Source organism: Gordionus sp. m RMFG-2023, chromosome 1 (assembly GCF_954871325.1).
Source record: "Gordionus sp. m RMFG-2023 chromosome 1, tfGorSpeb1-WG-v2, whole genome shotgun sequence".
NCBI classification, from domain to species: domain Eukaryota; kingdom Metazoa; phylum Nematomorpha; class Gordioida; order Chordodea; family Parachordodidae; genus Gordionus; species Gordionus sp. m RMFG-2023.
The window spans coordinates 92,063,263-92,124,210 of record NC_088775.1 but is presented as its reverse complement, the minus strand read 5'-3'; the positions used below and the strand labels follow the sequence as shown (position 1 = coordinate 92,124,210).

At 23.2% G+C, this 60,948-nt stretch overlaps 1 long non-coding RNA gene across 1 annotated transcript; it reads left to right on the top strand.

Annotated features, from left to right (window-relative positions):
- Window positions 1-1,919: 1,919 nt before the first annotated feature.
- Window positions 1,920-5,454, top strand: LOC135922559 (uncharacterized). Its single transcript, XR_010570960.1, has 2 exons — window positions 1,920-2,030; window positions 5,304-5,454. It is a non-coding gene; the product is annotated as an uncharacterized LOC135922559 (long non-coding RNA).
- Window positions 5,455-60,948: the final 55,494 nt, after the last annotated feature.

Below are 60,948 nucleotides of genomic sequence, written 5' to 3'. Positions count from 1 at the left end.
TATTTATAGTTAATAAAATGTTATTAAATTTTTAAAGCAATATTGAGCCATGATATGGAAACTAATATTTATAAAATTGCGAGGACTAGCCTATATTTATTTTTTCAAATTTATGATATCCACGAACATCAGAATCGTTAATAGTATTTTGCAAGACTACAAAAAATATTTTTGGTTGGAAAAACTCCGGTAAGAAAAACCAAAAAATTAAAACAGCGGGGAAAAAAAATTATATGAGGAATGTTGTTAAAGGGCTCGTTTTGAGTCTAATTTTGAAAACGGCTAACAATATTTTGGCAAGGAAAATATTGCCATAAGCCTAGAGATTTCGATAATATAATGGTCTAGACCTTTGTTCTCTATGAGATAAATCTCTTGCATATTATTTCTCTGGATGAAGTATTTAGTTAAACTTTTTAATCACACTAAAAAAATTAGTATTATGTAAGCATCGAAATTTGGTAGAGTTATCCAAGCATTTCTGCCAAACCTATGTGCAAAATCCTTAGGATTACATAATGTTATTTTGGTTATAATTTTAATAGGGCCGATTTATAAAACTAACCCGAATTGAGCTTTTTAATAAACACTATATATAATACATAAAAATATTATCATATAATAAGTATATACCAAGCCAAAAAAGGGCAATATATTATTTTTAAATTTTGTAAAAAAAAAATCTTATTTAAATTTAGAACTTTTTAATTATACTTTTAATTTAAAAAAATAGAAGCTTTTATTAAAATTAAATTTCTAACAAAATGATTATATTTTCTGATATCCTTCTTCAATGATCTTGGCCATTTATGATGATGATTTTTGATGTTTTATTAATTAATTTCCAATTTGTCATATATTATTTATTTTTGTTTTATTTATATAAAATTTATACTTTAACCGTGATTTAATTATTATTCATATAATTAAATTAGAAAGGTAAATATTTAGATCTCAATTTAAAATCATTGTAGACATATAGGCCCTATTCCTATCATATTGGGGTTAACACATCTAATCATGACCTAGAATCTTAAAAAAGTTATTTTTAAAAATATGAGTATAAGACTAAAAATAAAATATTAATTTCAACCATACCCGAGAAATTTTTAATTATACAAAAACTAATAAATAATTTTATGGGCCATGTGATGTCTTATATTTTTATAATTTCTCTTTAAAAGGATTCATAAAACTATTTTTCAAATATCCGTATATTTGTCATATTAGGATATGGAATGCATGGGGATCTTAAATTTTAATTATTTTCTGACAATGATTATTAAATTTAATTTAACCGAAATGTATTCAAGGCATATGTGGAAATAGCGAAAATGTGAATTTTAGATATATTGCAAATCTCTATAAAAAATTGGTAGAAATTAAGAATAGCATAAAAGTTCACAAACAAGGAACAAACTTTTCAATCAAATTTTTAAATCGCCCTAAAATAAGGTGATTTAAAGGTTGAAAGGTACCTAATCATCACTAATTCCCTATTCCAATCTTAGGCATATATATAAAAAAAATATATATTGCTAAATAAATTTTTATTAAACAATAATTCTAATAATTTTTAAGTATTGAATATATAAAATTTAAAAAATTTACATTAATTATACCTTTTATATAATTTTACGAAAAATTAATTAAAAATTGAAACGAGGAGAAAAAAAATAATTAAAATTTAATTCTATTAAAATGACGTGCCAAATAAAAATGTTTATTAAATTTTCTCTAGATAAACACTATTTGGCAAAATTTCTCTCTTGTGTAAATATTTTTTTATTTCCATTTAATATTAACAAAAATCTTAAAAAATTAAGCAAGAAATTTGATAAAAATTTTTTTTATATATGTAGATAAATTTGAGTTAAAGGCAATAATATTTTATAATATAATATATTAGTCATCAAAAAAATAATTTGAATTATTTACTAATTATATTAGCTTGGGTGAAAAAAAAATACTAAAAATGATAAAACTGCTATTGATTTTTTCCATCACGGTACCAATATTCCAATTCGACGGTGAATAAATATATATACTTTTTTTATGTCATCAATAATTTATAACATATTTTTTTTATTATTCTTTTAAAATTATATAAACTTTCAAAAGTTATTAAATATTTAAAATTTAAAGTAAGAAAACTCAATTTCTATTTTACAATTGTCAGACTAGCAGGCCCGCCTGAACCGAACTTAGAAACAACGGATGTAACCGGTCTGGCTAGGGTTTTTTTTAATAGTTAATGCTATTTTTAAAAAAATAAAAATTTATTATAAACCATGTCCGATGTTATTAAATTTTAAATTATATCAATAATCATACCGAGGTTTCATATAATCAATCCTCAAAACCGTACGGATGCCAAAATTGTTTCTAATAAAAAATACATTTTAAAATCTAGATATGGTAGAGGACATAAATGGATAATAAATATTAAAAATTTAAAATCAGGCTTAACATTAAAATAACTTGGGTTAATCAAAAAAAAAGTTAAAAAAAAAATTAAATTCAGTTCTAAAAATAGGAGAAAAATTTCTTTTTACACAGATTCTACCCTACAAATATTGTCAGTTTATGATAAAGTTAGAAATTAGTTGTATCAATATTAATCATTAAAAAAATTTGTTGTTCTGTTTTTCAATTTAAAAAGTGGTAGCATATAGTTTTAATAGAAGAAAATTTAATTAGAATCTTAAATCGTAGAGAGCTAGTTATTATCTATATAATATTTTCTTATTTATTAAGTAATCTTTTCCCTAATAATGGCTCTAAATAATTCTTATACCATTGAATTTTGTTTTATAAAATTATTTATTAATTTTTAACCCGAATATATTATTATCAATAATACTAAGCGTTATTTAATATCCGATATAATATAAATTTATGTTTAGTTGATCCTTCCTTGCTTAAAATATCTGGCTTACAATATAATGATTACAATCAATATGATAGACCTATAAAAAATAATAATATAATATATATTTTTTAATCCTCTGTAATTTTAAATGAAAATCGAAAATAAAAATTTCATATAATAATAAATTAATAATTAAAAGTACATTATCCGTCATTGTACTGCCTCATAACAAACATTGATAATTAATATATGTTAAATTATATTTAAATATGTTAAACAATAATGACTGTAATTATTGAGGAAAGCCTTTATTAGATAATTTTTTAAAAACTAAATTCAACATTAACTCAGGATAAGAGTCCTAATAGCATTTTAAAAATTAAGGCATAGCTTATAATATAAATATGAATTAAAACGCGATTTAGGAAATTTTAATGATTGTAAATCCTTTAACGAGCGATTTAAAAAATTTTAATATCCGATTTAACCGGAAATATATTCTAGCATGTGTAGAGTATTTACACTATAAATTTCAATCAACTTCAACCATAGACATTTTAGTATTTATTTAATTTATATGAAAAATCCATGTAAAAAATTAATATATATTAGAAATAGTTCCAAAGATTTGGCTGAAATTGGCTGATATTTATGGGGAATCTACACATTCTAAAATAAATTTCGGGTAAAATCGAATTTTAAATTTTTTTAAATCGCATTCGTTAAAGGAATTAAGATCAAAAGATTCCGAATCCCCATACGTCATATATTCTAATTATTTCTAAAATAATTTAATCGATCATTTGCCATGTTCAAATAAATTTATTTATAATAGAAATAATATATATATATATATATATAACGATTTTAACACGTGTAAACTTTTCCAGAGTTTTTATATTCAAAAATCAATTTTTGTAGATATTAATTCAGAGAGATTAGAAATAATAACATATTTTTATCATTTTCTAAACAATTAAAATTTATTCCAATCAAAAATAGCCAAATAAAAATGTTTATAACATTTTCTCTAGATAAATAAATTATTTTTTCCAGAATTTTCTCTTCTTGTGTAAATATGCATTTTACTTTTTTCATTTATATTAACAAATTTCTTGGAAATTCATGCAGAAAAAAATTTATATATAAAAAAATTGTTTTTATCTTCTTTTTATTTAAATAAATAGGAATTTAAATATTATAAAAATTAACTAATCATCAATACATAATTTTTAAAAAAATATTTTTTTGTTAATTTTTAAGATAAAAAGAAAATTATACCTAAGTTAAATAAAAGTGTTTTATTCATAACTAAACTATTATAGTTGGAAACAAAAAATAATTGGCTTTAAAATTAAATATATAAAGAAAAAATGAATTTGTAAAGATTCTATCCTTATTGATCTGAATCTATGCCAATTTGACGGTAAGTAAATATATTGTATTTTATCAGAAAAATGATATTTTGAACTTTAATGGTACATGTTCTGGTTTCGATCTAACTTATTTTTGATTGACACCTAACAGCTTTTGAACTAAGACATCTTATTTTTAGGTCTTTTTGGGATTTAGTATTCGATTTTACATTTATTTCGTATTTTTTTTTGTTGTATTGTTTTGTTTTATTTTATGATGGTTTAAAAAAAACAAATTAAACCCGATCCGATGCGAAATAGTATATTAAAAAATTTACCTCTAGGAAAATCATATTTGCTTCTCATATACAAAATTTCTTTCTTTCTTTCTTTCTTATTACTTTCTTATCGATTCGATTAGTAGCATTAAAATAAATTTAACCAAAAGAAAAAAATAAAAAAAAATTAACCATAGCCTAAAAGTTAGGTTCATTCTGCGAATAATTTAAAATTTGAAATTAATTGGTGTCAATAATTAAAAATTGGTTTTTTTTTCGATTAAAAAAAATTAATTGCTCGAAAAAAATAAATTAGAGTCTATCAAGATTGGATTATTATTTTATATATGCATTAGCTATAGATAGCTCTATTACCTTAATATTTTGTTTTTAATTTGATAAAATATAATACTAAACATATTTAATATTCAATTTTAATACAATAAATTTTTTTTTATGTATAGCTGTTACTTCAAGTAAATAATAACTTTTACAATATAGTTATTAACAAGTCCTGAAGGAAGGAAGGAAGGAAAGGAAAGGAAAGGACTCTTTCTCTTCTTCTTTCTTTCTTTCTTAATATTTTAATAGAACATATGTAAATAATTATTAATAAGATTAATTATATTTATACATAAATTTAACATTGATCACTTTTTATCCTAATTATGAACCTTTCTACATTCTATATAAGAAATTGTGAGACTCTTAGATAATATTGTTTTGGCTTAAATCTTCCTAATTATTTTTATGAGGTTTTTATACAACAATATTATATATATTTTTTAATATTTATAGAGAATGACAGCATCAAAGAAAAGAAATGTATTACAATATATATTAGCTATAGATATTCAATATTTCTTTTTAACTAATTAACATTGAAGAATTAGATGAAAATACTTATACATTCATATAACTCTAAATAAACCATTTATAGCCTATTTAATTATAATGATCTTTATAGAAGAAAATGACGTCTATTCCACTTAATACTTTATTTAATGGCTTAAAATTCAATTACCAAAGATTTATATATATCAAATATAAAGATGAGGATTTTACCTTTATAACTCTTAAGATTATATTTGTCAAAAATATTTTATTTATTAATTTGTATATAATTACCATTTTTTATTAACTTAAGTCAACGCCACACTTGAGGGTTAACAAAACACTATTTTATTTATTTTGAATGTTAAAGACTATACTCAAATTTTTATAACAGAATGAACCTGAAATATGGTCCTTTTTTAAAATACCTTTGATCAACATTTTATAATAAATTATACAACTTTAAAGGTTAAGAAGAGGTATATGCTTGAAATAAAATATTGCTTGTCAAATCATGGCCTTAATTAGGAAAATTGTTTTGAATATAATATTTTTAGAATATATGTTAAAAATAAAATAATAATATCCATTATCAAAATATAATTATGTATTTATAGTTAATCTTGTTTCAAAATATTATTAAATTATTTATTTTGAAAGAAATATTGATTGAGGCTATGATACGGGCTAAACTAATAAACCAATATTAATAAAATTGTGAGAGCTATCCTATATCCATATTTTTTAAATTATGTTAGTATATACAAACATAAGATTCTTAAATCTTTAGCAATAATGCAAGAAAACTACAAAATATATTTTAGGATTAAAAAAAAACAATGGCAAAAAAACCCCTATGAATAAAAAACAGTGGGGAAAAAATTATTAATAAAATAACTTTATACTGCTAAAAATTAATTTTTAAGTATCTGGAAAAATAATTTATTATTATATTTTAAATAAAACCGAATTTAATTATACATTAAATACCATGCATCAGTGACGTAGCTACTGGGGGGGGGGGCTCTGGTTTGGTTAACCCCAGAGCAATATTTTTTTAGGTTATACGTTCAAAAGACTCAAAAGTGACTTTATATCAAATAAATACAATGAATATTTATATTTCTGGTTTTGATAGGCTTGAGCAATATTTTTTTGGCTAAAATATTGCGCTGTTTATATTATCAGCTCAGATAGAGCCGTTTAACAAGACTAATTAAAATGATAAGTTATTCTAGGAATTTTATATTATAAGGAAAACATATATTATTTTTAAGATAAACCAGAACGAAGGCCGGGCAAAAGGACCGAAAGCCCATTAATGGGGGGTCTGAGGGGCGCACCCCTATAGGTTTTAATATGTATTGACCAATTCTAAGTTTTTTAGCTACGCCAATGTTATGCACATTATGTCCAATGTATCGATTAAATTTAAGGGGAACGTCAAAAATTCTTACCTAGATAAATATTTAGTATTTAATTTTATAGGTGACAATATACAGGCTTTTTTGAATAAATGGATGAATAATTTATATTATGAAATTTTTTTAATTTATATCCACATTGAAAAAAAAAAAATTTTCAAAAATGTAGAATTCCTAATATTTTGATATATTATATATTATAGAATTTTCTTATTTATAAATTGAAATAGTTTTTTATATAAAATTATATTCAAAAATTAACATAAAATTTTTTTTTAATTGCAAAAAAAGATAAAGAAAGCACTTTAAGAAATTAAAAAATATATAATTTATTGAAACAAAAAAATATAACACAATATTTTAAATAATAATTATTTATATATTTTTAATAGGAATATTAAGTAAGAAAAATATCACAATTTCTAAAATAAACATATTAAAATTCTTAATAAATTATTTAAATAATTTATTTATATAAAATAAATTAAAGAAAAATATAAAGATATCAAAGGTAAATATGATAGGCATATAATTCAATTTATTAAAATTAGAATAAGAAATTTTCATATCTCAAGAAAACTGAACCAAATTAAGCACATTTATTTCAAATTCTATTATTTAATTTTTATATTAAAAAGAATGATTATTTTAAATGAGAGATTTTTTTTTCTAAACCGTTTATTCAATTCAATAGGATTAAAGATTATATATATATTCAACACAATATATATTATTATTTAAATTTAATTAGATTTTTCAGAATTACAACTTAAATGTAAGTATTTTATTTATTATTAATTTGAAAATGTTATAACCAAATTAGCTGTTTAAAATTAGAGTTTCCTAAATATAATTTCCAGTCATGTCAAGTTTTTTTGATAAAATTAAAATTATAAGCTTTTCCTCTTTTACAAAATCAAAATCTTAAAACTATATTTTAAAATTATTTTAATTTTGATTTAAATACTTATTCTTCTTTTTTATTTTTCTCAACAATTTTTTGAATAATCATATTTGATCTATAATTGAAATAAAAATTTTCTACATTAATTTGGATGCTACACTTCTGTTCTTTTTAAAATAAATGTTTTTCTATCAGGAGTTATTGTTGTCTAAAAAAATAAGCGGTCCATAATACCTCTAAATCAATTGTTACCTCTATTTTTCATTACAAATTTATTTTCTTCTTTGCCTGCTTGAAGTAGGAAAATATTCTCATGATAAAATTTTACCTAGCAAAATATTTTAAAATTTTCTTAACATCTTATATTAGAAAATTGGGCCCATTTTCGTATAAAAAATAATTTTTCAATTCGTTAATCCTCAAAATTTCATTATCTTAATGTATACACCAAATAAAAAATATATAACCCCCCACCATTAGTCATTTTTTTTTTCGAAAATAAATTTTATTTTTACTCTATTATGATCGATAATCCTTGAAACATTTAGAACTGATGCTAAGGGCCTATAAATTCAATAGTCAAATACAAAACCTACTAGCCACAATATATTTATGGTATTGCGTCATTACAGAGAAACTTTTACAGAGAAAACAATTATAGAGAAACTTTTACAGAGAAAACCATTATAGAGAATGTCGTTTATAGAGAATTATTTTATAGAGAATGTATTTAACAGAGAAATTTTTATAGAGAAAACAATTATAGAGAATGTCGTTTACAGAGAATGATTTTACAGAGAATGATTTTACAGAGAATGATTTTACAGAAAATGATTTTATAGAGAATGATTTTATAGAGAATGATTTTATAGAGAAAGTTTTTATAGAGAATGATTTTACAGAGAATGATTTTATAGAGAATGTATTTTATAGAGACTTATTTTAAATTTTTTTTTATTAAATATGATTATTTTATAAAAAAAATTTTTAAATGATTATTTTATAAAAAATGTTATAATTTTTTTTTGTAATGTGTGCTCTGCATAGTCAAAGTGGGAAAAAAATTAATGAAATATTAAAATTACCTTATATAAGCTAATTATTGGGCAGTTTTTATTGTAAGAAAATTATTACAATCGGCAAAATATTAAGAGTTAGTTGTGAAACACGGATAATTCTTTTTTTATTTAAAATATATTTTTCACCTTAATCGTACAATCAATGTGCTATATCAAAATATTTTTATGGCATAATTGTTTGGTTATCAATTGAAAACAATCTATGTTATTTTATATAAACGGCTCTCTATCATTTTTTTTTTCTATAAATTTTTTTCTATATAATTGTCTTTTTCTGTAAATTTTTTCACTTTTTTTTTAAAAAATTATGGCTGAATTTATTTTAAGTAGTCGAAACAATCAGTTACTACTTCTTGATTTTTACCTCTTTCAAAAGGAAAAAACATCAAATCAAACAACCTATTGGAGATGTATTCAATTCCATGTGGATTGAATGCAGTGGGCCACGCCCGAACTAAGAATTGAATACCTATATTCCACAATAAAAAACATAATGTACCAGACATTGCTGATATTGAAGCAAAAAAAGAGATGAATAAAATCAAACAAGAGGCTTCTAGTACCCAAATAATATAATGGCCGATATATCTAGTATATCTATAGCCGCCATTGGGAAAATGCCTAGTTGTTCCTTAATTAAAAGGACAATTCAAAGAAAAAGACGCCAAGTAGGAAGAGCGCCTGCCGTTCCCTTAAGCCTGATACTTGGTCATACCTATTGAATATCAATTATCAATAATGATGAACATTTTTGTTATATGATAGTGGTCATCATGATCACCGATGCCTCATATTTTCAACCATAAAAAATTTAAAATTTTTATCAACATGTGATAAATGGTATGCAAATGGCACATTCAGGACATGTCCTCCTCTCTTCCAGCAAATATACACCATCCACGGGATGAAACATAAAACCATTATCCTAGCTATTTATGTCCTGATGACATCAAGTCGCCAACAAAATTACCTTAATATTTTCAATCAAATAAAAAATTTCCAAATTTTTTTAAATCCTAAATTCATCATGATCGACCTTGAATTAGCAGCCTTATCTGCTTTTAAACAGTCGTTTCCACTGACTGCGATCCGCGGGTGCCTGTTTCATATGTAGCAATGCATATGGCGCACTGTTCAAAAAAATTCATTAATTTGCAATGCATATAAAACGCTAACATATTTTTCTATGTACATAAAAACGTTAATGTCACTGCATTCAAAGTATTCTATCAAGGGGGCGAGAATATCCCTATTTTCTTGATAGAATTCAGAGGTACATAATTCCTCGAATCCATGAATTACATCCTCTACTGGTACATATGCCAGTGACATTAACATTTTTATGTACATAGCAAAATTTGTTTGCGTTTTATATGCATTGCAAATTAATGAATTTTTTTGAACAGTGCGCCATATGCATTGCTACATATGAAACAGGCACCCGCGGATCGCAGTCAGTGGAAACGACTGTTTAAAAGCAGATAAGGCTGCTAATTCAAGGTCGATCATGATGAATTTAGGATTTAAAAAAATTTGGAAATTTTTTATTTGATTGAAAATATTAAGGTAATTTTGTTGGCGACTTGATGTCATCAGGACATAAATAGCTAGGAAAATGGTTTTATGTTTCATCCCGTGGATGGTGTATATTTGCTGGAAGAGAGGAGGACATGTCCTGAATGTGCCATTTGCATACCATTTATCACATGTTGATAAAAATTTTAAATTTTTTATGGTTGAAAATATGAGGCATCGGTGATCATGATGACCACTATCATATAACAAAAATGTTCATCATTATTGATAATTGATATTCAATAGGTATGACCAAGTATCAGGCTTAAGGGAACGGCAGGCGCTCTTCCTACTTGGCGTCTTTTTCTTTGAATTGTCCATTTAATTAAGGAACAACTAGGCATTTTCCCAATGACGGCTATAGATAGTGTTGTTAAAACGCCGCGAGTCGCGACCCCGACCCAAAGCTCGGGTCGTTTTATTCGACTCCGACTCAATGTTTGGGTCGTTTTTTTCGACTTCGACCCGAGTTCAAGCCGAAAAAAACGACTTCGACCCAAAATATGGGTCGTTTTTTACGACTCCGACTCAAAATTTGGATCGTATTTTTCGACTCAAACTTGAAATTTGGGTCGTATTTTTCGACTTAAAGTTTGGGTCATATTTTTCGACTCAAACTTGAAGTTTGGGTCGTATTTTTCGACTAAAACTTGAAGTTTGGGTCGTATTTTTTGACTCAAACTTGAAGTTTGGGTCGTATTTTTTAACTCAAACTTGAAGTTTGGGTCGTATTTTTCGACTCCAACTCAAAGTTTGGGTCGTTTTTCTGACTCAGACTCAAACATCGGGTCGTTTTATTCAATCCGACCCAAAATATGGATCTTTTTTTTAAAGACGACTTAAAGTTAGGGTTGCTTTTTTTCACCCCTAACCCAATTATCTAGATCATTTTTTTCGACCAAAAGTCAAATAACATTTAGTATATATTATATTATAGGCGGGAAAGTTACTTAAAGCTTCTTTAAATTATAATGCTCTGATTAACTATTCATCATAGTTATATTTTAAAATTTTTAAGTGATGTACCATAGAAAAGTGCCATTTGTCATGATAATTATTTTTGAACTTTTTTAAATGAAATAGATAAAAATATATATTGTAGACATGTTAGATCAAAATTTCAGTGATGATGTACCATAAATAAGTGGTAATTGTCATAATCGCTATTTTTGAACTTTTTTGAGTTTTTTAAAGCAAATTGCTAAAAATATATATTCTAAACATGTTAAATTAAAAATTCAGTGAGGATGTATCATAGATAGGTGACAATTGTCATAATCGCTATTTTTAAACTTTTTTCAATTTTTTTAAAGGAAATAGCAAAAAATATATATTCTAACCATGTTAAATTAAAAATTCAGTGAGGATGTATCATAGATATGTGACAATTGTCATAATCGCTATTTTTGAACTTTTTCAAATTTTTTAAAGGAAACATCTTAAAATATATATTCTAAACATGTTAAATTTTTTATTCAGTTAGGATGTATCATATATAGGTGACAATTGTCATAATCGCTATTTTTGAACTTTTTCAAATTTTTTTAAAGGAAATATCTAAAAATATATATTCTAAACATGTTAAATTAAAAATTCAGTGAGGTTGTATCATAGATAGGTGACAATTGTCATAATCGCTATTTTTTAACTTTTTCAAATTTTTTTAAAGGAAATAGCTAAAAATTTATATTCTAAACATGTTAAATTAAAATTTCAGTGAGGATGTATCATAGATAGGTGACAATTGTCATAATCGCTATTTTTAAACTTTTTCAAATTTTTTTAAAGGGAATATCTAAATATATATATTCTAAACATGTTAAATAAAAATTCAGTGAGGATGTATCATAGATAGGTGATAATTGTCATAATCGCTATTTTTGAACTTTTTCAAATTTTTTTAAAGGAAATAGCTAAAAATATATATTGTAAAGATGTTAAAATAAAATTTAAGTGATGTACCATAGAAAAGTGACAATTGTTATAATCGCTATTTTTGAACTTTTTTCAATTATTTTAAAGGAAATAGCAAAAAATATATAATCTAAAAATGTTAAATTAAAAATTCAGTGAGGATGTATCATAGATATGTGACAATTGTCATAATCGCTATTTTTGAACTTTTTCAAATTTTTTTAAAGGAAACATCTTAAAATATATATTCTAAACATATTAAATTTAAAATTCAGTGAGGATGTATCATATATAGATGACAATTGTCATAATCGCTATTTTTGAACTTTTTCAAATTTTTTTAAAGGTAATATCTAAAAATATATATTCTAAACATGTTAAATTAAAAATTCAGTGAGGATGTATAATAGATAGGTGACTTTAACATGTTTAGAATATATATTTTTAGCTATATCCTTTAAAAAAATTTGAAAAAGTTCAAAAATAGCGATTATGACAATTGTCACTTATCTATGATACATCCTCACTGAATGTTAAATTTAACATGTTTAGAATATATATTTTCAGATATTTACTTTAAAAAAGTTCAAAAATAGCGATTATGACAATTGTCACCTATCTATGATACATCCTCACTGAAATTTTAATTTAACATGTTTAGAATATATATTTTTAGCTATTTCCTTTAAAAATATTTGAAAAAGTTCAAAAATAGCGATTTTGACAATTGTCACCTATCTATGATACATCCTCACTGAATTTTTAATTTAAGATGTTTAGAATATATATTTTTAGATATTTCCTTTAAAAAAATTTCAAAAATTTTAAAAATAGCGATTATGACAATTGTCACTTATATATGATACATCCTCACTGAATTTTAAATTTAACATGTTTAGAATATATATTTTTAGATATTTCCTTTAAAAAAATTTGAAAAAGTTCAAAAATAGCGATTATGACAATTGTCACCTATCTATGATACATCCTCACTGAAATTTTAATTTAACATGTTTAGAATATAAATTTTTAGCTATTTCCTTTAAAAAAATTTGAAAAAGTTCAAAAATAGCGATTATGACAATTGTCACCTATCTATGATACATCTTCACTGAATTTTTAATTTAACATATTTAGAATATATATTTTTAGATATTTCCTTTAAAAAAATTTGAAAAAGTTCAAAAATAGCGATTATGACAATTGTCACCTATATATGATACATCCTCACTGAATTTTAAATTTAATATGTTTAGAATATATATTTTAAGATGTTTCCTTTAAAAAAATTTGAAAAAGTTCAAAAATAGCGATTATGACAATTGTCACATATCTATGATACATCCTCACTGAATTTTTAATTTAACATTTTTAGATTATATATTTTTTGCTATTTCCTTTAAAATAATTGAAAAAAGTTCAAAAATAGCGATTATGACAATTGTCACTTTTCTATGGTACATCACTTAAATTTTATTTTAACATCTTTACAATATATATTTTTAGCTATTTCCTTTAAAAAAATTTGAAAAAGTTCAAAAATAGCGATTATGACAATTGTCACCTATCTATGATACATCCTCACTGAATTTTTAATTTAACATGTTTAGAATATATATTTTTAGATATTTCCTTTAAAAAAATTTGAAAAAGTTTAAAAATAGCGATTATGACAATTGTCACCTATCTATGATACATCCTCACTGAAATTTTAATTTAACATGTTTAGAATATAAATTTTTATCTATTTCCTTTAAAAAAATTTGAAAAAGTTAAAAAATAGCGATTATGACAATTGTCACCTATCTATGATACATCCTCACTGAATTTTTAATTTAACATGTTTAGAATATATATTTTTAGATATTTCCTTTAAAAAAATTTGAAAAAGTTCAAAAATAGCGATTATGACAATTGTCACCTATATATGATACATCCTCACTGAATTTTAAATTTAACATGTTTAGAATATATATTTTAAGATGTTTCCTTTAAAAAAATTTGAAAAAGTTCAAAAATAGCGATTATGACAATTGTCACATATCTATGATACATCCTCACTGAATTTTAAATTTAACATGTTTAGAATATATATTTTAAGATGTTTCCTTTAAAAAAATTTGAAAAAGTTCAAAAATAGCGATTATGACAATTGTCACATATCTATGATACATCCTCACTGAATTTTTAATTTAACATGGTTAGAATATATATTTTTTGCTATTTCCTTTAAAAAAATTGAAAAAAGTTCAAAAATAGCGATTATGACAATTGTCACCTATCTATGATACATCATCACTGAATTTTTAATTTAACATGTTTAGAATATATATTTTTAGCAATTTGCTTTAAAAAAACTCAAAAAAGTTCAAAAATAGCGATTATGACAATTACCACTTATTTATGGTACATCATCACTGAAATTTTGATCTAACATGTCTACAATATATATTTTTATCTATTTCATTTAAAAAAGTTCAAAAATAATTATCATGACAAATGGCACTTTTCTATTGTACATCACTTAAAAATTTTAAAATATAACTATGATGAATATTAATCAGAGCATTATAATTTAAAGAAGCTTTAAGTAACTTTCCCAGCTATAATATTAATATATACTAAATGTTATTTGACTTTTGATCGAAAAAAATGATCTAGATAATTGGGTTAGGGGTGAAAAAAAGCAACCCTAACTTTAAGTCGTCTTTAAAAAAAAAGATCCATATTTTAGGTCGGATTGAATAAAACGACCCGATGTTTGAGTCTGAGTCAGAAAAACGACCCAAACTTTGAGTTGGAGTCGAAAAATACGACCCAAACTTCAAGTTTGAGTCAAAAAATACGACCCAAACTTCAAGTTTTAGTCGAAAAATACGACCCAAACTTCAAGTTTGAGTCGAAAAATATGACCCAAACTTCAAGTTTAAGTCGAAAAATACGACCCAAATTTCAAGTTTGAGTCGAAAAATACGACCCAAATTTTGAGTCGGAGTCGTAAAAAACGACCCATATTTTGGGTCGAGGTCGTTTTTTTCGGCTTGGACTTGGGTCGGAGTCGAAAAAAACGACCCATCTTTTGGGTCGAAGTCGTTTTTTTAGGCTTGAACTCTGGTCGAAGTCGTAAAAAACGACCAAAACTTTGAGTTGGAGTCGAAAAAAACGACCCAAAATTTGGGTGAGCTCTGTTCGAGCCGACTCGGCTAAGCCGATTAACAACACTAGCTATAGATATATTGCTAGATATATCGGCCATTATATTATTGGGCAGAGATTGGGTACTAGAAGCCTCTTGTTTGATTTTATTCATCTCTTTTCTTGCATCAATATCAGCAATGTCTGGTACATGATTATGTTTTATATTGTGGAATATAGGTATTCCGTTCTTAATTCGGGCGCGTCCACTGTATTCATCCACATGGAATATACATCTCCAATAGGTTGTTTGATTTGATGTTTTTTCCTTTGAAATAGGTAAAAATCAAGAAGTAGTAACTGATTGTTTCGACTACTTAAAATAAATTCAGCCATAATTTAAAAAAAAGTGAAAAAATTTACAAAAAAATTTATAGAAAAAACAATGATACAGAGTTTATATAAAATAACATAGATTGTTTTCAATTGATAACCAAACAATTATGCCATAAAAATATTTTGATATAGCACATTGATTGTACGATTAAGGTGAAAATATATTTTAACTAAAGAAAGAATTATCTGTGTTTCACAACTAACTCTTAATATTTGCCGATTGTAATAATTTTCTTACAATAAAAACTGCCCAATAATTCGCTTATATAAGGTAATTTTAATATTTAATACTATTTCATATAATTTTTTTCCCCCTTTGACTTTGCAGAGCACATAAATTTACAAAAAAAAACATTTTTTATAAATTAATCATATTTAAAAAAAATTTTTTATATCTAAATACATTCTCTATAAAATCATTCTCTCTAAAATCATTCTCTGTAAAATCATTCTCTATAAAATCATTCTCTATAAAAACATTCTCTGTAAAATTATTCTCTATAAAATCATTCTCTATAAACGACATTCTCTATAATTGTTTTCTCTATAAAATAATTCTCTATAAACGACTTTCTCTATAATTGTTTTCTCTATAAGTGCATTCTCTATTATTGTTTTCTCTAAAAAGGTTTCTCTGTAAAATACATTCTCTGTAATGGTTCTGTGATGACGTGGAACCTATATTTAAAGATATCCACTCTCTAATAAAAAAAACTCATAAATTTTATATATAACAAATGGCATATAACTTTTTATATAAAATTAACATTATTTTATTTTATAAATCCATATAAAAAATATAATTAAAAACATATTTATATTATGGGGTTAAAAATTGATAAACTCAAATCCGAGAAATTATGTTAATTTTAAGTTCTACTTACGGTGTAAGATATAGGGTTTTTTCAGATAACCGGCAATTATTGATTTTTAACCTCCATTAGCATTAGTTAAAATAAATTTTGATAATAATGGAAATTTTAAATTTAAAGATAGAAAATTCCCAAACAAAATAATGTAAGAACATGAAGATTAATTCCAGTAGTAAGTGAATAATTTGTTTATCGAACTTTAGAGCTGGGAGTCAAATAAATTGCATAAATTTTGTAATTATATGAATTTTGAGGTATTGTAAAATAGGAAATTAAAATTTTCTAAATTATATTTTTTATGTAGGGCTATGAGTTAGGCTTGGTTAACCTTAAGGGGTTTCACTTTTGAGTTTTTATTTTAAAAAGATTGAAGTTTATTTTAATAAAGTTTTGCTGGATTATATGATTGATTTGAAAAGTTATTGGGGATAGATATTAGGCATCCACCTAATTCTTTAAGGAATTTCCAAAGGGCACCTTAATCTCATCGGAATATGAGTTGATGTGAGTGGCTGAATTTGCTTGAGAATCTATTTAATGTCAAGGGATTTTAATGTTTTAGCGCAAAACCTTTATCTAAACTTGATATTTAAAAATATAAAAATTTAGATTGTTAATTTTATTTAGTAATTAGTAGACTTCTAAAAGTGGTTCTGTTTAAGATATTTTTATTTGCTTCATTATTATATCATTGTTATATGATTATAAAGATTCATGATGTTTAGACAAGTTTGATATATTTTTAGAGGGAGTATTTAGAATTTGGAAAATAAAAATTGGTATAAGGTTTAAAAGTCTATATTAAATGCTACATTACTTGACTCTGCCCCCATATAGATTCTTGTTATTATAGGTACTAATTATATTTAAATAGCAGACTATAATAATAGAATTATAAAAATATTTAAATTAATTTTATAAATATCATACATAAAATATCCATAAACAATATACATTTTTTGAATATGATTAAATAAATAATTTCCTTTAAAATTATGTTTGCATCAATCTTTTTTTTCGTGCAAAATAGGTAATGATGCGATATTTTTATGGTTATCAAATATTTCTCTAGGTCGCATAATCAAATCCAGGATAATAAATAATTCCCTTTTACATATATAAACAGTATAAAAAAAATTTATTATAAAACTATATTCAAAAATAAATACATATAAATATATATATATATTTATAAAATAAATATTAGATATAAATGTAACAATAATCTCGAAAATTTAAATTTATCCATAATACCCTCATTAGTGATCTGCATGGGGCACAATTTTTTAAACCCAACCAGGCCCCAAATTTTTTAAAAAGTTATGAGGGCCCGAATTTATTAAAAAATAGAATTTAATTTTTATAATTACTCATGATAAAAGATGTATGTTATATGGCGTATAGTTTCTATAAAAAATTCAAATATTTTTATTTTACATAAAATTAAACATAAAATTGATAAATTTAGAATATAAAAAAATTCCAAAAGCCTGACCCGAATTTTCTTAAAAAATTAGGCCCGTTCTATCCTGAACTCAAATTTTATTTAAAAAACAGGCCCGGCCCTGAAGCACTTTCGTGTCAGTTATACTACTTTTACAGATCTCTAACTTTCATCTAAATAATTTCTTTTTAAATATAAAAAACTTTTAAATATTTTTAAAATATAAAATCGTTTTTATTAAAATACTAGATACAAAATACGTAAAACCCCCAAAAAGACGAAACAATAATTATATTATTTGTTTCTTACTTAATTGCTAATCTCAATAGTATAAATATTTTTAGAAGGGATACAATTTATTTTGATTTCATTATTAAAATAAATAATTCTATTTCCCCAAAACAATATAATAATCTGATTTTACAATGTGAAAAATAAAAAAAAACTAAAGTTAATAATGATCTTTGACAAATAAATATAAATTTATTAATAAATTTGCTTTAATCATAAAAAAATAAAATATTAATTTTGATAATGATGACTTAACAAAATAACCAAAAAAAAATACGCATATAAAAAATTAACAATGAATACAATATTCAAATATTTTTTTTTCTTTTTAGCTTTCTCCCTTTTCTGTGGTAAGCTTCTTCAGTATCTCTCTCCACTTTATTACTTATAATTTATATTTATGATATTCCTTACCGGAGCTACTTATCGATTCCATTTTCTTCCAACGGAGCGTCGCTAACTAGGCTATTGTATTTTAATCTAACACTGAAGTATCAATATCGACAGATATCCCACCAGAGTATTCTTATCGATTCCATTGTAAGCTTGATCTCCAATCGGAGTATTAACTCGATGTATCTCCCATCGGAGGTTATCAAGTCCATTGTAGATTGGTAGACATTGTGCTTGAACGGCCCCCAAGGTCATCCTTATAATAGTTATCAACCTTAATCAACCTATTCTAATTCTTAATCCTTTTCCGTTGCTTGCTAAAATTATTATATTATATATTTTCATTAACCTTCATATATATATATATTATATTATTGAAACTCGATTTCAAAAAAAACAAGAACTATTAATTACTTGTTACATTTTAAAAAAAGGACGCGTTACTCGTCAAAAAATATTACGCGTCACCGTTACCTATATAATACTAAATATTATTTATAAATTTTAATTTTTATTATTTTTTTTCCCCGTGGATAAAAAGATATATAATTATACAAAAACATAATAATTATGTTTTTGAATTGCCGTTTCTCAGAAATAAAATTCCCTACTTGTTATCTTTTGAAAGAATTAAATAATGGCGTTCCTTTTCCTAAATAAAAGTAATGCAGTTACTCTCATCACATTATTGTAAACCACTAATATTATAATAATTTTTTTAATTTATAACTTATATTGTGTGTTTTTATATTAACTTACTCACTAGCATACATATATAAATACGAAATATATTCATTTCCCATATAGTTTGGAAGATAAATATTTAATATCTTCCAATGATCATGAAACATTTTTGTAGCTTGAAATACTATAAAACTTAGAGGGAAACTTTTGTATTAAAATTTTTTATTTATTTACAAGACCTTTGTTTAAATTTTTCACTTTTCTATAAACAGACGAAAATGCTATTGAATGTAATTATATATTTTTATAAATAACATGTGCATTTCCCGTGATAAGTTTTATAATATTATATTTTAAATTTTAGTATCATTTTATTACGAATCATATGCCAATTCCCATTAGATAATAAAAATGTGTGGCAAAAATTTATTTCAAATTTGACATTCCTAAATTTTTCATTGTATTTATACCATTTTTTGTTCGTTTATTAATATATGAAAATTATTTATTAAAATTTTTTAATAATTCTCCCTGTACTTTATTATTTATGTCCTATCAATAATCTATGAATTGTTATAATAAAATAATCAAAATTGCATTAAAAAAAACCTTCAAAATTATTATGAAAAATTGAGATGATCAGTGCTATTGACCTTTCTATTATTTTGAAAATTTAGAATAATAGAAAAGTTAAATCATTCATGATAACTTTTAGACAATAAATTTGTATCTACAAAGGTTCAAAAGCTCAGACACCCAAATAGAAAGAAAAGCCAATTTTTTAATAATACCGACCTCCCGCCTTTTCTGCAATCTCAAGAATTCTTTGCTACACCTTTAGTGTTTAACAAAATCACTGTTCGATTTTTATATGGCATAGTATTTCAAACCCACTATGTTTTTTTACATACTCGTCTTTCTTTTGAACCCCATCTGTTTAAAAGTTAATATTTAGAAATATATTTCAATAGAAAATACTCTCAAAATTAACTTTTCTTTACTAAACCCAATTTATAATATTGAGTTTGAATCTTTGCTATTATATTGTAATTTATGCTTGTGCGCCCTTAAAATATAAAATTTATGTAAAATCATGTTTTCTTACTTAATATGATTTTATAACCATGCATATAAATTACTTATTAAATATTTATTTTAACCTTCTATTTATCTAATTTTTATGTTAATAATTATTAAAGATTTCAAAATTTATATATTTTATGCTTATAAAAAAAAGGAAATATAATTTTATAAAAAACTCTTTATATATAAATAGGGCATAATAAAATGCGAATGAGTAATTTTTGCAATTAACTTAAAGGGCTTTAAATTGAAAAAAAATCATTACCTCAATTAAAATAATGATTGTATAATTTGGGGAATAAAATATAATGAATACAAGGAATGCAATCCAACGTTAAGAATTAGTAATATATAGTTTGACGAATAAATTTCCACTTTTAAGAAAAATAAATAGTTGATGGAAATTAAATAATTAATTATTTACATATATACATATATAAGAGTAATGCGTTGGTTATTAATAACAGAAGTTGGTCTTGAGATTAGTTCTGGTGACTTTTAATCGAATCCCATTTATATCCAGGTTTAAGTCTAAATAATTAGATAATTATAATGATAATGGAAATATGCCCTTATATTTTAGGAACAATAATCCAAAAATATATATTTTACATCTATAAAGAAAAATAAATAGCTTACGAGTTGAAATATATTATTAATTTCTAAGACACGAAGAAAATTATTTATTTCTATAATTCATATTTATCAGTGCGAAAATTTTTCAATTACAGTAATTTAATATATTTTATAAATTTCATATCATATCATGTGAGATAAGCTGTTTTTAGAGATTTTTAACTTTCTATCGATATTTTACAAAATAAATTTAGATTTAAGTATTAGACACAATGATTATTTTGTTTTAATAATAATATTATATAGATGCTTTACTATATTTTTAACCAAACTTGCTTTTCGAGGATAAGTGTGCAAATAATATCTTTTTTTAAAAAAAAAGAATAATTTCTTTTAAGATTTACATATCTAATTTTATTTTATATTTTTCCTATTAATCACTCCAATGTGATTAATAAGAGAAAATCTCTCTATAGTGGTTAACATAAGATTAAAATTAAAATAATATATGTCAGCTCCTTATTTCCTTACTCTAAGCTAATGCTACTGTTGTAATCTAGTAATCGTTAAATCTTATTAATTTCGGGAGTATTTTCAAAATCTTCCCTTTCCCGCCCCACAAAATTATGCAATTTTATAAGTAGAATAGGACTAAAGGAATAAATTTTGCCGCGCCCTTAATTTAAATTTTATTTTGATCTGGCTTAATTTCATATAAAAATAAAGGCTCATATAATCAAACTTTCGTATTTTTCTCGTTTTTCTACAATTTTCAATTTCTAAACCTTAATTTAATTTTGAATATATTTTACTGATTTATAGTAATAGCTCAAGCATAAAATATAAATGAATTTCATAAGGTTTGCTACTTCGGTTTTGGGTTTGATTTATATCCCTCTTAAATAATGTTATAATTTTTACCATTCATCATTCACAAATAATTGTCAATTCTAATAAAACTATATCAGGTATTAAATTTATGAGGTATACAATTTCCATTCTAATAAAAGTCCATTTTCATTTAACTATGGCGATTTTTTCTATGTCACTAAATTTTTTAATTGTTATTAAACCAAGTCTTCGATCTATTCTAAATTATTAATTCTATAGATAACCATTTTTTTAGTAATTATTTTGCAGTGTGTAATTTGGAAATAAGGTATGGAGAGTTAAGATATTTTTTCTTGCTTTTGGCGAATAACTCTTAAAATTTTTCATCTTAAAACTCTTAAATGGCAATATCATTGAGCTCTCTAAGTCAGGTGCTCTGCATATTATATAATCCCCCTATTTAGCGGCTTCTTGAAAGGCTCTGTGTATAGTAAAATAACTTGTTTTAAATGTATTATTTGAGTTCTCCTTTATGAAAATATGATTTTTTCGAATTGCTTGTTTTTTCTTTATACTCGGAATTGTCACTGACAAAGGTTATAAAATATGCTAATCAATCGATTACGTTACACAGCTCTCCCAGCTATAGCAGTAATTTGTTTTATTAATTCATATTTTTATCTCAAAATTAGATGATTCCATCAGGAGTAATATTTTATTTTGATGACATTTTATATGCCAAACAGTTTTACATGATTTTCCCTTTTTAATTAAATTTTAATTATTTATACATATACTGTATTAAAGTTTAAAATTAATGAGCATAAAATAAAATTTTAATTTTTATAATAATATTCCAAAATTGTTAAAGTTAAAATGTTTTTAATATTTTATTATTTACAAGAAATAAGATAAAATATTATATATGCTGAAAAAATATAAAAAATAAATAAAATTTTCCTCTCCAAGAAAAATTTTTCTTCTATAATTATTTTAACTATATTTTTTTTAATCACCTTTATATCCGGGAAATTTAAACAAGAAAATTGATAGGAATAATTTTAATAAATTAAAAAATATATAAAGCCATTTTGATGATGTATTTATTTAAAAAAAATAATATTGTATTTATTTAAATTGTTTTAATTAAAAATAACTTATAGTTGAGTTTTGATTAATTTATGTCCTAATTTCGATTTATAAATAATTTACATTAATAACCACCAAAGTTATAATACATTGAGCCTAATACCTTTACTGATCTTTCACTTTAAATTTTAAATCATCCTCATACATCTAATAGTCTCTTCTAAGTTTAGTTGCACTTTAAAAAAGGGACTACGGACAAAATAGTCCTTTCTATTTACCCATCAGAATTTTTTTATTATATTATCCTTAAAGGTTATCTGTGAAAAATTTTTTAATTAATTATTGATCTTAACATAACATTTTACCCGTTTGCCCCTAATAGTAATAATAATGCATTTCAAGCTTTCCTTCAGCAATTAACTTTTTATATTTTACAATGCTGTTAAATTATTTATTAAAAGTAGCGCGCTGAGAAAAATTATCTCATATGAGCGAATAATAAAATATGTTAATTATTTTTATATATAACTAATACTTTATTATAATCTATTATAAGGTTATATTTAAAATTATGGAAAAAATGTATTTACTATTGTAAAAATATATATTTATAATTGGAGTTGCAATATTTTATTATTTTCCCTCACTTTTAGATATAATTTTTAAAGTAACTACCAATATTAGTTAGTTTTATAATATTAACCTGGCCTATTTTTTGGAGAAATAGATTATATATGCTTGCTCCCTTTTTTGCAAAGTAACTGTATCTATAACAGAACTATTTTTTTTCAAAACAAGGTTAACACTTAACATTATAGATACTTTAATATCATTCCTTATTTTATCAAATAAAATTTTTAATAGATAGAACATGTAAATTGAAAATTAAAATAATTTATATTTATTTATTGATCAAACTTCGAAATCAGAACAAGGATGATTATTAAAAATTATTTTGAAGATTTAAATATGTATTATTTCCATTTAAATTTTTGCAATATATCGCACGGAAACAATTTTTATGATTATTTATATATACATATATATTTTTCCGTAATTTTACAAGAAATATTCCGTAAGAATATAATATTTATCAATATGTATTAAATAAAATATTTTTGAAAATAAAAATAAAAATTAAACAAATTATATATTTTTATAAAATAAACATAAAAATTAAACAAATTATATATTTTCATAAAATAAACTAAAGAACAATACTATGGAATAAACAGTAAATAAACAGTAGGACTTATAAATACAATTAGAGATCTGTAATGCCCGGTCGGGACCTATATTACGTTTGAATTTAAGATTTATTTTGGCCTAGCCGTAGAAAAAAATTGACAGGGCTTCTTAATAGTGAAAAGTAATAAATTCTTTAAAAGACTAATTAGATTATATTTGGATAACTTTAATCAATAAGTGACCTACCTACTACTATCATCATTTATTTCATATAAACGATTTTATTTTCCTAAATTTCGTGTTTTTGCATTGATAAGATTATTATAAAAACGAAATACATTATTGGTTACTTTCCCATGGGTTATATCTCTGTATTTTACAAAAAATAAACAGTGCTGAGCCGTATAACCTTAAAAAAATATGAAATCGGGCACGACCGAAAACTGAATTCTAACCTGGCTGGGTCTAAATTTGTCATTTGCAGACCTCTAAATTCAATAGAATAAATAAATTATCACCATATTTTGGAGCCTTTTATATTTAGAAACAATAAAATTATATCCGATTATTAATTTCTTACAATATTTTCATTTTTTACAATATAATTTTTAGGATCATATATATATATTTTTTAATATTTTTTAGATAATAAACAATTAGAGAATCTATGTATGAATTATTTATTATTATTATCTTTTATTTTTATGATATATATTTAAACTTTTCTGAATATTAGAGTACCCTAAATACAATATATGTGGTTTAAGTTTTAAATTGAATAAAATTGATTATAAATGATATAACTATTATACAGTTATATTTGTTTAAACTATTTATTTATGTTTTATAAAAACTCAGAATGAATAAACTCTTTCGATATTATAAAACCTATAAATAGAAGAAATTTCAATATGTTCATTCATTAACTTTTTACCTATATTAATTTATATTTTATTTTGTCTATTTAACTAAAATTTATTTAGCATCAAACTAAATTATCCACATTAGATTAATCTTTGACCATATATATTTTTTATGTAATAGCTTGAAACATTCTATTTTCAGCCCCTGTCATTCCCAAATAAAATCGTCAATATCTGTTTACAGAATAATTATCACTCGATATCAATGTTTTGATATTAAGAAAACAGAGGCCTCATTGTGAACATAATTAATTAATAACATATAAATATTCTTAAAATAATAAATGCAAAACACGTATAAAATGTTGTTTAATTTTGAATGATTAATATCATAAAAAATTAAATATTTAAATTTTAAAATTAATTTATTATAATATTGAATTTCCAAACCAGATCTTTACCAAACAATTAAAGTTATTTAAACTATTGCTAACTAATTTGACATCAACAACTTGCATATTATTTTATAACAATAGAGCACATATTGATATAATTTGACATTACAATATAATTATATAATAATTTTAATCATAAATTTTATTAATTCTGGGGATAATATAGGTTTTTACTTTCTCATTTTTATATCTCAATTTTGTTTAAATTATAAAAGTACTACTTCTTTTAATATATACATTAAAATTTGCTAAAATTAATTGAGATAAGCAAATAACTTCAATAATTTAAACGAAATTAAAATTCCACATGTCCATTTAAAGTTTACTAAATCAGTGCCTATTCTTTTCCAAGTTGTGTGAAGGAGTTGTTGATGTTCCAATGCATTAAAAATAGAATTAGAAGAGATCTTTTTTAAATCATGAATTTTTTCTAAGATATTTTTTTTAGATAAATTATTCTTAAAATCTCTATATGTTCCTTATTAAATATAATATATTTTCTTCTATTAAGTCTTTTTGCATATGCCCTTTTAGCATATCTATTATCCAAAATTTTTCCATATATTTAATATATAGTACATATCTTTTTAAAGATCATAAAATATCTGCAGGCTATAATATTTCAGGGTAATCTCCATTAGACCCTAATATTTCAGGATATCATTTATAGATTATGTTATTAATTTTAAACGTACAAAAAAAACTATTTAATAAATTCAATAAACCTACCAGAGCCAAAATAATTTTCTAATTAATTTTCTCAATATTTTATCATCACTTTTATATAAACAGTGAAGCATGCTAAAACTTCTAGTAATTTTATATTTTGATAAAATAATATGTACATATCTTGTGTTACCAGCAGTAATACATAATTTTTATTTTTTAAAAAATATATCTGTATTTTTTATTTATTTACATCAAATGATTCGAATAATTACATATATGACATAAGTATATTTTATTAATTTGCTCAAATTCAATATTAAAATATAGCTAGTAAAATTTATATGTGGTTATGTATTTAAATTTTTATAACTGCATAACAACAGTTATTAAAACGAAGTACATGTTATCGAATTAGAATTTCTAGGCTTAATAATGGGTAAGGATATATGAAAAGATTCATTTTTTAATTTCTTTCTTTTTTCCTTCTTTCTTTATTAAAAATAATTTAATTTGAACAGTTAAAATTGAATACTCAACTCCGATAGTTATTTATCTTCAGTCTCCCTTTCTAGAAGTTTATCTATTTTTTCCTTAGTTTTCCCTCAAATAGAAGAACAGAGAATAAATAAAATCTAATAGTTTTAAAATGGGAAATTAGAAATATATCAATAATATCACTATAATATATTAAACCTTGGCTTACTTAATTATTTTTTTATAAAAATTAACATATAAAATAGAACTAGAAAAGAAGCAATCAATTCAAAGTATGTTATTTTCATATAATAAATAATAATCATAATAGTGGTAACTAATCGGCACAAGAGTGCTTAATAGATAAACACGCTCAATATGTGAGAAAATATGTTTACATATCAAAGTATAAAATAATATTCATTGATGAAAGAATAAATTTATTAGCTATAGTGACTTATTAAAAGAAGAATACCGTTTTTAATTTATAATCATTATTGCTAAAAAAAGGGTATTCATTATCCTAAATTTAAACATCTAACTTATTTTATATATTTTTTTAAAAATATTATTATACAAAAAAAACATAAATATGTTAAGATTATGCACAACTTTTTTTATTATATTCCTTCATCCGTTAATTTTTTAATTTTTGGCATTTTTATAATTTTGAGAAAATTAATGAAATCTAAGTCAAATATTTTTGATTTTTTGCTGTAACATGTAGATATATTAAAGAATATAAAATTTTTATTAATTTATATTAATATAATAAGATATAATAACGCTTTAAAATTATCCAATTTCATTTATCATTAAATAATCGCTGATCTTATATAAAAAAAAGGAGCATATTTCCTATCCGAATAATAATGGCGTATATTCAAATAATTATGGCGTATATTCAAATATTTCCTTCATTTTATATAATATCGTTCTTAAATTTACATACTTAAAAATCTGGAATATTATCACTAAAAATTAAAGAAATAAATTTAAAAATAGCTTCTATTTAATCGCACAGAATTAAAACTTAAATACCGAGGAAAAAAAATTATTTTAACCCCAGAATAAATACTTTATGCTCAAAATCATTTCTTAATGCTCAGATAAGAAAAATTAATTGCCCAGAAAAAGATTCATTGCTCAGGTTTTAGGTATAAAACTGAAACGCTCAGATTAAAAAACGAATGGAATCTCATAGAAAATATATAAAACGCTCAATTTCTTATAGTACTATTGATTTTAAGAATTTGTATACGATTAAAAATTTTCAAGAAAAATATTGCGCATAAATTGAATTAGATAATAAAATAATTATAGAAGGATTCAAGCTAATGAAATTATTACTAATCATGACTGACGATAAAAAGTTTAATGTAGCCCACCGTGTGAAATACATTTACATAAAATGCTCTTTAATAGCATTTAAAATAGTTAATGAAATTGAGAGACTTTAATGCATGTACGCTTTATTTTGATATATAAATCTTCAGTCAGTCAGTCTAGGTTTTTATTGATTTCTGATCTAGTCAGAATTCTTTCTCTTGTTGGTATTCTTTGAGCCATTATATTTATTTTATGATAGCTGATGTTTCATTTAATTCATTGTTCATGTAAAAAAAAACATTTATGAATAAAGATTCTAATATAGCTGCTAATAAATTTATAAAGAAGATATGATATATTTTCATTTGGCGTCAGATACAGGGTTGCCAGGTCAAAATTTTCATTGAGGGAGAAATTTGGTATTATGCGGGAGAAATATGAAAATTGCGGTAGAAATATAAAAATTGCTAAAAAAAGTGTCGACCTTCGGCAGGGATTTTGAATTGATTTAACTATTCGCCTATTATCTTTTAATAGTTTATATAAATACAAAGTCGGTAATTTTCAAAATAAAATAACATCTTGATTTATTAAAATTTAAATTTATAAAAAAAAACCAACGATCTTTTTTAAATATCAAAGGTTAACAAGATAAAATTTTATAAAAAAAACTATTTTAATTTTACAATTAAAAATATATTTTATGCGAATGTCCCGCAAAACGACCGCAATTGGAAATCTATCGTGTGTGTGTATAATATTATAGGGATAGGCGCTTAATTATAACGTATCACGTTTAAATACATAATAAGCAAAAATAAGAAATAATACAGATGCAACTACAAATGCGGCAATTGTATCACATATCTTGTAGTAAAACATTCACAGAGATACTTATCATCACAATGTTGGTAGAATCTTTTTCCCATATTATTTTACGACTCTAATATAAATGAAAACTATACTTGTAGAACAAAAATGAGCAAGGCTATTACCAATGTTCTAGGACCTAAATCCAGGAGGTCAATTCTTGACGATTTGAAAAATGGCATACATATGCAATTCTAACAGATGCATCTAATAAGAGAAATATTTTTCCTCCGCTATTTCAACAAAATTAAGGTCGTTTCAATAAATCTATTAAATTTTTTCCCCTCAAATAGTGAAAAATCCAAAGACATAGCTAACCTAACTATATAATAGTAAACATAGAAAATTCGAGATTATCAATAAATTGCATGTCATCTTTCTGATCTGATAATGCCTCAGTGAATTTGGTAAAAACAGAGAGTATTTACAAAATTGAGTCAGCACAATGTTGGTTGCGATATGTTCCTTACCTAGTGTTGTTTGGCTAAGTCGAGTCGACTTAGCCTAAAATCTAGTCAAGTTTTGAGTCGCAAAACTCATTTCAATTTGAGCGGCTCAATGAGCCGCATGAGTCGGCTAGATGAGTCAGCTCGATGAGTCTGTTTCAGAGTCGGCTTGATGGGTCAGCTTGGTGTTTTACAGATCCCTAATAGGAATACAATTTTTTATGCTACTCTATACTTTGTAAATGGTTTCAGATTCATCGTCTAAAAATGGATATAAATATAAATACATCTGTGATGCAAAATATCCCCATTTGAGCTTATTTTTAAAAATGGTCAACTAAATATTTTCCAAAAAAATTACCTATCGAGAGTTACGAGAAAAATCTTCAGGCTTGCATAATATTTTTGATGGATAAAATATAAAATACTGAGTTAACCATATTAACGTATCTACATACCGATACATCAACTATTGAATATCAATACAGAAACTGACTTAAAAAATTTATTGAGCTGATATCGCATTTATATATATAATTAAGATAAATGATTGTTAGATTTTAATGCTCTGAGCCCATAATTTGGTTGTAAACTTTACGACCAAGCAAATTAACACTATACATAAGTCATTTTGAATTTTAAAATATTTAAATTCTCGAACTATAGTGGTTAAATTTTTTAAATATTTTATCGTGGAGTAATAGGCGTATTCAAAATAAATTTTTTCCGACTCTGAAGCCGACTCATCAAGCCGACTCTGAAGCCGATCCATCAAGCCGACTCTGAAGCACTCATCGAGTCGACACATGCGGCTCATTGAGCCGCTCAATTGAAATGAGTTTTGCGACTCCAGCTTGAGTTCAAAGTCGTAAAAACTCGACTATTTAACAACACTAGCCGACTCATCGAGCCAACTCTGAAGCCGACTCATCGAGTTGACTCATGCGGCTCATTGAGCCGCTCAATTTGAAATGAGTTTTGCGACTCCAACTTGAGTTCAGAGTCGTAAAAACTCGACTATTTAACAACACTACTAATACCCACCATCGATAGAATTTTAAAATTTTATAAACCTTTAAAAATATTTCTTAAATAAAGATTGTAAAAGCTGTCCTAACATTTTGAAAATTTTTTCCAATAATGAATGGCAGAGGTAATTTTAGGAATGATTTCATAGGTAAGAAATCTACTACATGCTGTTAATGAGTAGTTGCAATCAGAAGAATCTTAACAAAGATCACAAAATTATGCTGCAGATGTGTTCATCTTTACAGTTAAAAATTGATAATAATTTTATGGCGCCATAAAACTTAATTATATTTTATTTGAGATTTAAATAATAGAACTAAATGTTTAACGTCGTTATTGAGATATTTATAAAATTCCTGGCATAACATATTATATTTTTGCTCGGCTAATGTTAAAGCAATCCGATTTCTTTCCTTTTTTCCAGGCAGTCCTCATTGGGCTAAAAATGCGCTCGGACAAGGCTATTGAATGAGGTAAGGAGACTCGCATATTTTTTCTAAGCATGGGGATTTATCGTTATTACGAAATTATTCTACCCATTTCTCCTCTGCTTACCATCTAACTTTGAGTATTTTGGCGAATCATAAAAAATAGAGAAAATTACAATCTCCTCAAACAAGAAATCGTCTTTCGGTATTTTAATATAAACCATCAATTGATAGTTTTAGTTCCAAGGTTATAATATTTAAACATTTGTAAATAGAGTTATTAAAATCAAATTTTGATTGTAAATATGCTATAATTGTCTTAATAAAAATATCTGCTTCATTTAAAAATATATTAATTAGATTATTATTTGAACATTTTAATATAATATTTTTAGCAATAGCGCATAAAATTTACTATCAATTTTTAACTGTAGAGATGAACAGAGTTGTAGTATGATTTTGTGAAACTTTTTTAATAAAGAATATTCTGATTGCAACTGAATATTAACTGCCTGAAGTAGATTTTCTACATGTGAAACGAATCCCAATGCTTCTGCCATATCATACTCGAAAAAATTTTTCAAAATTTTAGGATAGCTTTTAAAAGCTTTATTTAAGAAGTATTTTTCTAAGGGTTTGTAAAATATTAAAATTCTATCGATGGCAGGTATTAATGACAACCACCTGATAGGTATATATAGCAACTCACACCATTTCAAGTCAGACCACTTCACCAACTCTTTTAGTTCAATAACTCTTTTAATTCAATAACTCTTTTAGTTGATGAACTAAATTCGTTAAGTTTCATCACAATTATTTTGTCATCCCCAGATAGTACATATTGCCTTCTTGCAAGAATTATGTGGTATATGGCATATACAGCCAATTGGTATTAATTCATTATTGTGCTGCCTCAATTCGTTAACTTTGGTTTTTGCCAAAATTTACAGAGGCATTATCAGCGCAGAAAGCTAACATGCAAATCATTAATAACCCTGAATCAGCTATATTTACCATTATGTGGTTAGCTACATCGTTGGATTTTTCAATATCCGAGGAAAAAATTTTAACAGTTTTATTGAAAAGTTCTTAATCTTGTTGAAATAGTGAAGGATTGAGGGAAATGTTTTAATATTTTTCTTAAGATGCATCTATTAGAATTGCATATGGATGCCCATCTTTAAAATCGTATAGAATTGTCCTCTAGGATTCAGGTACTAAAACACTTGTGATAGCTTTGCTCATTTTTGTTCTGCCACAAGTAAGGTTTGCACTTATATTGGAGTCGTTAAATATCATATATTATTCGACTCACATTGTGATGATATAGCTCTGTGAATGTTGTACCACATGATAGATGTATACGATTTCCGCAAATGTAGTTGCACCTGTATTATTTATTATTTTTGAGAATATTTTTGTATTGCAATCGATGTTGATACACTCCCCTGTACTGACTTACATGAATGAAATGATGAAGATTTATTATTGGATAAAAATAAAACAGTATAGAAAGAAATTACAAACTAGACATGTTTTTAGAATAAATATTTAAAATTATTTTAAAAATATAAAAATAATTAATTAATGTCTCTCAAAATTATTATTTATATATTAAAAATGTTATAAAATACTAAAAAAAATTGCGGGAGAAATTAAAAATTTGCGGTAGATTTTTAAAGGAGATTTCCAATTGCGGTAGTTTTGCGGAAGTGAGATATCTTCGTGTAAACTAAAAAATTGCGGGAGTCTCCCACTGATGGGGAGAGACATGGCAACCCTGGTCAGGTTGACAATTAGATATTGAATAATATTTTTTCAAAATTTCTTAATAACAAAAGTTATAATATAAAGAAAATACAATATAAATATAGTGTTTCATGCAATTTTATAATATTTTTTTTAAAATCAAATACAAAGATTATTCAACAATACCCAGTGCTATTTTTTACTTAAAATATGGATAATAACACCATGTTATGTTTAAAAAATGGATGGAAGGAGTAATAAGGCTAACATTTAAGATCAATTTTTGATATTTGATTTTAGGCTACTTTTAAACATAAAAATGATTTTTATAAATTTTAAAAGAAAATTTTTTTCCTGAGATAATATTTTTTTAAAATAGCAGATCATATAATTGAATTGAAATTATAACATTCTGCAAAATAAAAAACATTTTTATTAAAATAAGCTTAATTTTTTTTTTCAATGTTTATTTAAACATTTGTTAAAATATTGGTGAAGTCCTAATAAGTAAATATATAAGTTTCTAAAATATAAAAAATATAACATTTTTTTCTCCTAAGATTATATTTATTAATGTTATTTTAGAGGTAACGTTATTTAAATTTTTTTTAGCAAAGTAATTTTTTTTTATTTCGTATTTTTTTTAGATTTAACTCAGTTTTATGATTTAACACTAAACTAATTATTTTTGTTTAACAGTGTCTGCGAAATATCTTGCTTCTTTTATTTTATCTTTTTGTTCGTATCATTTTTATTTCAAAAACACTTTTCCTATCAGGTACTACCTTCATAATAGTCCAGTTCCTTTAATTTTAAAAGCTATTATTAATTATATTGTTTGATTTTTTTTGTCCAATCGATTGTTATTGTAAGTTTTTAAAATTTCTAAATTTAGTTTATAAGAAGTTTTTTTGAACTGTCAATAGATACATACTAAAATACTTAATAAAAATATAAAAAAAATGGGTACGACACTTTTTAATTTTTTTCCATATTTCATTTTTTATAAACTACAATAATTTCCACTATAATATAAAATTCGCAATCTTTTTAAAATACAAAAAAAAAACTATCTTAAAAGGAAAAAAAAAATATAAAAAAATCTTTTACAAATATATTCCACTCATTTAATTTTTATTATGTCGTATGGGAATTCGAAATCTCTCTATTTTAAATCCTTTACCGAGGGCGATTTCAAAAATTGTAAAATGCGATTTAACCGGAAATGTATTCTAGGATATGCAGAGTATTTACCCTATAACAGCCAATTTCAGCCATAGACATTTTAGTACTTTTTTAATTTGTATGAAAAATTCATATAAAGTAATTCTAAAGTTGATGGCAAAATTGGCTAAAATTTATAATGTAAATACTCTACACATGCTAAAATGCATTTCCGATTAAATAGCATTTTACAATTTTTTTAATCGTCCTCGGTAAAAATCAAGAAATTCCGAAACCCCTTACGATATATATATAAATAAAAATAATAAAACTATAATACAAAATAAAATAGATCTTTCATTTCAAGAACGCCTATTTTAATTTCTATATGCTTCTTATTTGAATCGTGATTCTATTTATTTAAACCGCCTTTACATTTTATCTATGTGAAAATGTGTTATTTTTATTATTCAATTTCGTAAAATTATCTTTATAATTGTAAAAAACTTTTATTTAAGCGATTTGTTGAGACAGAATTTTCTGCTTTAAAATTTAGTTATACAGAAATAAAGACTCATCATTTTTGTTATAAATTACTTGCTCAGAATTTTCACCCATCTTATCCAAAATTTTAAGGGAGTTCGGCCTGCTTTAACTTTATCACATATTATTAAATCTTAAAACATAGGAATATACAATTTAATGATAAACAATTGACTATATTCTTCAATAATTATAAATGTAAAGCTGCTCAACAATTTTTTCCCAATAAATACAATAGCTCCTGACTCTGATAAATTTTACAAAGAACTTAAAATCCTGTAAATGCAAACATTTTTTTTATATAAAAATGCCTCGTTAATAATAATATTTTCTATGGAGTCAGTTTGAGAGAAGAATTCTCGGCAGACCACCTAGATTTGTTCAAGATCTAATAAATATTAATCGTACCAGGTAATTACAGATTTTGGCAATCTGATAGTCAATAGAGCTTTTGCTCACAATTTACTCTCTAGACTTTGATGTACAACTAATAGCTCTCAAAAAACAAAGCATAATTTTGTCATAGCAAGGATTTCAGGCGGGCGATCCTCTACGAATAAAATAATTCATAAGATTTTATAATATGTTATTTTATCTAATGCTTCAAATAGATCTGAAATTGTTTGTAAAATTTTGTTAATCTTATAAAATCATTTATCACGTATTTTTCTGGCTAGAAAATATTTAATATTTGAAACTAGAGCTTATTTCTTAATTTTTTAAACGACGATAAATGATTATTTGAAATCTTATCATATAAAATGAGAGGTATTTTAAAAAAATTATAATTCATAGCCTAGACTTAATTATAATGGTTGGTTAAATATTATATTTATATTATGATTGAATATTTTAGGAAGAAGACTGAAAGAATTGGGTAAATTTTAATAAAATAAATAGCATCAATTATAAATGACATATTAATTATTTATAACTAAATAGGAAAAAAAACGAAACAGAGTAATGATATTTATTATGTAACTAATAATGGCAAAAATACAATGACTAATTATGATTATCAATTTGTGGTCATTCTCAATATGATTCGATATTTAAGGATTAATTAATGCTATACTTAGTGTATAAGTAAATAAAAGTTTGTTTGTAAATTCTTTCAAAATAGTGAGAGGTTCATAATTTCCCTTTATTTAAACATTTTAATCTTACAGATTTAAATGATATTTTAAATTGGTTTTATTACTAATATTTTAACGTTGTTTGCACTGACTTAACATTTCTATTTTTTTAAAAAAAAGGTATCTATTTATTATTATTATTTTTAAAAAAAATACTTTGTCAAATCTAAATTATTCTCTGTTTATTAAAATATATAGACGTTACATGTGTATTCGAGGGTAAAAATTCAAGACTTTTATAATGTTTTATAAGCTTTCCTCGTCTAATTTATAAATTATATAGAAGTAATAATTAGTTTACATTGTAATGCTGATTAAACTTTGCTTGTTTTACACATGATCCACTTTTCCTTAAAGAATTATATTTATTCTTGAATTTAAAAACGGAAAAAAAAAGATTTACAATAAAAAATAAAATTTAGACGGCATTATACTTGGCCAAAAGATGTTTCATTAAAATTAATATTGATATTTTCAATTAATGTTTTAAGAATTTGTAAAAATTGTAAAATATTATGTAAGTTTCGAAATCTACCTGAAAGTGTATGTATTTAAGCTAACAAAATATTCTATTATTTTGATAAATAAAACTATATTGAAATAATATAGAATTTATATATATATTTTTAGGGGAAGGATTTCCTTGTAGTAATTATTTATACTTTATTAGTGGAATCGGAAAATATAAGAAATTTTTCTATTGAATATAAGTATATAAAATTTTAAGTAGTATATTTTAATTTTTTTTCAACCGTAGCAATAACCAAGATTATTATAATAGAATGTCAAATGATTTTTATAAATTGTAAAATATAGATTTATGTTTGAAATAATCAATAAAATCTTCTAATAATATTTTAATTAAAGTTTGCCACATAATCTTTTTTTTACAGTAATTTATTATTTTTAAGAAAAATAAATGAAAAAGAAATTCGAAATAAAAATTAATAATTATCTTACAAAAATGTAGCAATATCTACAACACTTTTTAAAAAATTTTAAAATTTGCTAAAATTATTAATCCTCTCAATTTAATAAATGTTTTAAAAGTAGAAGGTTTTGAAAACATTTTTAAGTATTTGACGTTTTGAAGGGCACTTTTCTATTATTTTGAAATATTGTTCTAATTAGACCTATTTATTAAAAGGAAAAAATTTGAAATGTATAAGTGACTGTTTATACTTTAATCAAGATGGAAAGGGAATTAAAAAATAAAAATCCTAATATATATATATATTTATGATGATTGAATCATGAGTTCTATGAATATATACTATTCGAAAAAAGGGATAATATTGAAAAGTTAGAAATATATTATATTCAACAATAACCTGTCAATAAGTATTATGACAGTAACTTGGATTTATAGAATTGTGATGGGTGTCATATCATTTGATTTAAAGACAGTTTTATTTATATTTTAATAAAGTGCACAACCTTTAGCTTAAAATCTATTTAGCCAAATATATAAAGTTATGCAGAGGTGTGGCTGAAAATTTCCAGGATGTTTAACAAAAAAATATTTAAAGGCTTTTTGTTTAAAATTTTTTATTTTATTTTTTAAATTTCATGGAGGTGGATGATAGGTATTTCCGTTCGTTGAGTTTAGTGAATATGAAAATTTTGCCTAGATTCATTTTGTATAAAATACAGTCAAGGTCAAATTATAAATATATTCATTGGAATCAAGTAGCTTTTAGATCAAAATAATGACATGATTATAATTGGGCGAAATTGTTTACGTTATATAATAGATTTTAAATATAAATAATATCTTTTATATACTATTATAATTTTTTTTATTAAACGAATGATTATGATACAACTATTTTCTAGGAGATGTATTTATAAAAATAAGTAATTAATAATATAATATTTCTTACTTTATATAAAACAGTGATGATTAAAATTTTAATACCCATTTCCATTTATGTATATTTTAGTTTCGAAGATAGAAAGCCATTGTAATAATAATATAATAACATGTCAAATAATAATATATAAATATGTAGACTGCTCATCAAGCCATAAAAGAATATAGCTTATGAGCTGTCTCAAAAATATATTATTTTTTAAACTTACTATATTTTATAAAATATAATACAAATAATTTATTAGTTTTCTTAAGGATAGCAAATATTTTTTTTATATCTAACTTTAATTTTGCCTTTGGTCCTATTCTTTATCAGTTTGATTTCACAAATGTTTGACTCCACTTTCCCATATTTAGGGCTCAACTACTTTACATAAATGTTGGAAACTTTTATATTAATTAATTAATGATCAAATCACATTTGGTATTATTATTTTTATTACTTGTTTCCATAGGCTTAGGAGAAGAGGGAGGGGGAGCTAGGCAATTTAAAAATTTCCCTATTTTTCTAAATATCATTTTAAGTTAATGAACCCCCTACTATTACCCGGACTTTTTCTCTCCTAAAAACATTTATAATACATGATATAAGCAATTATTTGAAAGAAAAATAAATAAAAGTTAGTAATGACTATAATTTAATATTTTATTAATAAAACTAATATTAATAAATAAAAGCGCAAATATTTTTATATAAAAAAGCTTACAAAATGTGTGCTTAAAGACCTCCAAAATTTATAGAGAAAAAACTAATCTAATAATGCCCACTCCCCTATAGCAAATTCTTATTATTCCTTAACATAAATATCAAATTAATACAAAAAAATACATTGGTTTTTAAATCAATATAATCTTTTATTTACTCTAGAAAATTTATTAAATACAATAAATAAAATAATCTTTTTTGAGTATATTTTATTTTGTAATTTAAAGAAGATAATAAACTTTCATTATTCTAATAAAAGATTACCAAAAAGTACCATTTCGAAAAATACGAAATCGCTTTTAATGCTTTAATCTTCGGAAATACCAGAGCATTTGAAAATTCTGAAAATAAGTCATTGGGTGATCATTATTAAAGAAAAATGAAAAACTATAAATATGTAATTTATAAATAAATAATATAGTTTTATATAATATATAAACCCATTACTCTAAAAAAATTGGGAAAGGCAGGGAATAAAAATTTTAATTTTTAAAAGCTCAAAAAATTACAATTTTTTCTAAAATAAAATTTGCAACTATAGATTTTTGATTTGCTATCTTTTAGTCTCATTCGCTAGAGATCTAAGATTATAAAAAGTTTTGATATGGTCATAAGCAGTATTATGATTATGGCCAAAGTTATAAAAATATTTATTTCGTTTTTATCACCTTAGTACATCAACTGAAACACCTTAGTAATTCATTATTTATTATATTATGAAATAAAAAAACAAATTATATTTTTGTAATTGTGAAACTTAAAACTCAAAATATGTATTAGCAATAAATAACAACGGCTTATAAAATAGCATTGGGCTAATTATAATAAATTATCATGTCCGAAAAAAATTACCACGAAATATAAATTTTAATTATTAATAATTTATGGTAAATAATCATAAAGTTTAGATATTTATGCTTTTGTTTTTTTCTCATTAATTCAAATATGTTTTTATAAACTACTTTATTATCTCTCTGCGAAATATAAGTGATGACTTTTACTCATAAGACTTAATTTACCCTAATCTTCAGGAATTTATGATAATACTATACATATGTAAAGGTTTTGTCTACATGTTGATGATTCTCATTACTTAACTATAGTTCGATCGAAATACTTATTTATTGGTCTTTTTTAAATCGTAAATAATTCTTATATATTAGGAGGTAATGATTGCAGAGAATAATTAATTTCCCATAGAAAAAAAATATATTTAACCTTAATAAAATAATTAGTTTTTTTCTTGATTGAGAATATAATATCCAAAAATATGGATTTAAATAAAATAATATGTACATATATTTAATGGAAAATATTATGATTCAAGAGTTTGGATAAAATATGGCAAAATTTATTAGAATTGTTTTAATGATCAATATATTAATTGCATTAAAAATAAATAAATAAGGGCCTAAATAATTAATGTGAGATAATATTTTTTTACAATGTGTAGAACGTGGAATAAGATAAATGCAATATACTAGTACAGGGTTCCCGAAATATTGTTTAAATTTTATTTATATTTAAAAAAAAATAAAAATATGTAAACAGAGAATATAGCGAATAAATTCATGGGTATTTTTATCTATTATATTTTAATATTATATAATTCCTTATAATTACAAACGTGTTACTACATATAGAAGAATTTGAGGAAAAGATAAAAAAAAATCCCTCATTTTATTTTATACACTGTTTAAGATTGAGAAATTAGCTTAAAAAAAGTTTATAATGTTTCTAAATTATATCATTAGAAATGTAAACTAATAAGGTTATATACTTGGATAATATAAATAACTTTTATGCCAAAATTAGGTTAAAAAAAATAAAGTTAAATAAAAATTAGACAATTATTTCTTAAAAAATAGCTAAGTTTTAAAAATATAGTAAAATTTCACGGAGAATGGAAAACCTAGCTTAAATATATAAGTTTTATTAAAATAAGTTAAATTATTTATTAGTTGTTATCATATTTATTTTATTAAAATATAGTCTATAAATTAGGTATTTAATCAATTATATTCTTTAATTCCACTATTTAATATTAATGAATTATGCTATATTCCCTTTTTATTCCATCTAAATAAATGTGAAATTCTTTACCCTCATAAAATAAATTAAATATATAAAGCCGCTTGATTCAAAAACCTAAAAGAATTGTAGCATAGGAGATCTAAGCATTTTTAATCATAATTGAATCAATGGGCTAGAGTTAAGCATGTATGTAGTCCAAAATTTCAATTAATGGTGGCATTTTAAATTTTCAAAGGCGTTCTTCGGTGAGTCAAATTAGTCAGGACCTACTTAATCAGTAAAGACGTTGGCGTCGCTACATATTTAAAAATTTTAAAAAAAAATTAATTTATAATTCAATGTATTACATTTTTAATAATTTATTTGGAGACTTTTAGTTCCAGCATTGTTAATATAATTTAGTCCCAAAATAAATTCTTGCCCCACCAGAATATAAATTATATTTCTTATTTCTAAAAGGATTAGCTAATACTGATAAAATTTTAAGATTTTAAAATCTGTGATTAAGTATTGCATGACAATTTATTATATAATATTAAATCTTTTGTGTAATTTTATGGCTAGGAATAAGTTTTAATCATCCTTCTTCTATCTAACAAGGATATATGATTATTTATTTATTTATTAACCATTTATATTATATGAGAGATTTTTCTTTAAATAAAAGCATGTTTGATACATAATTCTTATATTATGAATTATAATGTTTGTTAATGCTACATTACTTGAGCTCTGCCCTCAAGATTCTTGTTATTATAGGAATTTATAGCCAACTATAATGATAGAATTATAAAAATATTTAAATTAATTTTTTAAATATAATACATAAAATATCCATAAATAATATACATTTTTTGAATATGATTAAATAAATATTTTCCTTTAAAATTATTGGATCAATCTTTTTTTTCGTGCAAAATAGGTAATGATGCGATATTTTATGGTTATCAAATATTTCTCTAAGTCGCATAATCAAATCTACCAGGATAATAAATGATTCCCTTTTACATAACTAAAAAGTATAAAAAAATATATTATAAAACTATATCCAAAAGTAAATACATATAAAAAAATATATATATTTATAAAATATATATTAGATATAAATGTAACAATAATCTCGAAAATTTAAATATATCATATTACCCTCATTTCATTAGTGATCTGCATTGGGCCTAATTTTATAAGCCCAGCCAGACATAAATTTTTAAAAAAAGTTATGCCGGCCCGAATTTATTAAAAAATAGAATCTAATTTTTATAATTACTCATAATATAAGATGTATGTTATATGGCGTCTAGTTTCTATAAATAAAATCAGATATTTTTATTTTAAATAAAAAATTGAACATAAAATTGATTAATTTAGAATATAAAAAAATTCCAAAAGCCCGACCCGATCTAATCCTAATTTTGCCTTTCGTATCAGGTATACTTCTTTTACAGATCTCTAACTGTCATCTAAATGATTTCTTTTTAAATATAAAAAACTTTTAAATATTTTTTAAATATAAAATCGTTTTTATTAAAATACTAGATACAAAAACGTTAAACCCCAGAAAAGGCGAAACAATAATTATATTATTTGTTTCTTATTGATTAATTGCTTCAATAGTATAAACATTTTTAGAAGGGATACAGTTTATTTTGATTTCTTCATTAAAACAAATAATTCTATTTCGCCCAAAACAATATAATAATCTGATATTACAATGTGAAAAATAAAATAAAACTAAAGTTAATAATGATCTTTGACAAATAAATATAAATTTATTTATAATTTTTCCTTAATCATAAAAAAAAAAATATTTCAGAAATAAAATTCTGTACTTGTTATCTTTTGAAAGAATTAAATAATGGCGTTCATTTTCCTAAATAAAAGTAATGCAGTTACTCTCATTTACATTCTAAACCACTAATATTATAATATAAATGTTTTTATTTAAAACTTAAATTGTGTGTTTTCATATTAACTTACTCACTAGCATATATATATAAATACGAAATATATTCATTTTCCATATAGTTTGGAAGATTATATTTAATATCTTCCAATGATCATGAAACATTTTTGTAGCTTGAAATACTATAAGACTTAGAAGGAAACTTTAGTATTAAAATTTTTAATTTATTTACAAGCCTTTGCTTAACATTTTATTATCACTTTTCTATAAACAGACAAAAATTCTACTGAATGTAATTATATTTTTATAAATAACATGTGCATTCCCGTGATAAGTTTTATAATATTCAGATGTTTTATATTTTAAATTTTAGTATCAATTTATTACGAATCATATGCCAATTCCCATTAGATAATAAAAATGTGTAACAAAATTTATTTCAAAATTGACATTCCTAAATTTTTTATAGTATATATACAATTTTTTGTTCGTTTATTAATATGAAAATTATTTTTAAGTTATATTTTTTATTAAAATTCTCCCTGTACTTTATCATTTATGTTCTAGTAATCTATGAATTGTTATAATAAAATAATCAAAATTATTAAAAAAACCTTCAAAATTATTATGAAAAATTGAGATGATCAGTGCTAATATAATTATTGACTTTTCTATTATTTTAAAAATTTAGAATAAGAGAAAAGTTAAATCATTCATGATAACTTTTAGACAATAAATTTGTATCTACCAATAGAAGGATAAGCCAATTTTTTAATAATACCGACCTCATGCCTTTTTAGTGAAATCTCAAGATTTCTTCTTTACACTTCTAGTGTTTAAAAAATCACTGTTCGATTTTCATATGGCTTAATTGTATTTCAAACCCACTATGATTTTTTAAACTCGTTCTTTCTTTTGAACCCCATCATAGTCTCAAAATTAACTTTTCTTTACTAAACCTAATTCATCATATTGAGTTTGAATCTTTGCTATTGTATTGTTATTTATACTTGTGCGCCCTTAAAATATAAAATTTAGGTAAAATCATGTTTTCTTACATAATATGCCTTTATAACCATGCATATAAATTACTTATTTATATTTATTTAAACCTTTTATTTATCTAATTTTTGTATTAATAATTATTAGAGATTTCTGAATTTATCTATTTTATGCTTAAAAAAACACGGAATGCAATCCAACGTTAAGAATTAGTTAAATATAGTATAACAAATGATTCCACTTTTAAGAAAAAATAAATAGTTGATGGAAATTAAATAATTAATTATATACATATTTATAAGAGTAATGCGTTGGTTATTAATTGCAGAGGATCTTGGGATTAGTTCTGGTGACTTTTAATTGAGTCCCAAATTTAAATCCAGGTTAAAGTCTAAATAGTTAGATAAATTTATCTTAATGGAAATATGCCCTTATATTTTAGGAACAATAATCCAAAATATATATTTTACATCAAGAGAAATGAATAGCTTATGAGTTGAAATATATTATTAATTTCTAAAACACGAAGAAAATTATATATTTTTACATTTCAAATTATTACCAGTGCGAATATTTTTCAAATTTAATATATTATAAATATTATATCATATCATATGAGATAAGCTGTTTTTAGAGATTTTTAACATACTATCGATATTTTACAAAATTAATTTAAATTTAAGTATTAGACACATTTATTATTTTGTTTTAAAGCTTATAATATTATATAAATGCTCTACTATATTTTGAGTACCAAACTTGCTTTTCGAGGATAAGTGTGCAAATAAAAACTTTTTAAAAAAAATTAAGAATATTTTCTTTTAAGATCTACATATCTAATTTTATTTTATATTTTTCCTACTAATCTCTCGATGTGATTAATAAGAGAAAATCTCTCTATAGTGGTTAACATAATATTAATACTAAAATAATATATAAGTCAGCTCCTTATTCCCTTCCTCCTTCCTCTAAGCTAATAATACTGTTGTAATCTGGCAGTTAAATCGTTAGTATTCTTGAAATCTTCCCCTTCCCGACCCACAAAAATATGCAATTTTATAAGAAGTAAAGGACTAAGGTACGTGCCCGCCCTTAATTTGAATTTTATTTTGATCTGACTTAATAATTTATATAAAAATAAAGGCTCCATATATAAATCAAACTTCGTATTTTACTCGTTTTTCTACAATTTTCTATATCTAAACCTTAATTATAATTTTGAATATATTTTACTGATTTATAGCAAAAGCTCAAGCATAAAATATAAATGAATTTCATGAGGTTTACTACTTCGGTTTTAGGTTAGATTTATATCCTTGAATGTTTTAATTTGCCCCATTTTCATTTATCATTCACAAATAATCGTCAAATTGATTTTTTGATTACATTCACTTCTCTCATAAAAGCTATATCAGGTTAAATTTATGAGATCCACTTTCCATTCTAATTTACGTTTTTTATTTAACTATGGCGAAAATTTTTTTATGTCACTAAATTTTTTAATTGTTATTAAACCAAGTCTTTGATCGATTCTAAAATATTAATTCTATAGATAACCATTTCTTTAAGTCATTATTTTGCAGTATGTAATCAGGACATAAGGTATGGAGAGTTAAGATTTTTTTTCTTTTGGCGAATAACTCTTAATATTTTAATGCTTTCATTAGATTTTATAAAATGATCAGAGTTCCATCTTAGGAACTCTTAAATAGCAATATCATTGAGCTCTCCGAAAATTTAACGGTTCGTATTGAATAATCAGTATAAAAAGGCATAATTCAGGTGCTCTGCATATTATATGATCCCCCTATTTAGCGGCTTCTAAAAAGGCGCTGTGTAAAGAAAAATAAGTTACTTTAAATATATTATTTGAGTTCCCCTTATGAAAATATGATTTTTTCATGCTTGTTTTTTCTTTATATAAAACTCGGAATTGTCACTGACTTAGTTTAAAAAATTTACTAATCAATCATTACGTTATACATCTTTCCTAGATATAGATGTCATTCGTTTTATTAATTCATATTTTTATCTCAAAATTAGCCATCAGGAGTAATATTTCATTTTGATAATATTTTATGCGTAGCGGTTTTATACATAATTTTTTTCTTTTTAATTAAATTTAAATTATTTATATATATACTATATTAAAGTTTAATTAATGAGCATAAAACAAAATTTTCATTTTTATAAATATTCCATAATTGTTAAAGTTAAAATGTTTTTAATATTTTATTATTTACATAAGATAAAATATTATATATGCTGAAAAAATATAAAAACTAAATTAAACTAATCTACGATTAAATAAAAACAAAAATTTCTTAATCATATCCTTTTCCCCACCAAAAAAACTTTTTCTTCTATTATCATTTTAAATATATTTTTTTAATCACCTTTATATCCGAGTTAAACAAGAAAATTGATATAATTTTAATAAATTTAAAAAAATATAGAGCCATTTGGATGATTATTCAAAATAATAATATATATAAATGTATTTATTTAAATTGTTTTAATTTATTAATAATATATAGTTAAATTTTGATAAATTTATGGCCTAATTTTGATTTATTAATAATTTAAATTAAAAACCACCTCAGTAAGCATAATACCTTCGTTTTTACTGATCTTTTACTTTAAATTGCAAATCATTTTCTCATCATCTAATAGTGTTTTATAAGTTTAGTTGCACTTAAAAAAAAGGAAATAAGAACAAAATAATCCTTTCTATTTACCCATCAGAAGTATTTTATTATAATATACTAAAGGTTTTAACATTGTGAGGCATAAAAAATTTTAAATTAATTATTAATCTTAACATAGCATTTTAATGAATAATAAATTGATTGCCCCTAATAGTAATAATGCAAGCTTTCCTTCAGCAATTAACTCTTGACTTTCATATTTTACAATGCTGTTAAAGTATTTATTAAAGGTAGCGCGCTAAACTTTGAGAAAAATTATCTCTTAAGAGCGAATAATAAAATATATTATTTTAATATATAACTAATACTTTATAATGTGATTCAATTATTGTTATATTTTAAATTATAGAATAAAAATGTATTTACGATTGTAAAAACATTTATATATAATTGGAGCTGCAATATTTTATTATTTCCTCTCACTTAAAGAAAAAAAAATTTAGATATAATTTTTAATGTAACTACCAAAATTAGTTAGTCTACTTTATAATATAAAACTATAGCGGGCTATTTTTAATGAAATAGATTATATGTGCTTGGCTCCATTTTTTTTGCAAAGTAATTGTAGCTATAACAGAACTATTTTTTTAAAAAAATAAGGTTAACACTTAACAGCATAGATATTTTAATATCATTCCTTATTTTATCAAATAAAATTTTTAATAGATAGAACATGTAAATTGAAATTTAAAATAATTTCCATTTATTTATTCAATAAACTTCGAAATCAGAAAATATATTTGAACAAGGATAAAGGAATATATTAAAAATTATTTTAAATATGTATTATTTTCATTTAAATTTTTGCAATATATCACATGAAAACAATTTTTATGATTTAAATATATATACATATATATTTTTCGGTAATTTCACAAGAAATATTGCGTAAGAATATAATATTATCTACATATTTTGAATTAATAGAATATTTTTGAAAATATAAACAATAATTAAACAAATTATATATTTTTATAAAATAAATTAAAGTACAATACGATGGAATAAACAGTAAATAAACAGTAGGACTTATTATTACAATTAGAGATCTGTAATGCCCGGTCGGGACCTGTATAACGTTCGAATAAGATTTATTTTGGCCTAGCCGGGCAAAATATTGACAGGCTGATTAATAGTGAAGAGAAATATTAAAAGACTAATTAGATTATATTTGGCTTATAACTTTGATGAATAAATGACCTACCTACTACTATCATCATTTATTTCATATAAACGATTTCCTTTTCCTATATTTCGTGGTTTATTTACTTTAATAAGATAATTATAAACAATCTTCATCATTATTGGTTATTTTCCCACAGGATATATCGATGTATCTTACAAAAAATAAACAGTGCTGAGCCGTACAACCAAATCGGGCAGGACAGAAAACTAAATTCTAACCGGGCTGGGCAAAAAAATTTTGTGACTTGGCAGACCTCTAAATTCAATATAATAAATAGATTATGACCATATTTTGGAACTTTATAATATTATTTAAATTTTATATAAACATAAAATTAATCATTAATTTCTTACAATATTTTCATTTTTTTCAATTTTTTAGGATCATATATATTTTTTTAATATTTTTTAGATATTAAACAATTAAAGAATCTATGTATGAATTATTTATTATTATTATCTTTAATTTCCATCACAAATATATTTAAACTTGTCTGAATATTAGAAGTCCCTAAATAAAATTTTCAGTGGTTTTTGTTTTTATATTGACAGTTATATTTGCTTAAACTATTTATTTACGTTTTATAAAAATTCAAAATGAATAAACTCTTTACGATGTAATAAAATTTTGGAATAAAAGTAATTTCTATATGTTCGCTCATTAACTTTTTGCCTATATTAATTTAAATTATTTTTTATCAATATTTAACTTTATAAATTTATTTAGCAGCAAACTAATCTCTCCACATTAGATTTCTCTTTGTCCATATTTAATTATATATTTTTATAAAATAGCTTTGAATCGTTCTATTTTTAGATCAATTTTATAACTACTTGATGCATAGAAAACGAATTCTCCTTTACCTCAATGAGACATATAAAATATTAAATTCTTTAATAAAAAAATAAATAAAAAAAAATATAAAATGTTTAATTTTATATAGTATGATTTAAATCATAAAAAATGAAATCTATAAATTTAAAAAAATAAATTTCATACCAATTTTTACAGTATAATTAAAGTTAAATCCATTAAAATCTTACGAGCTAATTTGACACTAACAACTTGCATATTATCTTATAACAATTGAGAACGTTTGATGATTTAATTTGGCATTACAATAATTATATAATAATTTTAATCGTATATTTTATTAATTCTTTTTCTTGTATTTTATCACTTTTTTAAACTTTTTCTCATTTTTATGTCCCGATTTTTATCAAATTTTAAACGTTCTAATTTCTTTTAGTATAATATACTTTCTATTACTAGTGGAGGACGGAATTAATTCCACGTTCCATTTAAAGTGCTAAAGGAGTGCCTCACATTCTTTCACAAATTATATGAAGGACGTTATCTGATGTCCCAATACATTAAAAATATTTATAAATTATTATCGAAGATCCTTTTTTAAGTCATAAATTTCTTCTAAGATATTATTTTTAGATAAATTATTCTTAAAATCTCTATATGTTCCTTATTAAAACAATATTTTTAACATCTTCGATTAAGCCTTAAGTCTTCTTGCACGTTCCCTTTTAGCATATCTATTATATAAAATATTTTCTTTTTCCATATAATTAATATATAGTAGCTTTTCAAAGACCATAAAATATCTAGAGTCAAAAATATTTCAGGGTAATCTCCTTCAGACTCTAAGACTATCCTATTAATTTTCAACGTGTAAGATTAAAATTTTTTTTAATAAACCTACTTTTCCAGAGCAATAATGATTTTATTTTTTATATTTTCCCAATTTTCTAAATATTTTATTATAACTCATATATAAACAGTGAATGTCGTTAAAGCTTTTAGTAATTTTATATCTTGATAAAATAAAATGTACATATCATGTGTTACAAGCAGTTTTTACAAAATTTTGATTTTTTAAGAAAAATATCAAATAGATTTCTTTTTTAAATAATGGTTTTTAAAATTATGTTTTAATTAATTTATTATAAATTATTCGAATAATTAAAAATATGCATGTTTTTCAATAAAGTATATTTTATTGACTTGTTCAAATTCAAATATTAGAAGTGGTTATGTATTTTAATTTTTATAACTGCGTAACAACAGTTACTAAAACGAGTATATCGTATTTCTAGGCTTAATAATGAGTCTACTATATGATGCTTAAAAGATTCATTTTTTAATTTCTTTCTTTCTTTCTTTCTTTCTTTCTTTCTTTCTTTCTTTCTTTCTTTCTTTCTTTCTTTCTTTCTTTCTTTCTTTCTTTCTTTCTTTCTTTCTTTCTTTCTTTCTTTCTTTCTTTCTTTCTTTCTTTCTTTCTTTCTTTCTTTCTTTCTTTCTTTCTTTCTTTCTTCCTTCCTTCCTTCCTTCCTTCCTTCCTTCCTTCCTTCCTTCCTTCCTTCCTTCCTTCCTTCCTTCCTTCCTTCCTTCCTTCCTTCCTTCCTTCCTTCCTTCCTTCCTTCCTTCCTTCCTTCCTTCCTTCCTTTGTATTTTTTTTGTGGGAATAGGGACCCTAACTTTCTATCTCATAATATTTTTTGATTGATTTAACTTTATTATTTTTATTATTATTATTATTATTATTTTGTATTCGAGGTTACCGTCTCTAAAATTTAATCAATAACCACATAATCATAAGAGATAAAAATTTTACAATTTTATTGCTCCTCATTAAATAATAACATTTATAACCATTTTATGAATATTTTTAATTCCATTATTATTGATTTTTTACTAATTTTAAAAAAATGAGAAAAAGACATAAATATTGACTTTTTATTCGCGCTTGTTTAAAGCTAAAAATGGGCTTGTTTAACTTGTGTCTAAATTATATATTATGAATCCAACCGTTGGCTTTGCTTCATTACTCTGCTCTCCACTCCGTTCAACAGAGTACATTTCCGTTGGCATCGCATTTAGATTAATTATTTAGTAGATATTAATATCAGGGAAAAAATAATTATTATTTACAATAGCTGATGGCAGCACTTAGATCTGAGTAAAAGTGAAAAGTATTATAGATAATTTTGATATTTACATTTTTTCTATTTAACCACCTTTATTTACACTTGAGCTATTCTCAACCCCCAGCTATTTATCTCGAGTCTCCTTTCTTGAGGTCTATCAAATTATTATTTTCCTTAGATTCCTCTTCTCAACATTAAACTAATGATTTTAAATTAATTTTTTATTTTTTTATATCACACACATCTCATAAAATTTTTTTAAAAATCTTATTTTTAATAATCCTTTATTTTTGATTTCTATTTAATAGAGAGAATTGTGTTTGCCGGATGTAATTTTATTATATTTTGATAGATTTATTATAAAATGGCGAAATATTTATATTAATTTTTTTAAAGAAAAAATATATACACAAAAATATTTGGTCAAAAATTAAGTTTTTTTTATATATTAGTTTAATTTTCTGAATCAGGGATTAGGGAATAGAATCACAATTACTCGAAAATGTTATTTATGATTTTAATAAATAGGCAACGCCGTTTCAGATCCGAGATTTGTAATTTAAAGTCTTTGAGATTATTTACAAAAAGATCCAGCCCGGTAGGGCAAGTTACTTAAATGTTTGACCATGATATCCATACTCTGATAACTAATTATTGCTATTCTCTTTGCCCGTATCGGCTAGTTAAAATTTTAGAAAAAAATCAGATCCGGCTCTGATCATATAATTATTTTTAAACAAATTTTTCGGTTGGCATAGCACATTATTTAATTTTTTCCAAATTAAGGCTCTCATATCTCAACTGTATTGCTAATTTCTATAGCAACAATTTTATAAATCGGTAGTATTTGTATAACTGTTTGAAAGTGTATATATCATTAAAAACAATAAAACGAGATTTCAAACATAGTTAAAATTTAATTTTTTTTATATATGTGTTTTCTTTCATATATTTTTCTCATCTCTAACCAAATATTTATGAAAAATTACGAGTTTAAGTAAAAAAAATTTTAAAAAAAATGGCAAAGCACCAAAAATATAACCAATAAGCCCTAAACATCTGGGTGGTCATCTCTTGTTTTTTATTACCACCTCTACATTCTGTAATTAATAAGGCATAGCATTTTAGTAATCAGAAAAAAATTTACAACGGTAATGCTTATGAACCTGTGTTTTTTTTAGAGATTTAACAAAATCAAAATGGGAAATTTATTTTTTTTGGAGTTTATTTATAAATGATTTTATATCTTACGGATTTGCCTGATAAAAAGAAAAATGATTTATCCTTCTAATTATCTTTAGCCACCCCTTATTTAAAAATTTTTTACCACCATAAATTTCTAAATTTTTTTTACAAAACTTTATAATGGTGCTACATTTTCTTTTATTTTAATTATTTTTACAGTGAAAAGCTTTGATAAAAGTACTTCTATTTTGATAAATAGTTTTTTTATATTTTTATATTTAAAACATTTTTTAAATTAGTTTTTTTTATTTTAATTTTTTTTTAAAAATGTGATATTTATGGAAATATTCTACGGCATATAGAATACCTATCTTATAAATTGCAGGAAAACGGCTTTATTTGAGTATATTTTTTAAAAAATGACACTCAAATATTTTATCCAGAAATATATTACGCGTGCCTGAAGATTTTGCTCATAAGTGTTCCACAATGGTTTGGACAGCGGAAAATAGAGGCTTAGGTAAAATCTCTGTGGCTTAAATATTGAGTTAGCCATTAAAAATGGACTAAATCGAGAATGTAGATAAATATTGATTACTATTATTATATATGTATGTTTAATTGGATTCGGAAGCTATTGAGATTAAGAATTTCTCTAGTTTAAATCATTTTCGGAGAAAGATTTATTAATTTTAAAAATGTGACTGACCTGAAAATGTAATTTTAGCATTCATCGAGTAAGGTGCCCACGCTGGGAGTTTAAGATAATTTTGCGATGAATTTAAATTTTTTTTACTTTTTCATATATAAATATAAGTTTATGAGGGAAACTAAAATTTTCTTTGGTATGAATGATTTAAAATTATGTTATCGGTGTATCTCTCTATATTTGTCATCTCTCCATGTAAATTAAAAAATAAGTTAAATCGATTACTAATTTTATCAAAAAATACCACAAGCCATTTTCAATAAACCGTTATCAATGCAGCATTTCAATTTCTAGAGAAGCGCACTTATAAAGAAGTTTAAAATGGCAAAATTTGTATACATTTTTCCTAAAATATTCAATGCTCTACAATATTTTTGCAAGATTCGAACTTTCCATTGATATAAACAGAATAATTATAACCATATAGTTTATAATTATTTAAAATTATATAACTTAAATGTATAAATATAAATTCTAATTTGTATTATATAATTTACATTTTTTAAATATATTACTGGTTGAAAATTAAACTCTAAGAATGGAGTTATGCATATAAGTAATGTCTATCAAAAAAGAAATATATTCAGAATTAATTTTACAGATAGTTAAATAGAAACGGAAGATATATACATAATATGAAATTATTTTTTTTTATGATCGTTAATAAATTTTTCACAAAATGTTTATGATTGACATTATAATTAAATTATTTTAGTTGGTTCATGGATAAATTCCATTGAAAAAGGTAAATTTCCCGATATAAATTTATCATATATTTTTAATTCTATATATTCATATATTGAAAAAAAAAACTGACAAAAATTAATAAAAACTATAGTAATAATAACAAAAGACTAAATAAAATTTAGCAAATAATTTTTGAAAAGTAATCAACAAATTAAGCTATTTTCATTAATAATGATCAAATGACATACTATTTTTTTTAAAAAAAATCGTAATTTAAATAATGTATATTATTGACATTAGAAAAACTAAAGTTGTCATTTCAGCAGTGGTTTTGGGAACATCAGTGTATCACCTCTCTTTTAGATTAATTTCCCACAAATGCCTTATCAAGATTTAATAATTTTCTACATAGAATTTTGTTTTGAAATGAAAATATAGGATATATTTTAGAAAGATCCAATTTTATATATTTATAGTAATCACATTGATATAGATAGTCTAGTTAAACGGCCAGATTTGGATGGTTAAAAATGATCCGATTAAGATTTTAGACAAAAAATATTATTATATAAGCCTAGAGAATATCACAGGGGTGGCCTAATGGTGTATGATATATGCTTGTAAACTGTAGGTCCCAGGTTCAATCCTGGTAAGAAGCTAAAAATTTTCGGGTTTTTCTTCGATGAGGATTTATACAGACATATGAAATGATTTTCTGAGCTGAGAAATGCCACCCCGGTCACCGACAGGCTAGGACAGCCGGGTCCTAGGATACTTGTCTAATAAACCAAATAAGATGGCTAGCTGAACTCTTGGGTCATTCACTGATGATAACGATCTCTTGGCCAGCGCTTGGATAATGGTAACCCCGGGGGCCGTTCAAGCACAATGTATACCAGCTACAATGGACTTTATAAAGATACTCCGACGAGAGATCCATCGGGATTGATATTCCGGTGGGAGATCAAGCTAATGTAATCAATAAGAATATTCCGATGTTCTCCGGTGGGATATCTGTCTATATTGATAGTGTGAGACCAAGATACAATGGCCTAGATACTCCGGTGGGAGATCCAAATGGAAACGATCAGAAATATAAAAATAGATAATGAGTAATAAAGTTGTGAGAGATGGAAGGAGTTTACCACCAGAAAAGGCGAAAGATAAAAGGAAAAAAAAATAAGCCTCTAGAATTTGTTACAGTTTTATTTGCAAAATCTCGAGGCTTATAAATGTTATTTTGGTTAGGATAGTATATTTAGACTGTCATCATAATCTGTAGGATTTAGATTTTAGTAAATAATTAAAATTGGTAAATTAAATTAAATTGCATAATTGAACCAAAGTTTGATTGCATTATTAGTGATCTAATTAACAACTTTTCTAGAGTTAAATCTATTTTAATACTTCATCGCGCGACACATGATCAGATGTCATTTAATAAATATTGTTTTATCTAGGAAAGGAAAATTATTTTAATAAAAAACTGATCTGGTTCATTTGAAAAAAAATTATTTTATAATATATAAATTGATCAGTTGGATAATCATATAATAGAATGTTTAATATTTCATTCACTCTTCTTATTTTTATTTCTTTTTGAAACAATTTACAAAATACAGGCCTAATCATTTAAAACGGCAAAATTTTAAAATTTCCCGGGTACAAATTTAATAAAATTTTTAAACTTTTAAAAATAAAATCCCTTTGTAAAAAATTTTTTCCTTATTTCTCTAAAAATATTCATTTTACACATAACATGCATGGCTGACGGCAAATTTATATTGAACCAACAGAAAGTTTTATTTCATCTAGTCTAAAATTTTTGTTCTAAAAAAATTAATTACCGTTTCATAGCCATCTTATCTGAGTCATTTTATTTTACTATTTATTTTTATCACATTCAAATTTGTTTATGGCAATTTTGCTTATTTAATGTGAATATCATGCATGGCAGGAATATCATTTAATATAACTAAATATATAAGATTAATGAATGAGGAAAGTTGGAGAAATAAAAAATTAATAATAATTTTTAATAAAGGAATATTTTAATTACATTTTTTTGGTTATTATTTTAGAATTTCATGTATAATAATTGAAATGAAATAAAAATATGATAATATGGTGTAATAAATAAAAAAAAGATATCGATACAAAATTTCTTTATTTTAAATTTATATATTATAAAATATAACTAACTGACTATTAAGTAGGGTAAAATTTAAGTTAATATAATTCAAATATATCAACAAAATGATAAAGAAATATATATTTAATACAATATATTAGAAAATTTTGCATTCTAATAAAATAGAAAAAAATTAATAATTGAGTTTGAATATGCTCTCTTTATCTAAAAAAAATTTCTAACATGAACTTTCTATATTTTTTTATATAAAAATAAAAATTATAAACAGAAAAAGAAGAGGTGAAAAAGCACTTTCAAAGTATATTTTTATCATAAATAATAATCATAACAATTGGTACTAATCAGCAGTGCGGATTAGATTAAACAGATCCACCCTATATATGGGAATATTGTTTACATATCAAAGTTTAATAATATTCATTGATATAAAAAAAGAATTAATTTTTAGCTATTGTGCTTATACTTATTAAAAGAAAATACAATGTATATTCATGCATTATGGTTAAAAAAGTATTTGTAATCCTAAATTTATAAACATCTAACTTATTTTATAATATTTTTTTACACAAAAGATAATTTATGATTATACATATCTTTTTATTATATTCCTCCATACGTAATTTTTTATTTTTTGGCATTTTTATAATTTTGAGAAATTAATGAAATCTAAGTCATTTGATTTTTATTATAGAATACATATATTAAATAATAATAAAATTTTTATTAATCTAATATTAAAATTAAATAAAGTGTAATAATAGTGCTTCATAAATTATGTCCATATTCATTTATCATTTAATAATCGCTCATCTTATATAAAAAAATGTATATTTTATTGAAACAGATTTCGTATTCCAATAATTATGGCGTGTATTCAAATATTTCTTCATTTTATATTATATCGTTCTTAAATATTCTTACTATGAATCAGTAATGTTATCCCTAAAAAAAATTAAAAATTTTTATTATGGCTCCTATTTAATTGCACAGAATTAATTAAAGTAAAAGCTCAGAATATACTAAATTCTCAAAATTATTATTTGATTCTCATATACTCAACCACCTTTATTGATCAAAATAATACAATCGCCCTATTAAACTTGGAAAAATGAATGTTTAAGGTAACCTTCAAGGAAGTTTTTAATTTTAAGGACTAGGGCTGAAAAAAAGAAAATGTTTTAACAATAAAGATGAAGCCCTAAAATGATGTAAAAATTAGGAAACCAAAGTGATTTCCTTATTTAAATTAAAATCGACATAAATTATGAGGCACTTTTATTTCTTATTATTAAATATTTGATATTTTTTTTATTTAATAACTTTATTAATTTATTATTTTTTTTAAAATTGTCTATTAAAAATTTCTATATATTTTTAACACTATAATATTATAACACTATAATATTATAACACTATAATATTATAACACTATAATATTATAACACTATAATATTATAACACTATAATATTATAACACTATAATATTATAACACTATAATATTATAACACTATAATATTATAACACTATAAAATTAAAAAATTATTAAAATTAAAACACTATTAAAATAAAAATATAATTTCATAATTGTATTACCAAAAAAGAACCATAATAAATTTCTATGTTAATTTTTTAAAGTATATAAAAAATTCTTTGGTTTCGTATGCACGATGCCGAATTTTGAGAAAAGATTTTTTAAAAAAGGCGAAAAATGGCAGTCACTATTGTAATTGGATATTGTTAAAATTTGTATTTAATAATCTATTTTTTATTTCTTCTTGTGATAGGGTTTAAGTGGAATTAAGAGAATGTGTTGTTCTTAATTAAAAATTTTTGGAGGGCACTAGGTATAGTTGTCATATTATCAGGTTTTAAGTTATCTATTTGAGAAATTTTTTTATAAAGATTCATAATTTAATACAATATGTTAGAGTAAATGTGTTATCTTTACTCAATGTTCATTATTTTTTTAACTTTAAATCATTTATTTTAGTAATTTAAATTTAAAAAGATTTGATTTCCAGAAATATATTCTAGCAGGTTTAGAACTACCTACCCTAGGAACTTAAGATAATTTATTAGTAAAGTTTTAATTCACATATATTTTATATTATATAAAAAAAATAAAGAAAATTAACAAAAATTATATTAGGTTCAAAGGATCATGAAAAATTTAATAAAAATATCAGCATAGGTACTTTACCCATACAAGCATATTTCAATGAAAATAAATTTAAAAAAACAAATAAAATTTTAACTATGAACGAGACCCCAAATACTAAAAAAAAATAATAATTAGATAACACATTTATATTTTATCGATCTCTATAAAAAATTATCTTAGAAAAGTAAAAATAATTAAAATATATTAGTTCTATGTTAATATTTTAAAAAAACTTAGGTTATAAAAATAAAAATGAAATAATATCATGTTTAGATACAAATATAACTTAAATTAGATTTTGATATTTTAATCCTGATTTACATAAAATGCCCTTTAATGGCCATTACAATAAGCAATTAAATTGATAGGCTTTACTATGATATATATATAAATCTTCAGTCTAGGTTATTATTAATTTCTGATCTAGAGTTAGAGCAGAGTTCTTTCTCTTGTTGTTATTCTTTGAGACATTATATCATTCAATTGATATATCATTTAAATTTATTGTTCATGTAAAGTTAAAATATTCAAAAATAAAAATTCACATATAGTTGCTAATAAATTTATAGAGAAGATATGGTTTATCTTTGATTTTAGATACATTGACAATTAGCCATTTTTTTTACAAATTGTCTTAAACAAAGCATATATTTTATCATGCAAAATACAAAATCATATTAGCATTATGGGAAGCCTCATTCCATAAGATGATTAGTTTTAATATTAATTTTTTTTTCATATAACACATATTATGTTTTGTGATATTTTTATACTCTTCATTAAATTAAAGGATAATTATAATTTGAAACTATAAATATAATTTTATTTTATACAATTTTAAATATTTTTTTAAAACAATATGTAAAGATTATTTAACAACACCCAATGATATTTTTTCCTAAAAAATGATATAACATACAATGTTAAGGCTTAAAAAATGGATGAAAGGGGTAATAAGTGAAAACTTTTAAGATTAATTATTGATATTTGATTTTATACTAGAAAATGATTTTTATAAAATTTTAAAAGGAAATTTTTTTTCATGAGATAATATGTATATATTTTTTTTAAATAGTCAACCATTTAAATTGAAATTGGAAAATAAAAAACTGTTTTATTAAAAATAAGCTTAATTTTATATACCATTTTTTTTATTCATACTTTTATTAAAATAGCTGAAGACCTAGTTGGTAAGATTTTATATAACTAATATCAAAATACTCAGTTAAAATATGTAAGTTTAACAAATAATTGACTAAATGCAATTTTAAATAAATAAATTCTATGAATTATTAAAAAATATACCATTTCCATTCTAAGATTATATTTTTTATTGTTATTTTCGAGGTACGATCATTAAATTTTTTTAAGAAAATTTTTTTTAGATCTTTTATCTCAGTTTTATGATTTAACACTGAACTAAAATATATTTTTTTAATCAGTGTCTGCGAAATATTATTTAACTTTTACTTATTAATTTAACTCTGTGGTTTGTTTGTATAATTATTTTTTCAAAACACCTCTCCTATCCGGTGCTTCATTTATAATAGTCCAGTTCCCTTTTATTTTAGAGCTATAATTAAACGTTAATAATATTGTTTATTTTTTGTAACAATCATTGATTATATTATCATGTTAATAAATTTGGGTTTATGTTTATCTAAATTTAGCTTATGTAGGATAGATCTTTCGTTTCAAGAACTCCTGTTACATCATTCTTCTATGCTTCTTTTATGAAATTAAGACGTCAATTCTAGTTATTCATTTTTATCCGCCTTTAGATCTTCCTATCTATTTGACTATAGTTATTTTAAATATAAAATACACAAGGCTTTATAAAATTAATAAAATATTGAGAACTATTAAAATTAAGGTTTCAATTCTCAGCATAATTCTCCATTCTTTGAACATCGATCTGACTTATTCCAAGATTCACTTTACTTATTTACATAATAATTAATAAAAATCGCCAAAAAAATTAAAATTTACCGCCACAGAAATTTTGAGAGCTGGCTTGGTTCTTATCTATGAAGTTAAGGCCCAGCTCGGGCTGTTTTAAATAATTCTTCAACAATAATTATTGCTATCCATATATTATTTCCTTTTCCGTTATTATCCTACTTTTGCATATAATTTGAACTTTTCTGATTTTTGACAAGTTTCATGACAACAAACTTTATATATATATGGTTAATAATATTTTCGATGTCTTTATAATTTAAAATGGGCACTTAGCAGCTTTCTATTATTCGTTAATAGTGTAGCATAATTTGGCTTAACTTCTTAATATTAATCCTTATATAATTAAATTTCTTCAAGGTCCCACAATCATCGAGCACTTTGATTTCAAATTTTTACTCTATTCCGCATTTATTTTTCCTTTGGCTGCTAAACATTATGTCATCATATTTTTATTTTAAAAATAGATTTTGGATAAAACTTTAAATCCGTTTGATACTAAAAATAAAATCTAATTTGCTCTATTTATATGATCACAATATGTTATTTCATTTGATGCTCCAAATAGATCTAAAATTGTTTTCATTAAAATTTTGCTAGTTGTATAAAATCATTTATCATGTGGCTAGAAAAAATATTTATGCTTCAGAACTAGAGCTTACTTTCGTTTCTTTTTAAACGGCGATAGCTGATTATTTGAAATCTTATTTTATAAAATGAAAGCCATTAAAATTAAATTATAATACATAATCTTGAATAAATTATTATGATCCCTGTTAAATATTTCATATCGATTTTATTGAATCATTTTAGTGGAAAGACTGAAATTATTAGGTAAATTTAGTGATAAAATTATTTAATCCTCAATTTTAATGACATATTTTCTATTTGTAACTATAGAAAAGAAGACCAAAAAAAGTAATAATATTTATGAAACTAATATTAGGATGATAGGCAAAAATATCATAACTAATTATGATATAGCAATTTGCCATCATTCTCAATATCATTCAAAATTTAAGGATTAATTAATGCTATACTCAGCTTATTTAGACTGTAATAGGTATATTATCCCATAAAGAATTTGTAGAGTAATTTTAATGTAAATTCTAGCTAATTAATAAGACCGTGTAATAATTCATAATTTTTAAGCATTTTTATCATATAGATTTAAATATGGATATTTTAAATTGATTTTTGTTAGTGATATTTTAACGTTGTTTTCCCTGACATATCATTTCATATTTTTTTTTAAAAAGAAAGAGTATCTATTTACTTTTGGTTTTTTAAAATAAATTACTTAGCCCAAATCTAAATTATTATTCTGTTTTATTAATATTAATAGATGCTACATGTGGATACAAATGTAATAATGAAATACACGATATTATTTATGTGCATTTTCCATTTATTTTTGAATTATATAGGAATAATAATTAGTTTTCATATAGTAATTTGTTGATTAACCTTTGCTTGTTTTACTTATAATCCCAAATTATGTTTTATTCTTGAATTCAAAAAACCGAAAGAAAAAGATTTACAATAAAAAAATAAATAAAATTTAAACTTGATTCTATCGACAATTATAAACTAAAATCAATTTTGATAGTTTCATTTAATCTTCGATTAAAAGTTAAAGTTTTAAGAATTTGTGAAAATTTCAACTACCTGTAAGCTTATTTAAACTAAAAAAAATATTCTACTATTTTGATAGATAAAACTATATTAAAATCATGCTTAAAATAAAAATATTTTTAGACCCATCATGTACCGTAGGTAATTATTTATATTTTTTTGTGTGGATGTAGAAAGGTAATTATAAATAATTCGAAAATATTAGAAAATTTTTCTAATGAATATATATATGATTAAAAATTATAAGTATTATATTATAATTTTTTCCCATCCGTAACTATAACTAAATCATTGTAATCACAAATGAAGAAAGTTGGAACCTTAGAAATAATCACGATTTTTATAAAACTAGTTTGTAATGGTTTTATTAAATTATATCTCTTTATTACAAAATTTAAATTATTTGCAAATATCTAAAATGGTAATTAATTTGTTATTTTCTTGCATATAATAAAGATTGAAAAAGATGTGTCTAAAATAAAACGAAATAACTTTAGATTATTATTCAACTCTAGATTTTAAGGTCTAATTGTCATTTGCCTTTACTACCTTGCAAGTTCCTGATCCTGCCAGCAAAAAATCTCTGACACAGCAAATCAAGGATGCTACTATCTACCCCTTACCCATCAGTCACTTTTCCACATCTTTTAAAGGTGATGACACCGATAAAAATAAAAATCACAAAAATGACCTACTCACCAAGGCCAAGCTTATATCTAAAAAGCTGGATAACCTG